The sequence below is a fragment of the Lonchura striata genome, chromosome 4 (genome assembly GCF_050655825.1).
Source record: "Lonchura striata isolate lonStrDom1 chromosome 4, ASM5065582v1, whole genome shotgun sequence".
NCBI lineage: Eukaryota > Metazoa > Chordata > Aves > Passeriformes > Estrildidae > Lonchura > Lonchura striata.
The window spans coordinates 17,748,087-17,811,157 of record NC_140706.1 but is presented as its reverse complement, the minus strand read 5'-3'; the positions used below and the strand labels follow the sequence as shown (position 1 = coordinate 17,811,157).

General features: G+C 37.5%; 1 long non-coding RNA gene across 2 annotated transcripts; it reads left to right on the top strand.

The window, feature by feature from the left end:
• Window positions 1–31,169: 31,169 nt before the first annotated feature.
• LOC146767552 (uncharacterized) lies at window positions 31,170–50,773 on the top strand. 2 transcript variants are annotated; one of them, XR_014954751.1, is made up of 4 exons: window positions 31,170–33,168; window positions 41,744–41,887; window positions 42,230–42,363; window positions 43,270–50,773. It is a non-coding gene; the product is annotated as an uncharacterized LOC146767552 (long non-coding RNA). The 2 variants fall into 2 exon arrangements; XR_014954750.1 differs by lacking the exon at window positions 42,230–42,363 and having other exon boundaries at window positions 31,180–33,168.
• Window positions 50,774–63,071: the final 12,298 nt, after the last annotated feature.

Sequence of the window (63,071 nt, the reverse complement as noted above, 5' to 3'; positions counted from 1 at the left end):
CTGGATGGCTGGGAGGCAAAAAAAGAGAATTTTTCTTGTACCATGAGTAAGCCAGTATGGATATTTTAAAGTCAGTTTTGAGATTGACCTCAGGTTGCCTCACAGGAGTGTGATTGACCTCAATTTGAAGATTGACCTCAGGCTGCTGTCCTGTTCTTTTTAACAGTGCATGCCTGCACCAAAACAATTAATTTGCAATGCAGAGGTCTAACAGGAACTGGTCTGCAGATAACTCATCTCTTCTGGGTTTATTCCTCCTTATTGCACTAAGAAGGAGGGGACAGAAAGAGCAAAATGGCCTGGTGTTGGAAGCAGAGAATTTTGGCATGGCAATAGACAGATATCTGCCAGATACTTTGAAATATTTGAGGTATAACAAGTTGATAAAGAGATGACTTTGCACCTTAGTCCCTTGCTGGTCACTGGGAACTGGAGAAGTTGTAGATAACTGGCTTTTCCAGGTCCAGGTTTTGAACAAGTCCAAAGACTGAGAGTCATTAGACATAGACTGATGATATCTTGTAGAGGAGATCATGTTTTGTCAGATATATTGACTATGAAGACTGCTTTTTCTCACTCCCATCATTATGATCATCATATTGATTTATTTTGCTTTGATCAAAGGAGATTAAGGTTTTTAAATTACTAAAATTAGATATTTATGCTAATTTCACACATAGGCATGAGAGTTACATTTTTTTGAAATTTTGATAGCAGTAAATTTCAAATTTCCTACAGGTAGTATCACTAGGTCAAATTAATACTCTTTTTCCACTCAGTAAGGATTGTGTACACTCAGGATGGTGGTTAGCGTTGCTTTACAGTGTAGATAAACAAAAACAGAAGAGTAAGCAGAGCATCAATTTTCATTGCAGTGGCTTTTGATTCAGGGCTGTGTGCAAGTTCTGCAAGCACTTCTGTTTTTAATATTTTTAGCAAATATCCACCTGCAGCAACCTTCAGATAGTTTTTGTTATTTTTCTTGCCACTGTTATTCTATAGAACATCAAAATTAGGATAAGAAGTCCCTTTGCTGAATGTTGCAAAATCAAGTATAAAACTTATATTTATGCAAAATGGAAGCTAATTTGCTCTCACACACTGCAAAGCATTATCCTCAATACTTTTATTTCTCCACTTATTTTTGTAAGAAAGGTTTCAGATTTCAGTGGTTTTTTTAGATACCTATTTTTAGATGCCTGTTTTTCTCATTTGGTAGAATTTAATTTTTTTTTTTTCCTGACCTAAAATAATATATCTCTGGGAAGAAAAGTTTTTACATAATAATGAGGATTATACTGTTTTAGAGCTTGCATGGAAGCCTTCAAACACCATTAAGGTGTTGCAGGATGAATGTGACTTTTTTTAATCAATGAGTGGTTCTTATTCACTTTCTACATGATGCTTTTGCAAAATATGAGTTCTTTTAGAGGACAGACCTTAAAAATGAAGTTTTAATAGCCTGATCAAAACTTACAGTTTCCACTGCATAGAAACATCAACGACTTGAAGAGTATTTAAGTTTCACTTTAGAATGAAAATTTGAGTTTTACAAAATTTCTTTTTCTAATATGATGCTCTCTTGAAAAACTTCTCATGTTATTGACCTATACCTTGTTAGATTATCTGGACATTCTTCATTTCTGTTTATAAGTGTCCTAATTATTCTTTCATTCAGCTGCAGTGTGCTGAGAGGGAGAAAGAAAGAGGTTGCCTCTTTGCACTAGCAGTGGAATTGTGAAATGGTTTCTCTGAGAGGAATTAGATATTTAATCCAAAGAAAGTGCCTGTATCTGAGGATTAGAGATCATCAGCTTCCATCATCCTAGAATCATACACCAAAGTACTCAGGCAGCTAGACCTTAGATTTTACTTTTTCCTTGACATAAACTATGGCTTAGACAACCTGATGGAGCTGAGCAGGCTGGTGTAACATTTATTCTTTTATGTTTTACAGGGAACTTCGAAATAACACCTGAAAACTAAAGGTTACAAAACCTGTTATAGAAAAAGCCCTGCATAATTTGGATGTTTGTTGCGCCTTCTGAAGTGACTTGGGCAGATATTTAAAGGGATTTAAATGTTGACAATGTTAAGGGATTTTCATACCAAGGCATTTTAAAAATTCTTCCAAGTACTCCTCTGTATCTTTAGTGATGGAAACAGTATCACAGAAACTCTTAAAGACATAATTAGCCTGCACAGCAGGTAGGTGAGATTCATTCACTTCTGAAGGTAGACCCAAGTTTTAGAATTCGCACACTTTTGAAATGTGATTTATTTTTTTCCTTCAACTGTCCCTTATACTTATCATGGTCTATGTATAAACTTAAAAATGAAAGAATTTATGGCACAGTTATAACACAAATCCAACTTGTTTGATTTCTAGCCCCTGTGTAAAAGCTGAATAACGTTTCTAACGTTTGGAGGTTGGGATATAGGGATCACATTTTATTTATCTACCTGTGCCTTTTGAAAACCAGCTATTCCATTTTATTGAAATACATAATCTTAGTATACCAGACATCAGCGCTATGGAATGGCATCTGTCCCCATTTCTTTGTATTATAAATCCTTGTACATTCCAAAACCAGTTAGAATAAAGAGCACAAGCAGTAAAAGACAATGAAGAAATCGTAAATTTGTATCTCTATTTGTGGGCCTAATTCTTATTTGCACCCTATTTTGTTTATAGTGTCAGAAAAACATAGCTCTCAACTATATGCAAGAGCATTTGGCAATAAGTTCTGCGTCACTGAAAACTTGTACAAGCCTGGCTCCATGGTGCTGCCAGCTGTGGGATTATAGTTTTAGGCTCTTTGTATCATTGCAGTTATTTGTATCAGTATAACAATTAACACCAGTTGTTGACATAAATATAAAAGAGATTTAGATCTGTAAGCCCCTATGAAATGTACAAAGGGATCATGTACTTCCTTATATCAAAAGTTTGTCTACATGGTACTTTGTAGGCAGGTAAGAATTCTTTCATACATTGTTCACTTTATTCTTCCTCAATTTTATGTGGATGAAGAACAAACTTGAGTTGCATAGTATGAAGAATCAGCTTCCCACCTCTCGTCAAAAGCAGATTGTATAAAGTTGGCTTTGGTGTTTTCCTAACAATAGCTACTGGACAGACTGGCTGAAACCACTGGCAATATACTGCAATCACACACTAGGAATAAATAAACATTGTGTCTTATCTGCACAGAAGGCTCTGCTATTCACTTTTATAGCTCGGTCTTTGATATGAGTTGTTTAGGTGAATTTCATGACATGGGTATGATCTTTGCAAGGATAGGTAAACTGGGCCCTATGTATTTGAAGTAGCATACTTAGCTAAACCATTCATTAACTGAACACAAAAGAAATATAATTATGATGGGAGGAGGAGTTTTTCATGTTATAACTTCATCTGGCCTTGTACCTGTTTAAATGTGAGTCCCCTACAAGCTCTATTAAGGCAAATTCATCTCATATTGACATTCCCCTTTCCATATGTTTTTTAGACACTGCAATATGAATTATACTTATTATGGAAATGACAGCCAAATCTATTTTGCTCTGACAAGTAATATGCCAAGACAGCCTCTGTTCTGTCAGCAAGCATTGCCAAAGTACAAATGCATATGGCAGCAAACCTTTTTCAAGTTAAAACAGAAATGCTAAAAACTGACTTTGCTAATTTATCAAAACTGCTTCCTGGTTCTCACAGGATTTCTTCTGGCAGCTGTAAGACATCCTTCCCCAGCGCAACTTGAAACATTTTGGAGCTAAGTCAATATTTTCACTCACAATTCATGTTAACACTGGACTTGAACATTGCAAGGTGCTGAATCTGTTAATGGGGAGGCAACCAACACTTTTCAACAAGGAAATCATGATCCTACTCTAGTGGTTTGTTGCCACTGCATAGGACTGTGTAAAATTACTTTTAGTTATACAAAATGGTTCAACATACTGCTAAATGAATTTAGGCACTTTGTCCTCATTCTTCACTCTCATTGCATACAAATGAGAAGTCAGGACAGAGAAAGATAAGTTCCAACTCCTTTTTTTCCTACAGAACTAAAAAAATACGAGCTCTCCTCTCTGTCCTTCCTGCAGAAGCTCAGGTGCTCAGTATTCCTCTGGTAGAGTCAATAGCCTTAGGACATGCTTCACCACACAGGAGAGCAGCTTTGTTCCTTTTCTACTCACACATGTATTATTATTTTGCTTCTTAGGATAGCAGAGCTCCATGCCATTGTCCTTTAACCAATGGAGAAATATCCCTCAGCAGTTCCATGTTTTATAAGCCTGACTGGGAGAAGGAACTGCATGTTTTACATCTTCAGGAGTTATGTACTATGTCATTTGTTAACTGATTTCATTGATAAAGCTTTTCAGTGACTTTAGACATTTATGAATGCTGCTGCCATGTGTCTTACCTTTGCTAGCTCTGCTCAGTACACAAAGACCCCTTTTTATAGTAATTTTATTGGTTTCTCTTGTATAATGACTCTGTTAGTAGAAGACACTAACATTTTGTGCAGTGTAAGCATCCTGCTGGATAAGGCTTGTTTTTGAAGGCGAATGAATCCTGAATTTCTTTGGTGGAGTAGCAGTGACACCTCTGATAGATGATGACACTGTAATCTCATGTAAGGGATATGGCAATGAAGGTTTCAGTTACTCTCTCCCTCTTCTAAAGTTTCTTGCATAAGAATGGAAAAGCCTCTTCAGTCACTCAAAATAGTAAATATTTTTTTTTGGCATTTTTACAATGAATGCCTTTTAGGTACTAATGATCATAACCCTAATCTTTCACTAGTATAAATCATTATAGACTTCATTGGCTTCAAAAGTTATACTGACCTACACTATTTAGTGTGTAGACTCTCTATGGCATAGCCACTAGGAAACAGCAAATTTCAATGGGTTTTATTAATTTGGGTCATGAACTAACAGTTTTTCTAAGTCATCCTGAAGTATACATCTCTGAGAACTTGACACTAGGAAAATTGAGTCATATTGGATTCTGGTACAGGAATTTCTTCAGAGAGAACCTGATCCCTCTTAGTTTTCATCCCCTTAGAAATTTGTGGTTCATACCTAATGACTTTGTGTCTTGAGAATGGAAATGTCTTTGCTGTTTCTCAGAAAATTCAACCTTGAATTTTTTCCCCACTCATATTTTAAGCTTCAAGCATGTCCCCTTTGAAATTAGTGACTCTCCTTGGCATCAAGGAAGAGCAGGGCTGAGTCAGCTGACAGCTCTGTTTTGAGCTGCTCCTGCAGGAATGTAGAGGATGAACACACACAGAGTTGTATCTCTAGAATGGAAAGTCCCTAAATTGGAAAGGTCTGCCCCTGCATCTGGCCATCACTTGGCAGACATCACAGTGCTAAGTTTAGCTTTGTATCGATTGTAATTTGCCGTGGCATGCTGGTCAGGGATGAAGATCTAGAAACGGAAGATTATAATGTATCATTCCATTTACAGTATTGATATTATTGCAAATCATTCCCTAATTTCTACAGAAATATTTTGGGCACAGTGATATGAATATACTAAATATAACAGTCTTGTTTCATCATTTGGAGAACCAGAAAGGTGTTAGATTTCATACTGTGTAATAGAGTTAATCCATTTCATAAATTGGAAATTGTTTAAGATCTGTCTGAAGATTTTTCTAACTGCATTTTGCATTAACTAGTGCCTGCAAATTTGTAATAACAGATTTGGAAAGTGACTGTTGATAAGAAAAGAAGAGTTACAAAACACTGAAGAAAAATCTGAAAATGCCAAAGCAATTAACTTTCACTAAGTAAAGAATACATTTCCAAAGGCTGGTGGGAAACAGCCATTGTTTCCAGGCTTTCCAGCAGCTCTCTGGCTGTACATCTTCCCAGAGCATTTAATCATAAGACCTGGACTGTAGGGAAACAGGTATCCAAAACTGGGTGTGAAGGAGGAACTGAGAGTACCTGCTAAGGGGTGTGAACCAGCTGGAGACACCCAGGCTGAAGAGACCTACAAATGAAGTCTTTGCAGGGGAAGGAACAGCCAGCCTAGCCTTTCCCTTCCGTTTTGCTTAAAAGTGTAAAATTTTGTCTTTTGTTGGGTACCACCACCAGATGGCAAGGCTGGTGTTAGCCTCTTCAGCTTCATTGCAGAACAATTAATGCAGGTGTGGCTATGAACCCTATTGCACACATTTGAAAATGTACAGGGATCAAAACTGGAAACCATATTGAGTACAGAGAGACATGTGAAGTACTTAGATGTTGCTGTTTTGCCTGGACATACCACATCAAAAAACTGGAATAAATTTACCAAATATGCATAACAGATTTACAACTCCTATTGAAACAAAACATAAGAAGCTAAACTAAGCACAACCAAGTACCAGCCCCAGTTTGAAAAACTTTCTAAACCATGTTTTATAAGGTTTGCCAGACAAGTAGCCATAGGCATGGAACAGAATCACTGTCCTTCACAGTTCCAGCTGACTACAAATCAGGGAAATCCAAGGCACTCACAGTTTTATAGACACTGTACCCTGGAGCATTGCCCATTTACCTGAAATGGTGTCAACTGCTTCAACCCTCAGTACGCAGCGGTATAACCACATCTGCACAACACTGCATACAGGACAATTAGTCCTTCTGTTGGTCAGGCATGAGCTGCCCCTCGTAAATCCATGTTGGCTCTTCCCACTCTCTTTGTGCTCCTCTATGTGTTTGGATATAGCTCCCAGAAGACTTTGCTCCCACTACTTTCCTAAAACCTGTTGTGTTACACAAGGTTAGGATGCCTATTCTCTTGTTCTTCAGTCTCCTCCTTGCCCCTGTGAAATAACATGCAGCATTTGCCTTATTCCAGACATCAGGAACTTCCTCTGAGTGCCATAACCTTCTGAAGACCATAGAGTGACCTTCCAATGACATTGGCTAATTCTAATGGCACCGCTGGCACCTGCTGTATCCCATCCCACCCAATTTGTTAAAGTGGTCGCTACCTTTCTCTATTTCATGTCATGCCTCACTGCTGAGGTCTTACACAAGGCTTAAGAAGCTGTGTATGTGCGCATTTTATTAGTAAAAGCTGATGTGGGGAAAGCACTGAGTAACTCTTTTTTTTCTTTTTCTTTTTCTTTTTTTCTGAGGCTTGTCACTAGGGCCTCAGCCCCACAGCAAGCTCCTGTTTTCCTTTGCCTTACTTTTCCTGATATTGTGCTGTAGAAGCTTTCCTTCTCTTCTTTCAGATCACTTACTAGTTCCAACCTCAGCTGAGCTTTGGCCTTCCTAATTGCTTCCCTGCTGGCCTGGGCAATGCCTTGATACTCCACCTGGCTTGCCCACTCCTTCTTCCATGTGACATAGATCCTAGGACTTGTAAAGCTAATAAAACTTAATGCTGTGCACTGCACTTCTTTTCCTCCTAGTAGGAGCTAGGATCAACTCCAGTAATCTCTGGCCACTCCACACATCAGTTTAATGGCTGTCATCTTGTGATCACCGCCACCCTGTGACCAGCCTCTACAGGACACCCAATTTTAACCTCTTATGGTAGCCTAAAGCTAAGAGATAGATAGTCGTTTTCCTTATGATAAACAGAAAATGCCTATTTGGAAAACAGTTGATTAGTCATACAACTACTGAATGACTGTTGTGTATATTTTATGTGTTCAGCTCTTCACATATGTTTGGGTCAAATGATGCCTAGTTCTTCAGCTGTAACAAGGATAAGCTGGTGTCTCCATGAAAGGAAATATAAAGGTGTACATCTAGCACATTTACAACTAGGATTATACCAAATGAGACTGGCAAAACATGCAGCATTCACATTCCAGATGTTAGTCAGAGTAATGCATCAGAGAGAGAGTAAGCCTTTCTTTCCTCCTAATGGTGTTCAAGCATAAACAAAGAGTCTAAAGTGTTTACAAGCTACCATAATGGAAACCCACTGTGTTATTTCAGAAGGGTTAAATAGACCATGATGCCCATATATGAAGGTGAGAAAGAAGAATTCTTCAGAGACAAAAATTAACTGAGCTTTGTGGAACATGGTTTTGAAATAAAATGTTTCCATCCTCCCCCACTTTTACAGGGTTTTTCCACTCAGATAATGTAGATGCTTAAGGTACAATTATAACATCTTCAGAGGATTGTTAGATTATCTGAAAGAGGAAACAGTAATATACGTACAGAGAGATACTGAGAAAGAGGGTATTTGGTTTGAGTCAGAAATCCTCTGATCTCAAAAGAAGCAGATGATGCAGATAAAATACAGGCTTCACTGGCACAGCTAGCAGGGAACTTTTATGTGTTCATAAAGCAATTATAAAAGGTGTTTGATTTTGCATTAAAGCAGCCAATTAGTTCCTTTTTTGACTAAAAATATATATTTCTACTTTTTGTGTTTCAGCAGACAACAAACCAAACTGAATCTTGGTAGAAGTCATTGATTAGAAAAATGTTTTAATTTATTTTAATGCAGGAATTCTGATGGGAGAAATACCCCCCACATCAAGGCCCCTTTGCCAGTGTCTGACTACACTCAAAGGTTTTCCAACAAAATTGGCAAAATGGTGGCTTCATAAAGGTAGCTTTGCTTGTGGGATCAAATGGGATGTTCAAAGGCAGAGGCAAAGCACAATTGGCTGGATAGCCCACGACTGACGTTGGCTACAGCTGTGGTGAACCCTGCCCGCAGGGCTGTGCCATGTAGGGCTGTTTGTTAGTTCAGCAACTGTATTTCTCTAGAAAAAAGGAAGGGGTCAAGACATGCCAGTAACAAGTAGGTGCCCACGTCACAGAACAGAGCACTCAGGGGATCCAAGATGCAGGAGAGTGCCAGAGTCTCTGTTTGCTTTGTGTGTAATTGCACTGTTGTGTTACACAATGTATTTAGCTTTTCCACTTGTGTGGGAGCAGCTTTCAGGAAGGTTTCTGCAGCATAATAGCTTCCCATGAGGAATGATTTCAAAGGGCAACTCTGAGATATAGGTGAAAGAAGAGCTGTTGATTTTAACATGTTTTCATAGTATGTTTGAGAGTAGCCATGTTTTAGAGCATTAATACTCATTTATAAAAGGATATTTACTTAGTGGTAAGCACTACAACCTGCTTAATATTTTCCCCCCATTTCTTGTAGTTCCTAAATATGTTATGGAAATATTTTTAAATAAATATATTAATATTAATAATGATATAACTACAATGGTTGTGATTACATTGACTCATAGAAGTGCATATAGAAGACTTGGAGGTTATTTTTTAAGTCCTGAGGATCAAGGTTGCTATCCTAGCACAGAATGAAAGGGATATACCCTGTCACAGATATGTTTGGCAGCATTTTAAGGATTTGAGAATGCTTCATTCATATTCACAGAAGCACTGAAGTAGGTCAATCACCACTATGTGTGGTGCTTTGGAATACACCAATAACACTGATTTTTCAGCCTCTCAGCTATTGTAAATCTGTTCACATTCACTGGCTAAGGGAGATACCCCAAATCTTACTTCAATTTCCACTATGAAGCAATGACAACTCCATCACAAGATTTTGAATAGATAGGACTAGCACTAAGATTTTAAGCCTCATGAGAACATCTTCAATTGGTTTTGATAAGACTTTCCTGAATCTTGTGTAATGCATCTGGAGACAATATATGTGGTTATTTTCTTGTGTAAGTTCCAGAAATCAAAGGATGATAGGAGATATTCTTCTGACCAGCCTTGATTTTTTAACAAGGAAAAAAAATAATTTATTCTGAGCATAACATATGCCTTCCTTACACTTTCATGGGGTATTCTCAAGGTAGCAGATGAGGAGAGAGGACACAAGCAACACTCTGGTTTGTAGCACAGACCTTACCTTTTCCATGCTGAACATAAGCTACTAAATTGAACACGTCTCTTGCAAGTATCCAGTCAAGAATTTTTATGTATGTTGTTAACATGAACAACCTTGATAGGTTGTTACTCAGATCATGAACAACCTTGATAGCTTGTTACTCAGATGTTTTTAAGAATTTTCGTTAGACACAACTCTGTAAAAAAACAAAAAAAAAAAATAGTGATAAATTCAGAAGGCTTTCACTGCAGGTTGTGCTATAAAAAGATATTTTAAAAATAAACTTTCTCCTAGAACTCTTAAGGAAAATATACCTTTATTATTGGCAGATAGTGCTGCAGTTAGGTGTTTACAAGCATTTGGCATCTCTTTTTTCTGACTCTTTCTCTTCTTTTTTTGCCAAGGTTAATGTTTTAATTAACAAAAAAAATCTAGTAGAAGCAGAAAAGATCAGCTTTTTTAGATAGACAAGAAGGAAAACTTCTACAAAGAAACAGTCTGTTGAAAAAACACATTGAGAAACTGAACGCTTTAAAAAGCAGGAAACTCTCCAAATGCACGACAAAGGTTTAAGGTGTGTGCTTTTGTATGGGAACAAAAAGGTCTGTTTGGAGATATCCAGCTCCTCTGTTACCTCGAACTTACAGACTCTTCCTACTAAAATGGAAGGACGATGTATACTGTAGAGGCTATCGAGGTAGATACTTTAGCTAAGGAGGGTTTTTTCTTGCAAATCATGTGAATTTTTGTGATAGAGAACAATTAACACTGCTATGGAGCATCTTTTTACCCCCCAGTCTACTAGCTATAAACAAGGGGAGGCTTGTCTGCTGCTGGGAAATGATGGATTCCTGTTGCTGCGATTCCGAAGCATGGGATGCACTGAGGGGGGTGTAGAGCAGGATGCTGGTGTTGGCTGGCAGCGCTGCTGAAGTGCCTTGCACAGCGCCTAATCACCGGCTTCTGAGAAGGAGGAGGTACAGGAGAGTTTGTTTTTCCTATAAATTGATCTCTGATCCTTTCATCCCCCAGTATAGCTGTACTTGTTTAGTCTACTGAGGCCTCTTAGGGCGAACACATAATGAAGTAGACTCACATAAGGGTGTTCATCGCCACAGCAGTGCTGTTAGCTGTGCTCTTTAATGGATTTGGATAAAACCTTGCTCAGCAAATAGCATGCTGAAAACAAATATTCTCTTTGTTATCTTAGGATATACTGTCCCATTACTGTTCTGCATTTGTTCTCAAAACCGACCCACACACAGTCTCATTTTGATCTTTGAACTTTGAGCTGACCGGTTGTCAGATAGCAATGCCTCACTGTGAACCTTAGCACAGAAACAGATCGCTGGATTTGAAATAGCAGCACAATGTGTGCTGTCCTGGTGAGAAAGCCATGTGGTAGCTTTCTAATTTATTCATAATTTTACTTAAATCAGAGGTTGTATGAAAAAGTAAATTAAGTAAATACCCAGCTGAATGCAGTCTGTTTGAGCTGCTCCACACTGTGCAGCCAGCTGTGAGGGGGAAAATACAGCCTTAGGATAGACAAGGCTGTGAGTCCAAAAGCTCAAGGGGTGACCAAAACACCCAGCATGTTCTCAGGCAGTTTATAAACATGGCAAAAATCATTAAATCCATTCTAGACGTCACTGCAGAAATGAATTAATTGCACACAGTAAACCAAATAGAGTTCTACTTTCTGACTCTGGACTACACCTTGATTTGGACTGTGAAAGGAAACAGGACAGGTCTTCACCTCCTGTGATGCCATCTTTGAGCACTAGGAATTTGACACCAGGTGCTATAACCAAAAAGACGCCAAAATTCTCACTGAAATCAGTTAAAATTATGGAATTTCAGGTTGCTCTTCCATGCATTTGGGGACAGCTTAAAGTCCCTTTTTCCCATCTAGAAGCAAGGAAAAGACAGGACTTTGGTTTTATCCCTGTTTTCTGGCTGAAGGCACATGGTCACTGCTGAGCTTTAGAAATTTCTCTCTTCTAAAACCTGTCCCAGGCCACTGGTGGCACAGCCCAGTGTGTTAGCTCAGGGCTGAGCCCAAAGCTGCAGCCTCACCACTAGCCAGCTCCTGGAAATTCTTCCCTGGTGTGTTTGCTCCCCTGGCTGGCAAACAGATTCAGGGAGGGGTAGCAGGAGGGCATGTTAATTCAACATGCCTTTGGTGTACCAGGTTGCAGATTGAAAAGGCATGATGGTGTAAATAAGAGGTTTAATATTTCACCAAAATGTCAAAGCTTAAAATGTCTGCTGGAGCAATGGAAATGGCTATGTAAAGCTGAAATGAAAGCACAGACCACTGTAAAATTCTTATAGCATTAATACCAATGTGATCATTAGAGTAGTTATTCACTGTATATATGGTTAGTGGTATGCAGGCAGCAGGGTTTTAGTTCGGTGGCATTTTGCTGACTTTACAGGAAAGTGGTCTTCCTTTCTCAGAATTTAATGTGCTATGCCAGGACTAAATTGTATAATGGATGCCTGGTTCTTTCTATCTTATGGTCTGATTCTATAACAAATTTCACCCTTCCTTTCATCAGAGAGGGTAATTAATGGGCTTTACTATGATTTCCATGTGATAAAATCTGCAGAGAACTTTTTTAGTTGTGTATATATAGCCTTGTGAATCACTTGGTTTCAAAACAGACTGCATTGTGCAAAGCTTAAGCAGTACTAATCCACTTTTCTGCAGAAGAACTCTTTAATGCGTTCAGATTTCTGTTTCTTCCTGAGGTAAAGATTTCTAATTTTAGCATTTAGCTAACCATATAGAGCTGTGCACAGACGTTTGTAGCCAAAAATTGTTCAATATTCATGTAGGTTCAATGAACTAAGAACCTCTCTCATAGGCAGGAGTTACAGGATAAGATTAGTGAGCCCTTTAGTTAGTTTATAGTGAGTGTCTGCACTTCAACTTCAGAGTGCAGATCAGTGCAGGAAAGGTAGGTATCTGTAAAGCAACCACCTTGTTATACCAAATAATCTCTGATCATGCTGATTTTACAAGACTGAATTGACTCACACTAGTCCTGAAGTACTTTTTTTTTCCTGACCTGAAAGACAGCATGTAGAATAGATTTAAGAAAGAGGAAAACACACACACACACACACAAAAAAAAAAAAAAAAAAAAAAAAAAAAAAAGGAAAGAGAATGGTCTTCAGTTTTTATCTTCATTCATCTGCAGTAGTAAAAGATTTCTATATGAGTATGTGGTAAAATAATCATTTGTCAAAGAGGTAAACTTACTGTACACCAATGGTCTGCACTTAAAATATCCCTAGTGTACTATGAACTATATAGTGTTCATAAAGTCATACTCAAGAGTCAAATATTCTTCCTTCTTCAATTACTGCAGTTTTCCACTGTCTCTAAGGAGGGGTTATTAAACACTCAGTGTCAAAGCACACTACACTGTATTTGTATGATGTATGATTCATTCACTTTTTTTTTTCAAATTTTATTTCTGATTATATGTATGTACAGTTAACATGCACGCAAAACCCCTCCAAAATACCCAGAAAACACAACAAAACTAAAAACCCAAACAAACAAAAACAAACAAAAACACCAACCAACCAACCAAAAAAAAAAAAAAAAAAAAAAAAAAGGACTCCCCTAAAAGCCAGGCAGTCAGTAGCAGTAGGCACAGTGATTCTGAGAACATTGTGCTGTAGTCCATAAAAGCCTGAGGTCATTTTTGCTTGGACATGGTATAAAGTGTGCCTGCCAGCTTCAATATATAAAACCCAGTGCCAACTGACTGAAATTAGGGTTTTACTGTTTGATCTTTCAGGCAAGTAAGCAAATTGTCACTTTTGTTTCTCAATAATTGCTGGGATAACAGATCTGGCCGTTATTTTTTCCAATCTACACTATTAAACAAGGTATGGAGGAAGGAGTCTGGTCAAAAGTAATTAACAGTTCTGAACAAGTTTTCATTGGGGTATTTCTTTTACACATGTCAAGGGGAGTATATCTGAAAAAAAGGACAAGGCTGCTTAAATGGAAATGAAGGTTCCAGAGGAAGTTATGTTCTTTTAGAGGTAATACGCTAAAAGGCTGAGATTACAGAACTATTGCTGAAGGAGCGGCATGCTCTCACACATTACTAAGTGCCCCCAAGCTGACATCATCATTAGTTATTTATAGCATACTAATATCTGAAGGTCCTAGTCAGAAGTAGGGCCTTCAGCTATCACCCTCTGTCCAAACTGGAAGAATGTCCTCCATGCTGAAAAGTTTACAGTGTCATTTAATCTCCTTGAGATTGAAGGCAATCAGAACATCCTGGAGGGGCTTCAAACAAAGAAAAGATTTTTGCAGGAGTAGCATCTCAGAGAAGCCTTTCTTCATTGGTAGATTAATAATTCCTTAACGGAACATTTTGATTTATTTGACTGACACAGGCAAGTGCTAAGAATGCAATGAAATGTTAGTCAAAATGATCATATGCTACCCTTGTTCAAACAAGCATAAGTTTATACATGGTAAACACAACATTTCTTAAAGATGACCTTAAAATAGTATCTTTCATGATCTTACAGTATACACAGGCACACAGTCAAGAAAAGGAACACATATATTTGAGTGTTGCAGTTTCTGTCAAGTGACTGATGGGAGAGTGTGCAATTTGAGAATTCAGAGTAGTGGCAAAATTGGAGGTTGTGATAAAACATTTTTGAAGGTTGACTATTTTACACAACATTTCAGTCAATAGATTTGCTCTACTTGCCTTACAAGAAAACCATCATTTCTTACCAGAGAGTGAAGTCCAATTTTTCTATTTTTCAGAAAGCACTTTTTAAAATCTTACTATCTGTATTCTGCAAACCCACCACTAATGGCAGGTTTGCTGGAGTGTAAACCACTCTCTACTTTGCCTTGGGCTATCTGGTTTGCTTAAGTTACCCTGGAACAGAAATAGCTGTAGTTTTGGCAGTACCAGTCCTGCTTTACTATAGGGAATACATCACTATTTATCAGTGAGCATTTCCAAATGCAAATGACCCTCCAAATTAGGGATGTCCTGCCTCTTAGAACCACTACTAAATGACCACCTGCATGTGTTCATATTCAAAGCTGGTCTACTCACCCCATATGCATCTCCTCCAGTGTTTTATTCGACAATCTGTTTCAGCTTCGCAAGGGAGCTAGCAAATTATGTATTGCTCATTTTGTCAAAGTCATCATTGATGACAATTCCGGCATCAAGAGGCTCATTTTATTCTGCAGATGTTTTTTTCAAATAGAAGATAAATCATGGTTTTCAATATCTTTCTTATTTTTCTTTTTCTTTTTCTTTTTCTCTTTTTCTTTTTCTTTTCCTTTTCTTTTTCTCTTTTTCTTTTTCTTTTTCTTTTTCTTTTTCTTTTTCTTTTTCTTTTTCTTTTTCTTTTTCTTTTTCTTTTTCTTTTTCTTTTTCTTTTTCTTTTTCTTTTTCTTTTTCTTTTTCTTTTTCTCTTTCTCTTTCTTTTTCTTTTTCCTTCATTTCCTTTTTCTTTTTCCTCTCTTATAGTGAGGATACATGCTGTGCTGCTAGGAATAGGAGTGGAAACACATAAAAAATAAATTAATAGCAAAAATATTGAGTCACAAGAGGAAATCCACTGCAACCCATTAGTATGTTATATTTAGCTCCAGCATAATGGACAGGAAAAAATAGAAAGTTGTTTATATAAAAGGAATGGTTGCATTCATATTGGATAACACACCAAATTCCAACACATGATTTATAATCTCTGGCCAGCCCACAGCTATTTTGTGACACAGGATTTCCCAAGCTTATAGGGTGCCATCTTCATATGAAAAGAAAAAGTGACCTCAGAAGCAAGGTGCTGTCAGAGGCTCATTTTACATTCTGTAGAAATGCAGCTTGTCCAAGGGCTATACTTTACATTGTGAAAGGAACACATTTGGTGCCAGTCCCTCGAAGCTGGCAGTTAGTGTTCTTAATTTCAGGGCATTGCATTCACAATAAATGCAATTTTTCAAAACCTCTCATTTTTCATTGACGAATGAGGTGATTATATTTTCCAAGAAAACAAACCTCTCCATGCACTCATCTTTTTTAGCAGAAAATGTGAAATTTCCTGAACCCTATTGGAAGGCGCGTTGTGCTCCAAAGAATATCTTAACTTCTCTGGTGGCCAGTTCCCTCAAATATGTTAGAGAAACTGTTTCATCCTTTGAAAAGAAATCATGGTATTCCTCCTTTATAATTGGAAGCGATATCATGGGATTCTCAAGGGGTGAATGTATCAAGAAAACCAGGCTTAAAAAGGCTGCTTAAGTCTCATAAAGAAGGACAGATATGCAGCCCATGTACTGCAGCTGCCCAGAGAGAGTTGCCTGGAGAGGCTTTGTGTACAGGGATGGGGCTAGAAAAACAAAAGCACACTCAAAGCTGAATCTGGCAAGGGGTACAAAGAGTAACAAGAAGGATTTCCACAGATCTACCAGCTGTAAAAGGAGCACAGTGGAACATGGAGGCTCATGGCTGAGTAGGGCATCCCCAGGGTACCTGGGGACAGGGAGGAGGATGAGGCACTCCTTCCCCCAGTCACTACTGTAAGACTGATCTTCAGCAATCCCAGGTCCATGACACCAGGGAGAACATCTGGAGCAAAGAACACTTATCCTCACTGTAGGGGGCTCAGTTTAGGGAACATTCAAACAAACTGTACATATACACATCCATGGGCCCTGATGGGTCCACAGACATTCTAATAAGAATAATAACTCTAATTCAAATAATATTCTAACAAGAATTGTCAAACACCAAATGAAATTTCACAGGGAGGCTTTGGATTCTACTTTTTTTGGAGATATTAGAAATTCAACTGGGTGCAGCCCTGATAAAGCCTGCTCTACGTGACCTTAGTTTGAGTAGGGAGTTGGACTAGATGATCTCCAGAGGTGCCTTCCCATCTCAACCATTCTGTAATTATGTGTAATTCTGTATGTGTTCAAGACAGAAATACCTGTGATTTTAAAAGTACTTCAATTCCTTCATTAATACAGGTATTTTATTAATACTTATTATTATTGCCATTATTATTATTATTATTATTATTATTATTGCTGCCTATTTAGGCATATAACACTTCAAATACAAGTCATGCTACTATAGAAAAATATGCTTATCCAAAAGGACAGCTTACCAATAAAACCTATATATCAGTCACCTGCAATTTTTAAAAATCATGTTCAATATTGAGTACTTCTGGGAAATGTAGCAATGTTACTTAAAAACTTCATGTCCGCTTTTTTTTTTTTTGATAATCTTTCTTAAAGAAACCTGAAGAAGCAATATCATCTGGCAATTTAAGTGCACGCAGGATATTTTGAAAATCAAAGCATTCTGGTAAAAATTGTCATCATCTAAATTTGTGACAATCACACTAAATAGCAGACCCATGCAAATGTATTTTATAGGAAAAGGAATTACTTCCAATTGCCTTTAAATGGGGAAAATTTTTATCTGTTTTTCAAAGCTAGAAAACCGAATATGGAAAATGCTCACTGCATAGCATTCTACACAATTCTGTTAACAGCTTTTTGACATATCTGGTGCTTTCTGTTGAAGCTTCAGTGTTACATTTTAGATGAATGCTACAAGAAAATGATCAATACGTACTTAGTAAATTTTCTATCCAGAACAGCCTGACAGGACAGAGAACATGAGAATCTTGACCTCATAGCAATTTAGAAATGACAGCCAGAATCAACTAAGTTACCTCGATGCCAGTCTAAGAGCATAGGCTAAAAAGAACCTATGATGAAATATTAGACAACTTGTAAGAAATTCACAAAAACAGATGCTCATGTATGTCCTTTTGGAAGGACGGTTCATTTTCCTTTGAAGCACACTGTAACTAATTTGTATAAGACACCAGATAATGTCACACATAAAGGCAGCCATGTCATGTTTCAGACTGTCCAGAGCTGAAATGCTATGAAGCTAATATGGAACAAGAAAAGGCTGTTTCAAATAGTGGTCAAACACCACAAATAATAATTGGTAAACCTGTTTGAATGGCAGCCCAAATGTCAAAGAAAAATTTAATATAGATTTGCAGAGTTCCTGAAGGACTGTGAAGAAATGAAGAGATAGGCCTTTTGACCAAAGTATGAATCATATTAGCCCTGAACACTTTTTAGGCTCTTGGAAATCAGGAAATCCACTGGATATCACTGCAGTGGCCATCCTAAATAATTGGCATTTCTCCCATTTTACCATCTCAACTAATTGGCTTTAAAATAATGGAATTTACATGACTTTTCATGAATTGCTAGAATATGCTAAAGAAAGTGAATTTTTCCTTACTGCAATGTCATTCCAGTGCTGCTAGACAAATGACAAAGTCTGAGTGAGTCACTGTTGACATTGGTAAGATTTTAGTAAAGGAAGTTAAGAAACAAAGAAATCGTTCTTTGATGGAGAAATAGTTCCATGGAATCTTAATCTCAGTAACACCCAAGTATTTTAGCACAATCAGCAGGTGATGTACTAAATCATGAGATGGTTGAAAAAAAATGGACAAACAAATGAGACACCTTTGCCTAAGCCAACCTTGTGACTGCAAAAAAGGCAAATTTCCTCAAACACTTTCTGCTTATAAAATCTGCACATGAAAGCAAGCTACCTGTGCTGAACTGATGTGCCTCATTCAAATGATACAGAATGAACAGACTAATATTTCACAAAGCCTATGAATACATTTACTCACTGTGAGTGCAACACAACAAATATGGACATATAGGATGATGAAGTATCTGTTCCATTGAGATTTGATGAAGAAGACTGGAAAAGAACAACATTTGACAAGCAGCTGAGTTATGCAGGAACAGTTAATTAGAACAACTTATCTCCAAAAGAACCCAAGTGCAAAGCAGACTTCTCAGGCTGGAGTGTTAGCAGTCCTCTTTTCTCCACACAAGCCACAAAATATACTCACTTTGTCTAAATATTCAAGGCGAAATAGCACTTTATTTCCCAATCATTTGCTTAGCAAGGCCTGATAAAATCAAAATATATTCCTAAAACTTGGGCTACTATTCTGGCTTTTATATATGGATTTTTAAAATATTGCTTTTTTATGTGAGTCACTGTAAAGGTTTAGGCAGAAAGAGATACAAAAATTCAAATAAGGGTTTAATAAGCTTTCACCAGATTGATATAAAGAGATGGAAACCTGAAAATATAAAAATAACAAGCTACAGACTTGTCAGCAAAAACAACCTTGCAGATCTGAGATATGAAAATTTTTTAAAAACTCATTTCCATTAAGTTTTATTTTAACAATTCTATTTCTCTCTATTTGTAAGCCAGTTAAGTTTTATTAATCTCCTACAGCCTTTTGCCACTTCATTTTTTTTTTTTTTTGGTGTGGCCCTGTTTTATTCTCTTCCCTTACAACGTATTTTACATACTGATTTTCAGGCACAGTTTACTGTTTCCCTGCTCATGAAACTAGCAGCTGAAGTTATTGTTAGCACACAAATAGACTAAGATAGATCATAAAGTCCCTGATGATCCAGTATATAACGCTGACTAACTCCAGCAGCACCAAGAGAAATTTCATAAGCCCGTGCATAGATTTCAGCAAGTCCATTCAGTCCACTTCTTTCCACCTGAGAACTTCTTCTCAAGCTGGAGGGAACGTTTGGGTGGTTACATCCACCAGTTTCCTGGCTGAGGTGATGGTGGGCTGAGCAGCTCTGAACGCTTCAGCTGGTGTCCCAAACCTCTGCCCTGCAGCACTCGGCACTTGGGCATCACAGCGGGGAGTGGTGGGCATGGCAGCACCTCCAAAGAGCTTTGGTGGTTGTCTAATCTGCAGTGCCAGAGTGCTACTGAGAAAGAGGGGTTACAGAAGAGTTGTTTCAGATGCTTCACATTCCTCTTCAACTTCACCCTGGCATAACTGAAAAGCAGAGACAAGCCCTAGTACATGAGGCCCAAAAATTAACAGAGGGACTACTGCTATGAAGTGCTGAGGAGTTACAAGAGTTAAACATGCTCAACCCAATTCATATGGGAAACAAAGTCACCTTCTTACTTTTCTGAATAGCTTCTAATTGGAATAACATGCAAAAGTGCTTTGGCTCTATCTTGGTACTAATCTGCTTAGCTAAGATCAGGGCTCAATGTATGCTTTTTCCAGCTAGACCCATGCTGTGCTGCAGTATTTTTGGTTTCTCTTGCATATCTGTAGAGTGAGCTTAGAAATTCTGTAACAGCTTCCTTAACATTTAAGAAAGGTATTTCTTGAATTAAACATGAGCATGAATAATAATTTCAGGACAGAGACTCCTGTTTTATTTATTTTCATATGAAATTTTATTTATTGTGGTTTCTTCACATTTTGGTAAAAATCACCTTTTCAGTCTTGGTCTTCAGTATGCTACAGATTCCTGTTCTGGTGCCAAACTACTGTGTTACAGATGCTGTAGGTAAGAGGATATGGTGGGTCTGGAGTTCTCAGTCATTTGGGAGAAGCTACTTTTGTGGCTCAATTTTATTAGCGAGCCTTTCATACAAAGTGATCAGCAGTGAAATAGTTAATGAGATTGAAATGTAAGCTATCTGTAAGGCTTCAGAGTTAACATCGATTGGGATGAACAGAAAAGTTCACACCTCTCAGAATTAATCTCTCAGCCTGAAAGTTTTGTTCACTGTTCTGGAAGGTCACTTAATTACCATGAGAAGTACAGACATAATCATATAATGAAAGTTAAACTCCAGTATGTTATTCTGAGGTAAGGAATGGAAAATCAAAGCAGATTCAGAAACTCTGCAGACTTGAAATAGATGGTCTATGTTTGTCACTGTTTTGACTGAGTCTCTTTCTTCAAAATAGGCAGTGTGAATCTCATCACCAAATATTCTTTGAGGTGTAAGGATGTTTTTTGGAGTTTTTCTGTATTAAATATGTTCCATTCACAGCCCAGTTTTATGTGAGATGAATTACTGAGAATTATGATCCATTGTAAATACTATTAGGAAAGCAGCCTTTTCTAGTGTATGGCATCATGTTAAGAGATCAGTGAAGTTACACTGACATTAAGCATGGTTTAACAGCCTGAATAGACAAAAAGTCTTTGGCATAAACAAAGGCTGTTTGATTTTGTGTCAGTTAGTCACGGTCACTGGAATAGGAGCATAAGACCACTGAAAAAGATATCCTGTATCACTGCATCTGCTCTCTGTTAGGCAACCAGACAAAATTAATCCTTTTTCACATGGTCTAAGATGGACAGAAGACTGAGGACATAACACAGAAGTCCTTCAGCTGTATCTGCAATTAGGATTTTTCATACTCTAATGGTTGCACTTGTCCTTTCTACATAATTTGTAGCTGAGTACTGTCATTCATATGTGAACTTGTCCAAGCAGTCCACAAGTCCCTCATGTAGACAAACCTGAAAAGAGTGCTGAAATGAAGAGGATAATATTTACCAATACTACTGTGAGACCTGGAACTCAAGAAACCTTTTCCCACAAGTTTTTATCTTGCCTTAATTATATATATATATATATATATTTTAAAATGCTTATAATTTATAAACTGTACTTGTTTGCAGATTTGTTCGTCTAAAGCATGTGAAAGATGTTCATGCTCACATGGGAATTCTTCTTTCCCATGTGAGGAATGCTGGAATGCTTTTTTTCCCTTTGTGGTTACACAATTTCATAAAATGTATAGATTTATTATTTCATTAATTATCACCTAATTATATTAATTAATTATTTTAAAATGCAGATTTAATTATTTTCAAAAATGAAGGGTAAAGGTACCCTTCAGTCAAATTTGCCTGAAATTAACTAATGAGGTCACTAGTTATTAGCAGAGAGATGCAAAGTGATAGACACAAATATCCACATTCTCTGACCTCCTTGGAAGTCTGAGTAAAAGAAGTCTCTTTTCATCTCAGTTTATAAGAGATTGAGCTGCTAAAGAAATTTCAACTCTCTCCACTCCAGTACTTGTGTTTTGAGTTGCTGGATACTTTTTGACCAAATGGTTCTGTATTACTCATCTCTTTAGTAAGATAATTATATTTGGAGTAGCATTACAGAAAAATCTACTTGTCAGCATCTGCTTGTGGTAAATGTCATAGTCCTGGGAAGAAATAATCTAAGCAGCTGGTGTGAGGAATTTTAGGAGTGTCTCAGAGAAGCCCAGTCTGAAGTTCTGGCTGTGTTTGTAGCATCTCTGTGGACACGACTTGTCACAATGAGGTAGGAAACTTGGAAGCCTCCATGATTTGACTCAGCAGGCAGTGTGTGACACATGCTGGCAACAGTAAGGCCACAGAGTCTCACAGCAACAAACTGCCTGGTGTGCAGGCAAACATGGGATAAAAACAAAACCAAAGAGGCAGCATGAAATTGCTGCTTTCCACAATATCTTTACACAAGAATGAAAATACTGGAAATGGGAATTGAGTCTCTACCAGATGTCAGCATGTTGTAATCACACTGTCACAATGGAAAAATATATTAAACACGAATCAGTGGCAAGTTATGGTAGGTAATGTATTTCCTGTATGAAGTGACAGAATAAGTTCTTTACCTGAATTCGAGAAATCTCAAGTAAGACAAACATTTAAATAGCAGAGCTGGGAACTCTTGTTCTGCCGCTGAGTTACTTTTGTCTCTGGAAGAAAAACAGGTTCTCCTGTGGCAGGTGAGACCCTGGGAGACAGTGGTGGAATAAGTTCTGAATCCTAGAGGACTTTCACCAAAAAACATGGACTGCTGAAATGCCCAGTGTCAAAACAGCGATAACTGGTTGCACAGAACAAGCATATAGGTTCAAATAACCTTAAAAGAAAAAAGAGAAAGGATTTTGAGTGCAATGGTCTAGAAGCAGCATAAATTTTTTGTAAAGCGGGTGCAAATACACAAATAAAAATGCTCAGCCTTATAAGAATTCACTCAAAAGAAGTGGGGGGGGAAAAAAAAGCATGCCCTAATCTCACTGTTACCAGAGAAAATGAAAATGACAGGACATGCAGTGACTGCGAACAGTGATTTCCAATACAGAGAAGACCATCTGCAAAGTGACTTTGGCAAATTCAAAGTTATGTGCTGATTCAAATATATAAACACACAGCAGAAGAAGGCTGCCAGTTGAAAGCTGCCACATTGATTGGGTTACTAAATAATCAGCAACCTATTACTGTTCAATAGTCCAAATGAATTGTGGAGCCAACTGCAGCACAGCTCCAGCATTACATCTGAGCGCTAACATCAGACTTAAGAAATGTGACAAAGGACTGATTATATTTAGTAAAAGCTTCCCAAGGCACTAAATGCATGCAGACTTTCAATAAGAAAAATCCTGACACAGGCCATGCTATTACTTGGAGTGTATAGCTGTTGACAAAAAAGGATATCAGTGGCTGCCTCAGCAACAAGGCAGAGCAACTCATAGAGTCATAATATCATAGACTCACAGAATAGTTTGGATTGGAAGGGACCTTTAAAGATTACCTAGTTCAACCCCCCTCAATGAGCAGAGACATCTTCAAACTATATCAGGTTTCTCAGAGCCCCATCAAGCCTGACCTGGAATGTTTCCAGGGGTGGCACATCTATCATCCTTCTGGGCAATAGATAGTAGCCTCATAACAGTACAGACTTATGATATATAGAGAAAAATAGATCTTTCATCGTGGTGTCTATGAAGAATTGAAACCAAAGGACATATTTCAGAACATTCTGAGAGCAAAGTCATGGTAGAACTACTGAAATGCAAAGTACCATTAGCTGTGATAAGGCTGGTGAAGAAAAAGCTGACAAGGCTGCAAACAAGAGGTGTTATTATTCTAATTGAAACTAAGACAGAGTAAATCAGCACCTGAAAAGTAGTCAGAGAGTCTTCAGGTAAACCTAGGATCTGCTCTGAGCCAAAATCATTCAGCAGAGCACTTTAAAGAAGTCGGGATCTATTGCCACTTACTTCCCAGGCTGGCAGACATGAAGGAAAAATTGCAAAACTTTCAGTATTTTTTTGCCTTCTGCACATACCCTTGGGGTACTTCTGAAACCTTAAAACAGTGATGCAGCATGGGACTTGCAAGAGAATCTGAAGTGAGTTGAAAGAATAAATAAATCTATAAGCAAGCACTGGCTTTAAGGTGGTAAGGTATTTATACAACAGCTGGAGGTACATGATACTTCAGCAGAAGCCAAAGGGGTCTTTTGCAAAGTCCACTGTAACAGAGCCCTGACAGACACTTGGAAATGATACATCAGATTTAGGAGGAAGTGCTGGCTTTACTTCCTGCATTGAAACAGTTTTTTTGAATGCAAGGGAGAATTCTTCCTAAATGCCACAGAACACCATAGAAAGGCAATGCTGAAAGCTGCCAAATGACAGGAGCACACCCCTAAAACTCCAAAGGCAATGTGAAGATGTGATGTCCAGAAAAGTGACTCCAGGAGACAAGCAAGTTGACCTAAGCACAGATTTGAAACAACTTAACAGAAGAATTTTCCAGACAATCTAGTGCCAAGGTTTTTGTCTTCCTAATCATGGTCATCATAATTTCCCTAAATGCAGTCCTGGAAAGCTCTGTATTATATAGAGTATTGGATAGAAGTCTTGCACATTTTCTAATTTCTTATAATCCCATGAACAATCTTAACAGCTACTTACTCTTTTTGGTAAGTATTTTCTTCTTACATTTCTTCAGTCATTATAGACAAGACAATATTTATAACAGCTGGAAAAAATTATACTGTGCAAGATCCAAAATCAATTTGTTGATTTATAACTACTATAATTCCATAAATATTTCTAGGTGTTTTCTGGTCTGAAAGGATCTTAGAAAGGCTAGAGCTCCAGCCAGAGATTCAGGAGAGCTGCCTTTAATTCGCTGTTCCACCACAGACTTTCTGTGTGAACTCCAGTTCCTTACACAGTGCGTCACACCCAATTCTTAAAGCATGTCTATGTGTGTGTGTAATGGCACTTACCTATCCCAGTGCTGTCAGATGCACACTAATTACAAGAGTGCTCTGAAATGTGGTCAGGTTGGACATCTATACACCAATCCTATACATGCCTGCAGACATTTACTTTTTTGTGTGAATATGTCTTGATGTTAATGCTTAAATAACACCCAATTAATTACATAATATTATTTACAGGAGCAAAGTTTAATCATATTCTCATTAGCAGCTTATTATAATCATTACTCATTATTTATACACAAACCACATGAATTAGCATTTTATGTGCATTAGGGATATGACCATATATGTATGTATTTACTACAGACCTGCTCTTTTAAATTACAAACTGCTTAGAATTTTATTAATTTATCAGTTATATTCTGTAAATTTTTGTATAATGTCCAATAATAACTCATACATTCATGTTAAATATATTTGGGATCAATTTGGTACTCTTTCATTGCCAGAAACCAAAGTTACATCCTTCTTGCAAGACTTTCATAAAATATTCCAATTAATTATAATTCTGAAACATATACTTCTCACATATCATTCATTAGAAGCAATAGTAACATTGATTTTTCTATTTCTTTGCATCTTTGAATTAAAAATTAAATAAATTACTAATATTGCTGCACAAGGATATTGCTGCCTCCTTTTACACTTGTTTCATTTCTACTGGTGAACCTATATGTAAGACCAGAATGCAAGAGATTTAGACTACAATCTGAAGAAATATGTTTAATTATTTGAGAAGAGTTAGATAAAAAGAAGGTAAATAAAAACCTTTGATTCTCTTTTCAAATCTAACAGCATCTTAGAAACATAGAATCATCTAACCATTAGGTTGTCCTCTGAGATCATGGAGTCCAGCCTTCCCTGGCACTGAGGTCAGGTGGAAAGGCCTGTAGGTCTGTGGATCCTCCTTCCAGCCCTTCTTGTAGATGGGCGTTACATTTGCTAACTTCCAGTCAACTGGGACTTCCCCAGATAACCAGGACTGCTGGGAAATGATAGAAGGTGGCTCAGTGAGCTCCTTCAGTAGCTCTGTGTGATTCCCACACGTCCCCATAGACCTGTGTGTGTCTAAGTGGTGTAGCAGGTCACTTATCATTTCCCCTTGGATTATGGAGGCTTCATTCTTCTCCTCATCCCTATCTTCCAGCTCAGGACATTGGGTACCTGGAGAAAACTGGTCTTTCTATTAGACGCAAAAAAGGCATTAAGTACCTCAGTCTTCTCCTCATCCTTTATCACCATGTTTCCCCCCACATCCATTAAAGGTCCTTAACACTCCTTTTGTTGCTGATGTATTTATAGAAGGAATTTATATTTTCTTTCATTACAGTAGCCAGATGTTTTTCTCCTTCTGTTTTTCTCTACACAATCTCATGACATCCTTTTCATCTTCCTGAGTTGCCTGCCCTTCTTCTGAAGGTCATAAACTCTACTTTTTATCCTAGGTTCCAGTCAAATCTCTCTGTTCATCCAGACAAAACTCCTTTCCATGTGGCTCATCTTAGAGCACACTGGGATAGCCTACTTCTGTGCCTTCAGGATTTCCTTCTTGAAGAATGTCCAGTCTTCCTGGACTCCTTTGCCCCTCAGGATTGCCTCCTGAAGGGACTGTCTCAACCAGCCTCCTAAACAGGCCAAAGTATTCTGCAGAACCCCTTCCTTCTCAGAGAATCAAAAACTTGTATCATTTCATGACTGTTGGGCTCCAGATGGCCTCCAGCCATCACATTACCCACCAGTCGTTCTTTGTTCAAAGCAGCAGTGGCAGCAGGACCTCTCCCTTTGTTGGGTTTCTCACCAGCTCTGTCAGAAAGTTCTCTTCCACACAAGAGCCTCCTAGACTCTCCTCTGCCATACTGTGTTTCCAGGAGGTATTTGGCAAGGTAAAATCCGCTATGAGAACATGGACTAGCACTGAAGATACAAATCTTCAGGTGCTTTGACTGAAGCAATAAAGCTAAGTCAAGGGAAAGTGTCAGGATCAAGCAGGATACCTGTTCTGGATTCATTTTATGAATTTAATGCACCAATTACAAATGACTGCAGCCCTCATTCATTACTTGATACTTTTCTTCTCCTGTCAGAGAGAACAAAGAAGTATTGCTGCCAGACAGACTTTCTTTTCAAGACGTGGCAGAAAAAAATCTAGGATAAAAAAAGAAAAGAGAAGGACCACCATTTTAGTTTGGTGTTCTCACAGAGTCCAGCAGAGCCACGTGTCAGACTTTCTGTCTGAGAATGTGGGGTTGTTTTCCAGATGTACTCACTGCTTCCCCTTTCTCCTCCAAGGTGACAGTGGGGGCACACAGACAAATCGCCACTTGTACCCATTTTTGATGGGAAAATCCGAGGATCCATACAACTCATACATTTTCTCTTAATACATTACCCTTCAATAGTGGATTAGACTGGAATTGAAAACTTTTCACTTGAAAAATGTAAACACATAATACAGAAAGAGGAATTTGCTGGGACCTAAGGAGCTGGAGTGGCTAAAATTTCAGCTTTTTCTCAATTAAAAAAAACCAAGAAGTGCTATTTTTTTCTTGAGGGAAGGTAGCTTTACTCTGATACATAATATGAAATCAGGTCTTCTCCTTTCAGCATGGGGTGGAGAAGCATAATGTTCCCTTCTAGTTTCATGATATTTTATATTAAACCCATTGCAAATTAAGCTGATTGCCTAGAGACTATAGCTGCTGCTTATGGCTCGCAAGAGAGACAAGGCAGTGTAATGATCTGTGACTGCGTACCGCACATGTCAACTGCAGCCATCAGTCAACTACATAATCCTCAGCATCAAGATTCATTAAAGTCAGTGGGAGTCGTGTTGTTAGAATGCTGTGTGCAATTTGGGAAACATACGGGTTAATACCATAAATTCAAGAAACTAGGTTTAAAAATAGGTGAAAAAGAAGCTGATAGAGCAGGAGTAGATGCATCCAGAGAGTAGTGCTTGTGGCTATAGATTACTCTTAGATTTTCACCCCATAAACTTTTTGAAAAGAAAACAAATGACTATGTGTCATGTCTTGGGAGGTGGCATCCCTTTCCTTTTTTGTTATACTCATCAAAATTGCTGTTTCCATTTGTTAAAAAATGGTATTTAAAAAAAAAATCATTGCATTCTTATTAGTGTCTCTACACCCTCTTTCTTCTCAAATAACTAACTTTAATATCCAAAAATCTCACTTTATTATATAGCACCTTGGGATCTGAAAGTGTTAAATAGAAAGTTAAACCTTAATTATGGGCTGCAAGATGCTAAAGGAAAAATAGTAGAGTGTAGCAATGACATCTGGACTAGTACTAGTGCACGTAATTCATATCTGTCACTGACAACTCACTGGCTTACATTTAATTCACAATCATCAGTCATGTATTCTCTTCTAAGCAAAAAAAAAAACCAAACAAAAAACCAAAAACAAAACAAAACAAAACCCCAAAAAAACCACACCAGCATCAGGAGCAAAAAGCATGCCTTCAGAGGACAGATTTTCCATGTGCCACAATTCAAGTGGATAGCCTTACAGGCATAAACAGAATGGACAAATAACTGTCAATTTATAAAGTGACTGAGAATTTCATATGCTGTATTACCATTTAATATACCATACTTAGTGACATATTGTAGTTGTCCTCTTACCCATACACTCTCTGAGCTTGACTTTGGTTTTGGGGGGATTTCCTCTACTCTCTCTCTGTAAATTAGGGCATAATTTAGCAAAGCAGCATCCAACAGCTAATACAAAATAAATATTCTTCTTCTTCAAAATCTGAGAATCTGAAAAAGTTACAAGATCTGTCCAGAGGCTGGCTAAGCATTTGCTCTGCACAGTTGCATCATTTGTTGGTTGAATATGAAGCGCTAGAAATCAGTTTGAGTAAGAACAGAAAATAGCAACTTCATAAACTTTGGGCACAAAACTACTTTCTTAAAGCCTTATATTATATCTGCTTTTCTCTTTGAAATATATGTAAGCAACAACCCACAGGTGTCTAGAAACTTTCAAAACATTAAACTGTTGCTTCCATGGCTTCACAACAAGAAGACATATGGATACAGCTTATTTTCACTTAACAAGGCAGTTGAGGCAACAGAATAGCAGAAGCTATGGTAAATGCAGACCTCTTTGATCCCAAACTATATGACAATTTTAGCACTAGCTCTTGTCCAGATGCTTTTGTTACAGATCAGAAAACCTGTTTGGCAAGCTCTCACTCATTTGGCTATAAGCATTTCAGTTGCCCTCCCACTAGATGTAGTCTCACCACATAAGTCATGTTTTGAGACAGAGTGAACAGATGAGCTTGTCTTACTCAATCACTAATATTGATTCACACATTCACACAGAAGAAAATGCAACTTTGAATTGTCTTGGCAGAGCATACACCTTACACATGCACAATTAAAGATTAAAGAATTAGCAAATGCCCTAATCGAAACCCTGCAGGGTGGATTCTACTATTTGACCACACTTCATTATCTTTGTCCTCCTCATGCTACAAAGTGACCTCTGACTAGGTGCACTTTTTACTGTGGTTTATGGCAATTATGATTCTAGTTCATGGTAGATTGACTAGAATCTCTTTGGACTACGTAGTGTATAATCTTTCTTTATGTATTTCTACTATAGTACCATATGCATTAGCACTGGCCCTCTGGGTATAATTTTATTTCAGCTTTCATGTATACATTCTAATTATTTTACTACTGTACTGCCATTGGAGCTGAGTGTTGAAAATAGAATCTACTTTTCACCAAGTCCACCACAAAACTACAACTTGTGACAATTTAGGTTAGCTTTCACCAATAAATATGAAATAGGAGGTCAATTCATATAATGCTGAATACAAAATTAACAAGTTAAAATGGCATAAATGAGGAGATTAAGCTATCCTCTTCTGAAATAACTGTTTTAGAAGAAACCTCAGTCATGATAGCATCATGAGTTTAAACCTAACATTTTGTACTATAATGAGTTCTATGGAAAGCTATTATTACTACATATTGTTTGCATTAGGGTAGCACCTTAAAGTTTGGGCCCAGCTGTGCTAGACATTGAATAACAATTTTATCTATTTATAGTCCTCCTGCCCTGCCTAAGCACCAGTCTTGATCAGTTTCCAAAATCCTTCTAATCATCCTTAAACTCTACCACTTCCAGGTGTTCTATTACCCACCAGTCACAGAAAATACTCCTAAAATATTATTTTTAGTCTGTTCTTCATCTTATCTTCCCATAATGTTAAAAGAAGTGTCCTTGTTCTGGACCTGCTAGTTCAAACTTCTCAGCATTCCCCTGTCATTCCTCCATTAAATTAATCCCAACAGCCAATGTCCTTGGTTTTGGTGGAACTTTGTCAATTGCTGCTCTCACCAGGCTTGTAGAAAAATTTTGAGGTTGTTAAGATACTCTCTTCCCTTTGTCCCCATTGCAATTTTGGCTGATCAACACAGTGCCACTTATCTGGGCTCCTCAATCAACAGTTCCAGAGTTGGTTCCCCTGCACAACATGTTATCTTTTGTTGCTGCTGTAAAATGACAACTCTTTCTCTCATTCTTAGCACATCATTCACAGAAAATGACAGGGGATTAGATAGCATTTTAAGGAGGACTTTTTGAAAATATACATCTAGCATTACATTTTGAGGCAACAGTTGTCCCTGCTCTTGCTAGAGTAGGTTTAATAATGTCACCAATTCATAGGGACTCCCCTATTTGCAAATTTGGAAAGAGACTGTTATTCAAAGAAAGAGATAAAAAACTAATTGCTAAAGAACATCACCCACAGCATGTTGTTGCTTTTTAGAGTGGTACAATGTTCTTGTATTCAGTATACTCCCAGATGAGTTAGAGGGGTGCATTTTTTACTGAGATTTGTGGCAGATCTCTTTTAGTATTCATAGGTGTGTCAGCATAATACAATTCATTTAGGAATATGACACATCTGTGTAATTTGTAGGTGTTGACTGTCTAACCTTCAGACAACTTGATGGAAAAAAATAATTCATCCATAACAGAGACCTTTATTTTTCAATCCATAACATTCTATTTAATGTATTAGAAGTACATGAAAAGAATGGGAAAACAGGAAAAATGAAAACAGGAAAAGTTAAAAGAGGAAGAGCATTTTAAAAAATAATGTGGAGATGGATTATGCCATATTTTTCAAATCCCTCATAGTTGAAGTTCTATCTGCCTTTCAGTTGGGCTATCTTACTTATCTTTGTGATCAAGTCAGAGAAAAGCCATTGTAGTCCTATATAGATATGACATTTATTTTGCAGCAATTCAGGCAACTTGAACATGACAATACTAAAGAATGTGTTATAAATACAACATTTCATGGTTAGAGTAATCTTCAAACACGATCCTGTACATTCACATGCCTTAGGTCTGGTGTGATATACACAATTTTATAATGATGTTATTTCACAATAATTTTTATCAAAATAAAGCAGAAATTACAGACATTTAAGGAAGGACAATAAAAAAAGCTAGATAACCTGGTCCTTGCTTGTATGTCTCTTCTTTTTAAAATGAACTATTTAATTGCAAAAGACAAAGTTTTTATTGCTCTGAATAATAAGACCTCTCACTTAAAAAGGCCTGGTGCACTCAAAGAGTTTTGCCACCCATGACTACCAGATGCTATTACCTAGAGTTTTGCCACCCATGACCACCAGATGCTATTACCTGCAGAATAGCTCACAACTATTTGAGGCTAAGTAACTTTGCATTTTGACAAATGTAATTTATGGTTAGATTACAATTTTCACCTTTGCATTAAGAGTGTCTCCCAGACATCCTTTGCAGACCTGGATCAGAAATAGTTGGTCATGAGCTTGGGTTTTCCAAGTAAATCCAAATGTTTCTGGGGTGTTGGTGTGGTTTGGTTTTTTTTGGATTGCTTGTTCATTTGTTTGTTTTTTGGTTTTGCTGTTTTTTTTTTTTTTAGTTTCTTGAAATGTACACAGTATACAACTTACCTTCTCTTTACTCCATAAAAGAGAATTTGTTGAAAGAAGCTTTAGGTTAAAAATAGTTAAAAATAGTGTTCTGTGTGAGCAGTTCCTGGGCTGCAGCTCTTATAAGGATTCTGCTCGTGTCTGTCTCCCAAAGAAAACTCACTGCTTTATTCCATTCTCCAGCCCTACTGCTCTCCACTTCTTTGGCTGATGTGGACCTTTCTTGTAGCCTCAAACTTCCTTGCATTCTGCTGTGTGCTGGCATTTTTCTCTACAGGAGGGCTCAGATGATCCTGTTTGGTACAAAAGTGGTTTTAGTGATCAGTAATTTGAAGTCAATAAACCTCTTTAGTAGCAGGGGTTATTACTGAAGGAAACTGTGCCTAGCTCTGTTCCTAGGCTACTTCCCAACCCCAAGCTTCTCTTTTTGGGAGGGGACAGCAGAGCCCAAGCATTTGCCAGTAATGCAGTTAACAATAGCAATTGCTCCAGATAAAAAGAGCTACATCATCATTACCAGGAGGGAGGACTGCATCTAACAAATCACATTGCACCAACAATCGGATAATTGAATCCCTACTGGAAATGGAGCCTGAGTAATAATTTCAGATGGCACTGATGGTGTTGTACAGAAATGAAACCTCTATTATCGTATTCCAATGGATCCAGTTCTAACAACAGGCAAATGGTTTAAAGGTACTGCTGAATCCATGCACATCTGAACTTCTCAGGATAGGTTAATCCACTTTGAAACTGATGCCAAAGTGGCAAAAGAATCCTTTCCTTCTGAACTCAAACTCTTTGGCTTAGGCATATGGGGAATGTGAGAAACCAACTTTTTTTCTAAAATGCACACTAGAAGGAAAAACCTCCTTTACCATCTAGTATATTGTACATCTCTTGGCTGGATGAATGTGAAACATATTCTGGAGCATGGTAACGTGCACGGATGTGATGTGCCGCTTTCCTAACAGTAATGAATTTTATGCCTGCCTGTTTCTGTTCCTTTGTCTATTTTTAATTCAAATATGTAAAAGCTTTTCTTAATACAGAGTCCCAGGTGTCAGTTGCTGCCTGGAGTCCCTTTTCTTTCCTCTATTGTTCTCTTAATTGTTACTTCAAAACAATTAGCTGGGCATTCATATGCAAATTAATGCAAATGTACAGGGGATTGGGTGTGAGAGAATACCACCACTCGTTAATTTCCACTTCAAGGTCTGCTGGTAGGAACAACAAAATTGCTTAACAATGTATTTTTCCTGGGCCATAAAGGGTGAACTTGCAAAGATTCCAGCGTCCTGCTGGCTCTGCAATTGTTAAGATTCTGCTGTTTCTTGGTAAGATTTTTATTTATTTATTTATTTATTTATTTATTTGGGTCTAGAGACTGTATTAGCTTTGTAACCGTAAACTACCCCTGCCCTAGTTCATTTATGCTCAAGGCTGTGCCTAATAATTTGGATATAATCCTGATTAGGATATAAAATTAATTATTAATATGACTGCTATTAATGTGATTTATTAAGGGATTAAAAACTCTCACAAGAAGGAATTCCTCATGTCTCTGAAAAAATAAAACTTTTATTATTTATGAAAGAGTATGGTTTATTGCACTGAAACCTTAGATGAAAGATACACTGACTGATAGACTGGGGCTGGGGATGAATCCTAGAGAGACTTAACCAGTTGCTAAGATAAATCTCATCTCTTTTGGAGCAGTTGTATTTATCGTATAAATCTGCATTCCCTTTCAGGCTGTATAGGAAAACTCATTGTGAAAAATAGTTGGTTATTCAGCATTCAGAACTGCTTTACAAAGATAAATACCTTAGCTTTTCATATGCAATTAATACACAGAAACCAATTAAAAGACCAGATCCTGTAGTCATTAGGTAGGAAAAATTCAGAACCACAGACTGTCCTGAGCAAGAAAACCCACAGCACAGCAGGAATACTCCATCACTCATATGTAACTCTCCTACCAGGATCCCTACCAGGGGAAAAGTTGCCTCTAGGAGGTGTAACTTTAGAAAGGTATTTCTTAGACTGTGGGAAGAAGTGATTAACTTTTCACTCCACAATGACTTCTCTTTTACATTACCTTAGTGTTCTTCCACTTTCATCTCTGAAAATCATCTACACAGCAATAAGGGACCACAGTATTTACCCCTCAAGGCAGGCAGTGTCCTTGTTATGCAGTGTTATTCCCATGTTTCACCAGACACTTTCCTCCTGGAAAAAGACATCTGCTAGGTGGTAGGAGCTGACTTGAATTCCCTGCTCCATAACTTGTCAAGGGATGGTGTGCTGACTGTATAGGCACGGATATGAAATTCTGGTTAGATCCATAAATGCTACTGGAATCAGTGAAGTCAGATGCTTGCATGCTTTTGTTCAGACCTTAATTGTCCTGTGTCCTGGCTTCCTACTCCTGGATGGGCTAACAGCATTGCCCTCACAGTGCTGTTGTGAGAATAAACACATTTAAGACTGGGAGGGACTTGGGCTCAGCAATGATAGGGACTATATAAATACTTGGAACAGAGAGACACTATTATTTATACTGCAGTATAAACAAACAGTAACAAAGCAGCTATAACTGGTTTGGGGAATATTATCTGGGCCTGGGAGTAACATATGACCATATTCAAATTGCAACTAGCAAGCACACCAGAGGAGAAAATCTTATACACCTGCAGAGGTAGCAGTGAGAAAGGGGGAAACTCCTACTCTGTCACCCCCAGGTCCTCTCTATGGAAGAGTGGATACTATCAGTAGTAATTTGAATTGCTGTCCTTAAGGCTTCACATGTGCTTCAAGGGAAAGAGGGGTGATGAGCCTCCTTACCTTCCCATCTTTCCTCTATGTGTCCTCTATGACCAGTGTTCTATTTAAATCAGCTTTCTTTTATTTTTTTTTTCACTCCCTGAGTATATCCATTTATGATTATTTAACCTTAGGCTCTGACTTAAATGTTTTGCCCAAAACTAATGTACAAAGTTCAGAAAGGGTCTTTAACCATAATACTTCTATTTTCCCCTTGTTAAATCTTGGAGAAATTGAAATATCTATCTTCATTACAACATAAGCACCTGTGGAAACTTGGAATGTACTAGATATATCCCCTTAAGGGAAGAATGAATGTCTCATCCCAGCAGACTATGCCCTTACTGATACCTGCTCATACCTCACAAACCAATATATTTTATCTTCATATGTGGTTGAAATAGAGCAGATTTCTGGAACTTAAACAGGCAAATAAAACACATTCATCTTCCAATAAACACACAGGAAGTTATTATTAGCCAGTGGGCTAATAGTAAAACACCCTGAAATACAAGAAAAAGGTGATTTGAACAGATGAGGTTTTAGAGCATGTTTTAACCTGAAGTTTCCACTAAAGTTTTTTCCTTAACAAGTTGTCAGAGACCTTTGCCTTTTGCTTTATAAGGCTGACAGTTGCAAGTTGAAAGTTCAAGGAATATTTTTAGTGGAAACAAGAGATAGATGCTGGCATGGTGTTTTAACAATGGTCTGTTTGTTTTGTTAACAAGATTCAAAGAATGCATTATTTATAATGCTCTGATATGCACATATGGCTCTGGTTGTATGTAGCAACAGAAATTATTTCTTATAATCTGTCTGCACAGCACTCCCAGGGCTGGAATTTCAAAGAAAATCTGGTAGAAGGAGTTCCTCCCTAGGCTGCTTATTCCTGCCCCATGCCTGCTCTTCCTTCTCTTTCAGCACAGGTACTTATGCTAGATTTTCAAACAGATCAAGGAATCAGTCCAGGCTGAAACTCACTTGGACTGTAAAATCCTCCTACAAATGTAAGTGTTTAAATTCTTATACTCATGATGCTTGGCCTGAGTGTCCCACATAGAGTACACTCCTTTAGGAGACTCCATTGTTGTCTTTTCTTCACATACTCCTTTAGTCTAAGTCTTAGAAAAAATTCCCTAGCACTACTTACTCTAATATGACTACTATTACTACTGCTACTGTTCTTGGTCATTACACACATTATCTTGTATTTCTGTTTTAGTATATACATGCATATCAGCAGTAGAATTATGTGGTATACTTTACAAGTTTACTGAAAATGTTATATAAAATGTATATAATATATTGCATACATACATAGAGAAGTATATAAACACAGACATATGTACTAGGATCAGAATCATGCCTTGTGGTTGTTACATGTAGGACCAAATATGAGTCTGCACAATATAATGAAGGGTTCCTTAGGTGCTGTAGTCCCTCTTGCTCTCTGGTCACAGCAATGGCTGATGCAATTTGGACAAAAAGAGGTCCATTATTCTAACTCTTACTTCTGTGTGCTTTCAGAACTTTGAGGATTTATCAGATAGGACCATATTCAGATGCTGAAAATTCCAGTAAATTCCAAATTCCTCATGTTTTCCACTAACCAGAGAATGCCTTAGGTATTAAGAAATAGGAAATCCTAACTTTAGACTTCCTTCAAAGAGTCCAGGAATTGCCTGAGCTAGTGATCTGCTTCAGAGATGGCTGATACATCAAAATTTGCTGCAGCAGCCCAAAGCTTTCATTACTAGCCAACAATGCAGCTCTGACTGCCTACCCTGTGTTTTTCCGCTGAGAAAGGAAGCCTGAACCAATCTCCTTCCACTTCTGTACTTGGCTCTTCTGTGGGGGTCTAGAACAATGTTTCTTTGTTCTTTGCTCCTGTCAGCAAACTACTGCCAGGTGCTCACAGACAGATGTCCCACTTCTGAATTGCCTGGAACACCAATATAAAGTATAAGGACATTTTGAATAAATCTGGTGTCTTCAAGGCAGGTATCTGTGATGAAGCTCCTGATGAGTAAAAAGGAATGGTAATAATTTAAAAGAGGAAATATTCCTGTATATCAAAGCCTTGGCTATAGCATAATATATATCTTACACAGTTTTATGCAGTATGGATAAATAGAACACAAATAGTATTATTCTATTGCCAACATCAAAGCACGCGTCTTTCAGAAACTGAAAGTATGATTAGAACATGATTCAAGGCATAAAGCTTTCCATGTTTCTTCAAAATGCATATATGTCTATATATTTATATTTAAATACATATTAATCTTAGTCTTAATTAATATATTGGTCTTTTGCATAATACATTTTATAAAGCTCAGATCCCTTGTCTGTAGTGTGTTGTCCTTTCTTTTATGTCTTATTCCCTCCATTAAGAACATAATTCTTTTTGTAGCAGACAAAATCCCCTACTAGCCTTTCTCCTTGCTAATCTTTCCACATTTTTCCTTATCTCTTCCTTTGTGCCCATTGTCTGATTGTGCCTCTTACACAGGCCTTCACTCAAGGTTAGTGAAATTAAACATTAGCTGGCTCAATAGGTAGCTAGTAACAGTAGTTTATCTACCAAGATAAGCTTGCAGGTTTTGGATGCCTCAAGTTTTTTCTTTTCCACTTTCATTATTTTAAGACGTTGTTATTTGAGGAGTTAGTGACCCATCTCCCTTAATGTTGCTTACAAGCAGTTTCCCTATATAAGACCCTGTGATAATTTCTACACTGTCAAGTTGCAGCCAAGATAGTTTTAATACATCACTTTCTGGAGCAAGAGGCCATACTTGATTCAGAGTGTTTCATATTGTTTCACTTCTAATAGCTTATACATACGGGACATCCTGTGTTCATCTCATGTGCTGCAAGATATTTGTATTCTAAAATGTAGTCTAAGGAATCAAAGCAGCAAAGGAGTTTGGGGACAATACTGTAGGCTTTACTCCGTTACAAAGGAAAGCGAGAGAAAAGTAGATTTGCCATGTATCTTTATGAAGACAGGAAGTGCAGAATGTTGCCAGGATATTTGTAGCTGAAGCATTATAAATGGAGGAATAGTTGTGAAGCCTGGTCAGAGACTTAATGGATTCATATAAAATTGAGAAGTCTGTGTCATTCCACTAGTCTGTGTGTTTAATTGAAGGGATGATTGGACAGTGGTTGCTTCCCTTTTGTGTGACACTCTGAGAGGTCAAACACGGGAGTTTTATAGCACATCCCCTTCTGAACTAGTTATTACAAAGCAGTTCTATATCCCAGGCAAATAGCGAAATTTTTAATTTTTCCAAAAAAAACAGGGTCTCAAAGAGCTGGTAGCTGGACTTGTGCCTCACACTTTGTCTGAAATCCTCCTTTTAACAGGGTTAGTTCTAAAAGAGATTCACCACACTGGAAAACCTGATTAGGAGCTGCTGCTATGATCCCAAGCTTCCAGATTCTGGCAGGCAAAGAAAAGACACAGATGTGACACTCAAGTGCCCAGGATAAACGCAGCCCTTTTCAAAACAGCCATCTTCTGCTACAATTTGCAAGCATTTGTTTAAACCCTGTTTAAGTAGACTCAATCCAGAGCTAGTACTTGGGACAAAGTCTCCTTGTCTAAGACAGTTTTTCTCTTGTGCACAGTCAATAAGAAGTGCAGACATCATTAGGACATTAGACATCTCTGATGAGATGTGACTGGTTACATTGTGTGAGGCAGACAGTCGTGACTGCCTTTTTCAGAAAGACTTTTCACGGCTCTGAGTGACCACCCTCTGGTGCCAGCAGCTCACTGTCTGCCTTCTGCAGCTCAGGAATCAAATAAACCAATCTGCCTCCTATCCTCCAGCTCCTACAGCTCATAGCACAGAAAAAGGGTGGCTGGGGACTACTTGAACATGTCATGTTGTGGGACATTGGCCTCTGCTACTGACTAATGGTCTTTTCCACACAGAAACTGGTACTCTACTTTGACACACACTGCATTTTTCACTGTAAACCTGTCCTATTTGTTGCTGCTTAGTCATTGCAGATGAATCCATCAAAAGCTTAGCAGTGTCTTTGGATATTTTTTCACTCTGGGGTATTTCCTAGATTCTGGTCTTTTGTCCAGGCACTGCTAAAAGCTTGTGGTGCATTCAGCAAGAGGCTTTATCTACAATAGCCTGTGGATTTTAACAGCTGAAGCTGTCACCCTTTTTTCCCCACTAGCATAGCTGGAACAGATCTCAGGTCATGATAACTGCTCATCCAAAAAATTTTCCCATGGTTCAGTTAATCAAAACCAGAATTCAGGATCTGAGCTATTCCCTTATTTTGGGTAACATTTTCCAATATTATTTAACAGGCTGTTGTAAATCAGTTATCATTTACTAATTTTTTTTCAGACCTTTGCTTCTCATTGAGGTCTAATTTTCACAATCTATCTCCTTTCTATTCAGTTGCTATAGTGTACATCACCAGCTATGGTCTCCTACAGTAGCTTACCAGTTTGGGGGTTTTCTCCAATCATTATTCCTTATTGTACTATTTTCCTGTTAGAATCCATTTAATGAACCTTCACATCCAACCATTTGACACCCCAGCCCTGAATCACTAGCCTTTTTACAGTGACACTGTCATGAATTATTGTTTTAAAGTTGGTTTTCTTAAAATCAAACTAATTCTGCAGCCTGTAAACCATCTCAGGAAGTATCTACCCTTTATGCTGCCCTATGACACAATACACTCTAGTAAAGCTTCAAAGAGCAGGGGGAAGAAGCCTGGGCAAAGATAAAGTGGGACCTTTGTTAAACAGAGTGTTTCTGCATCCATCTTATTCCAGGCAAAAAGTCTGATAATCCACAATACTAAAGCTTTCACATGCTGGGGCACAGTGCCAGTGTTGCAACTGCTGCAGAAGGTAGGAACAAAGAGGGAAGATAAGGAGTTGTGCTGTAGGGGGAAAAAGGAGGAGTGAAGAAAAAAAAAATCTTTTGCATTCATGGAATGATTGTGACACAATCATAATAATTCAGAAATAATTATATTTGTTATCAGTCAACATAATTTTCTGCAGTTCTACACACAACGTCATTTTCCTTTTCCAGCAGTCAGGCTGAACAAACGGTTCTGTTCCTGTTATTATTTCAGTGTGAAGCAGGGTAATGTTGGTTGAACTAATAGTATAAACACAAGGATATCACTTAGAAATGCCTGAAGATTGGTATTTATCTTATTGTGTCCTAATATGATGCAATCATATTTTTTCATTCTCACTTTTTTTCCCTTGTGTTTTCCTGAAAAATGCCATAGTGCTGTGGTATTTTTAAGGACAAACACTGCAATATGGTTAAAGTCTAACTCTGAGTTTAAGTTATTATCCAGAGCCCATTACTGTAGTATTGGACTGCCTAAGAGAGACTATTTAGTGGATGAAAGAAAAATAACACAAACCCAGTATCATGCTGTTTATTTTAATGCTGTAGGGTAGAATTCTGTGTATGACATATTTAAAATGACTGATGGATTTTAACTTACAGTTTAGGAAAGAGGATGTAGACCCCTTGCTGAGGTGTGACTTTCTTCCACCAAACAAATCTGTGACTCCCCAGAGAGCCTAGTATGTCCTTGGAGGGGAAGGTCATGTTACCTTCAACTTTTCTTAAGAGACTTGGTTGGACAAAGAGGCCAGCTTTAGCCTGGGCCATTAATTTCTCAGGACTTTTGCCATAGGATATGGAGCCTATTCCCTCCTTCAGCAGACAGTCTTCAAATGAGACTTTTGAGGTGCTCTGGCATATTTATTTCTTGTTAGCTGTTATGAACTTGCATTAAGAGAGGCTCACATAAACAGAGAAGAAATTCACGCCATTTATTCTGCTGCTAAAGTCTATAAGGCAGTACAATAAGCTAAAATAGAGTCCTGCTGGACAGGATCATGCAGCTCATTAATATAAATGGATTAGAATTTGGTCCTTTATGCTTGCTATAGCTACTTTCCAGTTGCCTTTAATTGTTGATGAAATATTTTGCATTGTTGTATGGAATGATTCATATATAAACATGAGAGAAACAAAGATGGATGCTAGAGGATATCTAGTGGGTTTACTGAAAACTGAGTACAGGAAAATGAGTGATGGAAAACATATAAATAAGAACAGGCTTATTTACAATATCTAGAAGAAGAGGAAAACCAGTTCCAGCTCTTTTGTTACTTCCCTCCCTAATATAGGTCAGATAAGGAATTTACACATATGCATCTCCAATTTGGTTTACCATATGCAGAAGAAAGAAGTACACAACCTTTTTTTGCTGAGACATTATGCAAGATAACAGTATAGGAGGTTACAAGAAGTGTGATACAAGGATCTTTGCTGGATATAGACTCATACAACATTTTTTATTAGAGATGTAGGAGCAGAAGAGTAGCCTGCTGATTGCATTCACAGGTTTTATTAAATTAGGAGAATTGGAATCTCAAGAGGCTAAAGAGTGGCAAAATAAGATTCAACTTGGCAATAGTCATATGGGATAAGTATTGCAAAAAAAATAGTAAAATTCTTAATTTAAGGTAAAATTCATCAGTTTTAAGGAGGTTAGAGGCTTATATGTTTTTAAGGTATGACCTTTAAATTTATGGTACTTTGGACACTTGGCATCTATAGGAAACCATTCAACTACACTGGTGATTTTTAAGACTGCAGCCTTCTTTAAAAATTCTTCTATGAAGGCTTGGAGTAGTGTGTAAGAATTTTCTGTTCCAGCCAGCTTCTTTCCCTTTAGTCTCATTTCAAAGTCACATTGATGAGAACAAAGGAAGTTTCTCAAGCAAGAAGCACTGAAAACAAGCTAATGAGAGAGCTTTCTATTAGCTAAATTGACAGCTTCTTTACAGGGATGTAGCTGTTTCTATGAAACAGATTCAATAGTATCCACTATTGAGATAGATATTATTTCTTTAGTAATTGTCATTACACAAATATAGATACATAAAGTGTAAAAAACATCTAAGGATGTCTAAATATATATCCATAGTTATGGATAAATTAAAAAAAAAATTATGTTGTTTGACTGGAGGAACTGTGGGACTACCTAAAATTTATGCACTAATTACAGGCTTTTAATATTTTATCAATCAATGGACATTCCACTTAGAGGTTGATTTACAGACAGTCTCAGCACCCCATAGCTCCAGTTGAACAGAGTAGGACCTGGAGATCTCCACAAATCAGACACCCTCCTCCTCTGATTTGGAAATTGGTGAGTACAAAGTGACTGCTAATGCTGCTGAACACAGGCAGAAGAGGATGCATGCATGTAGTGTGAAACCAGTGGTGGAAACACCATGATGGACATGGCTGAAATAAACCCTTTGGGAGGACTGAAAAGGCATTAGGTATCCATATAAACAGGAACAACATATAAGGTTTTGCAGCCTTACTACCAAAGAGTTACAAGGGTAAAGAAGCCTCATGTTTTAGAGCTGAAGTTGTTAATCTGTGTGTATAAGTATAGATTGTTATCTCTAGTATAATACAGTCAACAGTTGAACTAGGTCATCAGTGATTTTGTGTTAATATCCTTGTGTTTTATATGAAATAGATCCATGCATGAAGCAGTGTTCTACCCCATTGTGATGAGGAATGTTTCTGAATGCTGGATTGCTCTCTTTTCTGCATTGCTCTTGGAATATTTTTTACCTAGAAGATGGAGAATGGGATGACCATAAACAGAGGGTGATGAGTTGTGATGAATATTAGTTATTATTATTATAATATTAGTTTCCTAATCTGTTTGCTCAGTACTACTCTAAATAAAACTGTTAATAAGTAGCTAAGATTTACATAGCTTAATAAGCATCAAACAATATATCTCTATGTATCTTTCTTCACAAAATTTTTAAGGGTTTATATTCCTCCCATGACTGCCCTTGTTTCCATCTTACACCATATTATGGATTGCTCTGCAATCAGCTGGTCCCCAAAGCTGTCACTGTCACCCACTGAGAATTTTCACTGCCACATGGAGACAGGAACTTATGCACTGACTTACTGGCCCCTGCACTCAGACTGGATCAACAAGGCTCTTCTTGACTCAGCTTAACACCCAATGCATTTGCCTTTCTGTTGCATTTCAAGGATCATGCTGAGGTGGCAGGTGGAGGGCACCAGTTTTTACCAAGCTGAATGGTTATTCCTTGAGGCACTGAAGGGACACTCAGGCTTCAGGAGGAGCCCTTCCACTGTCTCAATGAAAAGGGGCTTTTATTGCCTTTTTCAGCACTGGGAAAAGACTAGCTGCAGATTAAGAAATCCCTAGTGAAAGGGCCTTAGATGGCTTAGAAAAAAGACGGGTCAGGTTCTTTTCAATAATGGTGAAACTCTTCTTGGTGGATGCTGTGCTTGCTGTTATGTTCTGCTCATGTTAGCCATGCACAGCAGCAGCAGCAGGATCACAGGGAGGCAGGACCACAGACACAGGATAGACTCCCTGTAGTGACATGGCCATAACACTCAGAAAGGTTACATCAGCTATCTTTCTAATAGGCCATTTTTGTTTTATTTATAACCAGTATAACTAATGCACTATGTGTTTACCTCTGAACTCTTTGTCTTTTGTCTGAAGCCACTTTTGGGTTTCAGATGGACCAACGAACAACTAGGAGCCAAGATAAAAACCTGACCAGTGGAAGAATCGCTTGAATGGAGATAGAAGACCCTGCAGATAGATGAGTGGATCTACAGAACTTTAAATAAGTAATTTAGATTGAAATTATCCTTTTGGCTCTGAATCCTTTGGAGAGATATGATATATTACACCCGTAGTTTTGAGATAGATGCAGGAAAATTTAAAACTTGCTAAGTAAGAGGTTACAGACAGTTTCCAGGAGCAGCAGTAATGGCTAGGAGTCTAGAAACCTGAAGGCAAGCAACTGGACTGGATTTTAGAAAAAAAACTCAAGAATTCTAAGGCAATGAAATATGTATTCTTAAATAAGAATTGAGAAACTCACTAGAGACTTGTCTTTGATATATAGGCACTGTATCCTAACAATTGTTCCCTCTCATTCTTGATAATTTAAGATTATTTTTTAATGTACCTTCCAGTAGCATGCAAATGATGTAGTTTTGAATGCAATTGTATTATAAAACAAAGCAAGGACCATCTGAAATAATATAAATGCACAGTATTAAATCAGGTACTTAATCACTCATTTTAGTTTGATTTAGTGGAGCTATTTGTTCTTTTTATATATTACTGAAAAAATTTAACAATACACAACATGTCTCTGAATACCATGATATTTAGATGTGCTTTAGGAGGCAATTAGATAATTCTGATTCTTGAAAACCCAATAGCACTATTAGACTTGCATACTAAAACACCCCCTTCTCCTCTCAGACTTAAATGCAACCATACTCTGCCTTATCAAGTAGCAAGCTGTGCATTAGTTTCCCATATAAAAGGCTTTTAAAAGCCCAAGTGAAATTAATTTCAGCTGGATAAAACTGTTTTAAAAAAATGCTAAAATACTTTTTACTGGGACACTTCTAAAATCTGTGAAGGGGGTTGATACATTTTGTGTATGCTACTGCTCTATCTTCATTTGGAGATAAATTATCACATTATTCTCTTTGCTCTCTCACTTGGAAATTAAGTTGTCATTCAACAACTCATAAAGAGCCAAGTTGCACAATCCATAAGAACAAATAAAGCAGCTATTATTTTTTTTTCTTAATTCTATCTTTTATATCTATGGCTTTGTGATTTTTTTCCCCCCTTTAGTCTTTGTATCTGACTTTATATTGGAAAGATGCTTATAATTGTTTTTCCTAATAGCTGGACACCATTTAAATGCTATTGATATTAAATACGTTTCTCCAGGAAAAAAATACAAAATATTTTCTAAGAGCATACTTTAAAAACCTGCACATTTTTTTGTTAAGAAAATTTTGACTTCTATTAGTTTTTTCAGAAGAATGTTAGTCCAGAAGAAAAAAGAAATACAAAAATTACTTTTCCAAATTAGTATACGAAGAGAGTATCCAAAACCCTTTGATGTATTTTCTTTTTACGTCACTCAATCCTGATATTTCAAGTCCATACAAAATTAATATTTTCAAAACAATGATACTATACAATATGAAAAATTATTTTTAGTGATTTCTTTTTTTTCTATAAGACTTTGAACTGAGAATTTGCATGAAAACTCACTAGCAGTCTCTAAAAAACTGTTCTGAATGTTTCTGCATTAACTAATCACATTTGGCACTTACCTCTTGAATTATATCAATTAAATTGTTTTCCATTTAAGAAATTCTTAGGCTCATTCATATTTTCAGTGGAGTTTATATTTCATCAAGTAGACCTGAAGAAAGTTCTGGGAAAGATCTCCTTTCTCCAAAGCTTCTGCTCTCTGCTCAAGCTTAATTTCACAAGACCAAATGGCAATCAGTGAATGCAAGCAGAGCAGCGTTACAGTTCTGTATTTTGCCCCAGTTAAATAAGGTTTTGAAACCAAGGTAAATATAAAGGAGTGCATCTCAGGATGTTGGTGCTAGATTGAGGTTGTGGTCTTGCTTCCTCACTGCTCAATGAGTACAGGGTCTGTAGGCTTGCAGTGCTAACTTTGCATGAAATGAGAACAAAACATAGGCAAAAGTCACCCTCTGTTTCTATTCTCAGCAAGGGAATGTATTTTAGGGACACTTTAAACAATTTTAATTTCATTGAGTATGAATGGTAGTATCTACAAATTTTGTCTAGATCACTTCCAATCTTACATCTACAGTGACGGGGGGAAAAGCACCTGGGACTTTGGTAGCCTGCCATTATGCTGCCCATCAATGACAGGTGCTAGGCTGTATTCCTTAGCTCTGCAAAGAGTCAAATGTGCCTGATCAACTGTTTCTGGAAAAGATGCTGTTTTCTTCCATGGAGACACTAGACAGGACCTGAATTTTGACTTTATGATTAATGTTTTATTTTTGTGCCCGCTGATCTGGTTTTCCTACAGCCTTCTGATTTGCCATAGTGCCCGTCTCACAAGCACACGTCTCTTCCTCCTCGCTTGACTAATGTTTTTCACAGTAAAGGAATTGTGTAGATGCTTTCCTAGTTTGGGCTGGCCACAAATGCCTGATGCTAGAAATGCTGACTTTAGCAAAATTGCGCTTAAAAAAAAAAAAGTCAGTTGGAAGAAAGACACCAGCCTGTTATCCTGTCTTACACAAGCCTACACAGAGGCTCATGCTGCATACCTAATCAAGTGCTTTAAAATCCCTTTTTCATCAACTGCAATAGCTGGTGGGAAATGATGTCTGATTAAAGCAAAAACTTTCTCTGTGCAGGCCAATACAGTGAGGAAGTGAGGAGAGAAAAGCTGCAGAGACTTGTTTTTGCCTTGCTGGGACATGGCCCTAGTAGCAGTGGTGACATCCCTTAGGTGCCCAGAAGGCTGGGTCTCTCCTGGGCTGCAGACCCTCCTGGACTGCTCCCTGAGGCAGCATATTGAACACCTCACTTCAGACACAGGACATGTCAAAAGATGTAGAGGGGTCTACAGCTTGTTCTGTTTTCCTTGGTGCTGCTTAGAGGTTTAAGGTCCTCATCTGTGGTCACAAAATAGCCCCATGTGGCTGCATCATTTGTAGTTTGTGTTCCCAAAGGAATGGAGAGTCAAATAGATTAAGTCAGTGAACAAATCCTGGTATATAAGAACAGAGGATGCTGAATAGATGGACACATCTCATTATAGAGATCTAGGCCTACTCTTTAAGACTATTTAGATTTGTGTTATTGAAAAAGTACACTATGTGGGTATTCTACACATCAAGACTAATATCCTCTTGCCATCAGGCAAATGGATCTTTTGCAGGGTGAAGTCTGACCATAATTTATTTGGGCAGGGTAGCCTGACTACCTATAAACCTCAGTGTCTTCATACAACTGATCAGGAACTTCGACTATACCTAACAGATTAGAAAACTGAGAGGAGGGGAAGCAGGATATCTGTAATAGAGCTGATAAAGGAACTGACACCTCAGGCACCCATTTGAGCATCGTGTTCCCCATATGTGTTCTCAGACTCCTGAGGAGGACTGTGTAACTAAATTCTCTGACTTAAAGAAAATAAATCAGCTTAGAGTATTATTCGTAAGGTTAATCAAGTTATGTAGCATTTTCTTCTGTGAAAAATCAGCAGCAGTGCATTTTTTATTTATTTCACTATACAAAACTAAACTGACAGAGTGTCTGCTAGTGGACTACTCCGCAACAGCACTAAGTGCTAAAAACGTTCAAGTTTGTAGTGTAATAAAATAGAGAATTGTTCTGCAAGGTCTTGTATCTGACCTTATGTTTACTTGTATCAAAATTGTTCCAAAAAAGAGATGGAAGAAACCAGCCGAGTCCCCTCTAGAATTATCAATGGCACCAGAACCACTGAGTGTAGATTCTAGTAAATTTCTATAAATAGAACTTGGAGGAGTAGTGGAAGATTTTTAGATCCCGTAATTTTCCAGCTGCAGCTGATGACTGGCAGCTGACTCTGGTGCCTGCAGAGCAAGTGGGATGACTCCCAGCTGTTCCAGGGAGATTCTACAAGCAACTTGCAAGGTACTTCAATACTTGGAAATTGCCTATCTTTCAAAAGCTTTTTGTTGTATCAAAATAAATGTCAGGGAATACATGCCTGGCAACATTCTCCTGTTTATCAAGTGAAACCTCTAAAGAATCTCCTGAGCCTCTGTTTGCCAAGTGCACAAATCATCAGCCTGTTCTTGGACATGCTTACCAGCATTAGTGGATATTACTTGTACTAGAAAGTATCTGAAGGATCAGGACCTGTGAATTATTGTTTTTACTGCAACCCCTAGGGGCACTACATAGGAATTAGAATACAAGGCACTTAAACACGTAGCAAAGAAGTTATGAAAATCTGCAGTGTGAAGTAGACAGCAGTAAGTATGTACCAAGGAAATAGAAAGAAGATGCATTAAAGGAGTGTAAAAGTGGTCAGAGGTTTAACACCACCAATATTTCTTAAAGAAGTACTTATTAAAAACAATGTCATAGGGATGATATACATATTGGTTGAAAGCTTATGTACAGGGAAAAACATATATGTGATAATCTCTCTGTGGTTTAGGTGTGGAGGTTGGGTTTCCATGTGCTGGAACATCACAGATGCCTACAAATCGTGTCTTACATCTAAGTTGTTTATAATGTGATTGCAAATAGCAAATGTATTGTTTCAACATGGTTAATGTTTATGAGCTGCATTTCAGTTTATAGGTACACACAGATTGCCTGGAAAAGTACCAGGCCATTCCACTTTTAAGCAGCGATGAAGAAAGATGGAAGCTTACATACTCCCTTACAGTGTGAAATCACAGGGGGGAACAAAGTAAGTTCAAGAAGACTACAGTTGTTTGGGTCTTAAGTTTCTATGAATTATCTCATACCCTTCTGCTGTCTGTGAGGTTATCTGAAATTCTAAATAGGATAATTTCCAACCAAGAAAGAAAGAAATTAAAGGCTGGGAATCCATAAGAAATCAAGACTGCAATGCTATATCTTTTCAGCATAGACTTGCAAAAAAACCTTTATCAAAAGCTTTCCTTTGGCTACCACCAGAACCTTTAACAAAGTCCAGCTGGTTTCTGTGCTGCTTTTGGCTCCATGACCCATGTGTGCACTCTGGGGAGAGGGGTTCATGCAGGGTAAATGGATTTAATGCGGCTTCAAGCCACATTAACTGTACTCAACATTTACAACATATGGTTCCCAGGTTTCCCAGTGGAAAATGTCATTCAGACCTACTGCTTGTTAGTTCTTTGTACACCATCTACTATTCTTCTTCTTTTACTATGATCTACAAACCATCTGAGAGTTTTGGAGAAGAGGGCTGTGCAAAGGGGAGAGGCAACATTAAATATTGGTTTCTTGGCTTAATTTTTCCCCCACTTCATTAGAAAATATGTAAACCAGAGAAATGGATATACGAATTGTAAAAATATCAAACAATAAATACCCTTTGTGGTTTACATTAGAAAATAGGAAATAATACTATTAAAACTTATTTATGGACAGAGTGATTTTTTTAAAAAAATATTTTTACTTGTAGTTTTCCTTCTATTTCTGCAAACTTAATCACATGCAATTATTTACAGAAACACTCAGGTAAACATCAGTGCATTAGTAGAACAGGCATGCATAGTTTACTAGAGCTGTGTATTTATAGAAGAGTCACTGAATAGACCTTTCACTAAAGCCTCCAGATCCCCTCAAGTTCCCCAGCAGTGGGATGTGTGGTTGGGTATTCTGTGCACAGCTGTGCCTGAACAGTGAGAACTGCATTACTTAAGCTGCCAGCCACAGCATAGGTTTTTACCTGCTCAGCTGTAGGAGTTAAGAGCTTGGCTTGCCATGGATGGCACAGAAAGGTGTGCTGGGAAAAGAGCAGGACATCCCTGTTAAAAACTGTGTATCTAATTTCTCATGCAGGGTTTTTTTCACTCATTTTCCCGTTCTTCAGCACTTAGTGATTTTTCTGTCATCAATGGAGTTTTAATTGAGGGGGATTAGGGGTGGATTAAAGGATCTCATCAGAGCTCAAACTGCCTGCATCCACTTCCTGTTGAGTCCTCTCAACAGAAGAGCTATTGACATTAGAAAAGTGAAAAATACTTAAGTCAGTGAAACAGTGAGACAGAACTCAATTGAACTATAACCAAGGAGTTACAAGTGTAAAGGCAAACATGTAACAAAATCTTGGAGATCAGAGAAGGACATGGTTTACATCATTTTGCCCACTTCTGGATTTCACCTGGCTATATACAAGAGGGGCTTAAACTATAGCAGACACAAAGACATCACCTCAACTCCTTCCTCAAATGCTTATGGATTTTTAAATGAAAGGCACTTTCCACCATATAGTTGAATCAATATTAAAAATGTTGTAAAATTCACCACACAAAACCCCAATGGTTTTACATTTCATTCTATATTTACATTGGATTTAGAATAAAACTGCATTAGGAACATAAACCCTCTTTTTCTCCTTTTATACCAGGGAGAAGTAGGATATCGAGGTTATGCATTTATTTGGGTTAGTTCTCTTTTTAGTTTTTTCTTGAAAATACTTTATCTTATCTAACCAGGAGAAGAGGGAGAAGGAGTAGTCTCTGAAAATTAATCTATTGAGCACTTAGCCAGACATGGGAGAAAATCCTGACCCAGTAAAGAAAATAAAATACTCCTAGCGATTTCAGTGGGCAGAGTTTCATATATTGCTTCCCAAAGAGCAAAAGCTTAGTTCTGCTCTTCATGTTTCGCTTTAATCACCAGGAGTTACACATGCAAATCCACAGCAAGACTGTAACTAGAACATTTAAGCCTAATTATACAGCTCTGGGAACAATGACCAAATCTCATCACAATTTTTTATCTTTTAGACACTAAGAAATCTTTTCACTTACAAAAATTTCCTCTCAGATATGCTCAGCAGGTCTCAGCTGTGATATGCTACTGACATCAATGGGATATATGTATACAGTACTTAGATACACATATGCAAGTCAAAATTTACCATGAGGTTCTGTGAGGATAACACTAGTGATGTTTTCCATATCTGTACTTGAAAGAAGCAGTGACATTTTAGTCTCTTGGAGTATGTTTTAGATACAATTCTAGTTATGACTCAGTTAAGAACTTCAAAGTTGCACTCCAAAGGGGTCTAGAAGGCTCTAAGCTAAAAATATTTTTAGAATGGAAATTCTTGTAAAATGTGCTACCTGTAAATCTTATGCTAAGCATGACTTGGTGGGGCTGTCTCCACTCTGAGTTGTCACTGCTCCCAGTAGCTTGGCTAACTAAAGTTGTTTGAATGTATCAGTATTTTGGCGAGGCTTTTTTGGTGTGTTTTATTTTGTAATTGATTTATTATTTATTTAAACAGATAAAAACCTATTTGAGAAGTTACTGTTTGCTTTCATAGAATATTTTTATTCGTTATGCTATCACACCATTGTGAGTTTGTTTGCTACTGAACATATGTAGTAGCCTGAGTCTGGCTGTTGAATGCCTGTAACTCCAGGCATATCTGCAGTGAATGTCTGTGATTGCTGACATCTTCTAGCCTGGCTAGCTCCATATACATGGCAGCATTCAGCCCTATAGGTTTACCAGGTGGCTGCAAATTCTGGAGAGGTTTCTAAGAGACTCACTGTATTTTTCACTGTTCAGCTGCTTTATGCATATGCAATAAAATAAATACAACCAGTCCCCACATGGTCAAAATTATCCTATAATGACATCTGACTAACTTCACTGCACATATGAAGGTTGTTCTCTGCAGTAAATCCCAGACAAAAAATGGTAGACATATACTTAGGAGACTGAGTTTCAGACAGATACTTAGAGTCTGCAAAATACTTCTGTAACAATCCAAACTCATTGCTGCTAGTTCATATAAAAGAACTTGTCAGAAAAAACTCAGGGTTCCAGGTTCTCACCTGTTTGCAGTTGGAATGTTGAGGAGCTTAGCTGCAAGTAGACTGGAAATTGCTGTTAAAGGACAAGACCCCACAGAAATGAGATGAAGCACAGGTAGAACTTGGGTCAAAATATAGCTAGGAAAGGAAAACTCAAATTTATAGCAGCTTTTTCAAATTTCCACAACCATAAAAAGTACAAGTTCACTCTGGATAGTTGTTCTCAGCATTCAGAAAAAAATATTAATGAAGAATACAGCTGCTAAAAATATACTCTCACATGCTACTCTGTATTTGCTAAACATAGCATATCACAGATACTTGACTATAATACATTTCTTCGTAATTTATGTTTGAGGTTTTTTTTTTAAAATATCTGATTTTAAACATATGATTTTGAATTCAGGATGTTTAAAACCAAATAGAATTGTGTAAATTATGTTAAATTGTGAAAATGATGATTAGAATAATTCAAGAGTCAAATTCAGACACCTATTATATGCTGCTGAACTTCAAGTATAATTGTGTCTGTCTCACATTGATACTAAAAATAGGAATATTGTAAATGAAGTGGAAGAAAAATTATGGCACAGAATCTCATGAGTTATAGACTTCAGAGCATCAGTCTAGTGGTCAGACATAACCTAACATGGCCAATAGATTCTCCTGAAGTGCTCCTTGCCATTACAAGGCAATTACTGAAAACAAGAAGAAGAAGAGAGAAGAGATTCTTTCAGCATTGTTGGTGTTAAATCCCAGCCAGCAGCCAAGTCCCACACTCACTCCCTCAGTCCCCCTACAATGGGATGAGGGAAAGAATTGGACGAGCAAAATCTGGAGAAAGTGTGGTTGTGATAAAGACAGTTTAACAGGTGAAGCAAAAGCTGCTCACAAAAGGAAAACAAAACAAGGTAGTCATTCACCCTTCCCATGGGCAGGCAGGGCTGCTGCCATCTCCAGGGCACAGGGCCCTGTCACATATAACAGTGTTTTGGAAAGAGAAATGTCACCCCTTGAAATATTTCCCCTTTCTTCCTTCTTCATCCAGCTGTATATACTGAGCACGGTGCAGTAGGATATGGAATATCCCTTGGGTCAGTTGGGGTCAGCTGTCCAAGCTGTGTCCCCCCTCAAACTCCTTGTGCACTCACAGCTTCCTAGCTGGTGGTGGCAGTGGGGAGGGTCAGAAAAGGCCTTAACTCTGTGCCAGCATTGCTGAGCAGTAACAAAAACACCTCTACACTATCACTACACTACACTTTTCAGCCCAAATCCAACACAGACCTTTATATCAGCTACTATGAAAAAAAACCCAATGCCTATCCCAGTCAAAACCAGCACAAGCATCTTCCACAAAAGAAGAAAAATGAAAAAACTAAAACTCATTAAAGGCTTTGAAGTTCTTTAAAACAAAGGTGATCAACTCTAAGAGTGATTGAAAACAGTTAGTGTCTATTAATTGTTAGTGTCTACTAACAGTTAGTGTCTACTAACTACTAGTGCTACCAGTCTTTTCCTTTGGAAACTGAGCTGTAAGGCTGACCGGTTCTTTAAGATGTTGGCAAGCTGTAATTATCTGGTGGAACCAGCAACTGCTGGTGAGAAGTAAAACAAGGAGAAACACATTTACACAGATCTCATCTTCTCCTTCAAGAGGTTTTTCCTTTAACATTTTCAATTTACTAGTTGTATTGAATTTTCATAGTTACAAACTCAGTCTTGTGCTTTCATTTATATGGCTGACATATATTAAATTTACATTTATGTCTCAGGCAGTAAGAAGACATCACAGAAAAGAACTCCTTGATTAATTCCATCTGCTTTTGGTTTCATTTATTTTCTTATTTGTGACCATTGTTCATACTTTCTGGAAACTGATTTTCTCAGATTAGCCATACAATTGATTCCTGCTGTGGGGTAGCTATTTCAAAAATCCTGGGAATTTCCAGTTTGAATTTTTTTTTTACTAGCTCAGTTAAAATGCCTTTCGTTCATTGACAGTAAGAGTCCAAGCTAAGCCTGTAAAGCTACCACTGAGCAGAAGGAAATTGCCTTCACCTATTTACCTAAGAGACACAGAACTGCATGATTTAAAAGTGTGATAGAACATTTATAGGTGAATCTGACCACTGCAAGAGCAGAATAAGAAGTCAGATGAAGCAGCAGAGCAGTTTTCACATCCTCAGGTAAATGTCATATTTTCATAAAATTTCATAGTTTGCAAAACTTGTTCAAATGCTGCAAAAACCTGAAAACCACAGTCAGAACTTTGAATAAATTAGATTATATGATTTAGATGTGCTTCAAAAAACCACCAGAATCTGTGTATAAAGAGCCTTTGCGAATCAAGGCTTTGAAATAAACTGGATTTGTAATAACAAAGTTTTATAAAGCATACAGTCTAGAGGACTGTACAGCTAAAATATTTCAAGGTTGAAGTTTTCTATAATAACAGAGAAAAGAAACATTTCCTCATTTGAATAATATTTAATTCTGTGTCCAAAGATATCAGATTGACCAAAACTCTCCAGAGATACAGGGAATTTGACATCATGGTGCAAGTCTCAGACTTATGATAAAGCTTACTTTTCTTGGAGGAACTACAGGTCATATGCCACCTTGGTAGGCACATTATTGAATTTTTGGCACAGAGATGGAGACCATGCTGTCTGTGCTTTCCATGAATAAAAAGATCTCTGTATTCAGATCCAGAGACGACCAGAACTTGGAATGTATTCCTTGTTGCTCCCTCATAAAGAGGAATACCAGAAAATCAGGTCAACCTGCTTAGTCTAGTATCACCTTTTGTTTGGATAACTTCAGCTGGGGAAACACAATAGGGAAGGTGCAACGTATGAGACAAAGTCATGGCCTGAATGCACATTTTTACTAACTTTGAAAAGCTCCCAGGGAATTCATTGGAATCTATGTTAATCTAAAGTAGAAAGAGTTACTATAGTTACTAATACAATAGTTACTAAATATAATTCTCACTATATAAAGTGCACATTCTGGGATCATATAAGTTGAGAAGATAAAAGATCTTTAATTATGTTTGCCAAGGTAATAAATGATTGGCTCCCTTTTATATTGTTCCACTGTAGACAGAATATGTGCATAACACTTTAAATGTTTTCAACAATTCAGCATCAGCCGGGAGTATTAGAGTGCTTGTTCCTTCTTCTTTTATTTAAAGGTTGGCAGTAATTTTTCATGTCAAGGTCATGATTGATGTGGGTTAACTTTCACTAAGTCTTTTGGAACATTTTGAGTAATGTTAAAAATTATGGCATGCAATACATCAAAATATTTTTCTAGACTTCCTGCATAAGTAAACAAACACAAGGGAAATGTGGAAGGCATTTATGGTATTTTGTAAGCAAGTTTCAAACTGCATGTTGCAGATTTATATGCTTCATAGCTTATGCTGTGATGCATGTTGCATTTTGTTAAAATACACTATGGGTGGGGAATAGATGGTGATGTACTACATTTGTGTCTTTGCCTGTGTCAATTTGAAATGAAGATCAATTCACTAAGAAATGTATCCAAGCATGGATTATGTAACCTGTCCATCAAGTGTCAGTTTCCTGGGGAAATACTAATAGCAAGTCCTCAATCTTAGGCCAAATGTCAAGGCTGTAACGTCCAGCACTCCAAGTATGGAACATGAGATTACAAAAACTGCCATTGACAGGCAAATGTTAAAGCTGCTGATCTTCAGCAGTCAAGAACTCAATAGCACAGAAAATCCCTCCAAGGCATAACTCCCAAAGATAAGTAAAGTAAAACAAGATGAACAGGTGAAGCAGAAATGTATTTTAGGAAAAGAAAAAGAAAAGAATGAGGGATGTCTACTATTGCTCCATAATGTAGGTTAAAAAAAAAAAAGATAGGCCACTGGCAGGTGTGCATTTTTGAACTCTCCTTTTTACATAGTCAGTGCCTTCTCCTTCACCCTCAATAGAAGACCTTTATAAGAACTTGGGGAATGGAAGACACCAGACTTTTATCATCATGTTTAGATGTCTCAGTGGGGTACTAATGAGGGATGTCTAGAATCCCTGCAGTCAGTCCATCCAGAGTTGTCTGTCTTTCTGTTTTGGACATACTAAGTCCCTAAGCAAAATTCTGAGACTAGAGACTTGTGAATGCAGTCTGTACTGCATTTGCAAAGAAAACAGGCTCTTGTTTTGAGTGAAGTAAGATTCTGAGAAGCTTGTAAATGGCTGAGGAAAAGGTTCAGAAATGCTGTAAAACTATCAGTTTCAGGAAGTGTTGGAACTTTACACTAACACAATCTTTATTCCTCACATTTCTGTTTCCACTTCAAACCCATGTTAGATACTCTCTAAGCATGTGGGATAAGCTGTTCTCTAACATATGAAAGATGATGATTTTCTAAGATGTTTGCATTAGTCAACTAGTCTAGATTAGAAATCGTATGCTTTCATACCATTAAACTTCAGTGAGATGAGTCCTACATCGAATGCATATGGATAAACACTGGTAGCTAAAAAATACTTAAAGATATTTTCAAGTTCCAGGTAAGAGGTAGCCATCACAGGAGAATATGCTTCAGTATTTCTACATGTTCAGCTATCTGAATGGCTTATGTCTTGGAAAACTGAATACAATTAGAAAGTTGGCACAAAATGACTGAGTGTTTGAAACACTATATTCAATATTATATGTACCATACTCTGCTGAGGTGCTCAGTGAAAGAGCTGTACAATTAACTGTCAGCAAGTATTCCCTGCTTTGCAAAAAATTGTACGATAGCACCTACCATAAGTGCTAAATTTCATACTGTTATTTCAGTATAATTTTTACTTTTCTAAATATTCCTAATGTATTTTCATTGCTGTCTTGAAATTAATTAAACAGACAATGCCTAATAAGTCATTAAGATTCTTAACTATATAGTACCCAACAATGAGCAGAAATTTTTCTGTATTTCCATGTCTTAAAACACCAGTGGCGACAGAAAAAGATATAACCTTTCAATAAAGATTTTAATTGTTTCTAAACTGAAAGAAGACTAATACAGTGCTGGCAATTTATGAACCTTTTGTTCTATCAAGATATAGCTGTGCATAAATCTTGGGCAACTGTATTATTTAGCTTGTTGTAGCTCTGTAAAAAGTATGAATAATAAAATATGCACTTCTGTTGTGTTTCCAGCAATCACATTGTTTTCTCTATTCCTACTTTTCTTAGCAATAAAAGAAGGTTTCAAGAGTTTTGTTCTAAGAATCCAAGCTAGAAATTATTTTTATGATCTGCTCCATTTGCATGCTGTCTCACATCTGACAGTCCACTATGAACAATTGAGAGACTTCTTCTGCATAAATTGCAGTAAGCCTTATGGCAATTATTGCTATCTTTACTGATCCATGCAAAACCATTTCTTCTCTCATTCCAGAAAGTGCAAAGCCTCTTCCTTTTAGGGAGTTGTTGACCATATTACAGTTTTTAGCAATATAGCTGTGCAAGTAGAAGTTAACCAGACCCCTGAGAGGCCTGGTTAATTAGAACTTTTGCTGCATGGCAGAAGTGAATGAATTGTGGGCAAGATTGTACATACAGATTTTTACCCTGAAAGGGCAATTTTGCTTCTATTACAGCACTATGAAAATAAGGTAATCTGTTATATGTGTTAAGACACTGCAAGGTCAGGCTATTAAAATAATGAACCATTTTACTGATGCTAATACAAAAGTGAAGTAAACAAATAAGATGAGAGACAAATGGTAGGTATGATTTAGTTAAAAACAAAGATGTGATTTGACTGAACTATAAAGGCATATATATTTAAAAGACAGTCTTTTTGCTCTGTTTTCTCAAGATGGCATCTTTGGTTCCTGTTATTTATCTTGTCCTGCCATATTGAAGGTTTTGTGATACCAGTTTGTAAGAGGTTTTGCTGGTTTCTGTGTTTCAGTTGGTTTAGGAATGAAAAGCCAATTTAGGTCTTGTTTGACTTCTGCCGTGCACATCTACAAAAAGGGAGGAATAATGTTTTTCTAATAATGTCTTCAGAGGCATGAAATGAATAAAGGAGCAGGTAGCCCTATCTTTATGAGACAGCTAGCAGGTTGTATCTTGATTTGTTGAAGCAATGTTCACCGTCATGGCTGAAAGCCATGTACAGAGCTATAATTCAGTCAATTAAAACCACATAAATAATGTTTAAATTCTGCTTAAGAACATGCCCACTGACTGTTCTGTATGTATATGGAACGTATATATTTATATTAGCTGTTTATAAGCCAGTATTCAGCCTGTGATAAATCCATGGGACAAAATAATGTCTAGATAGTGAATAGTTTAATGTGCTGGACACTAGATGTAGTTCTGGAAATGTGTTTCAAAACTGTCTTCTTCCACTTCTATAGCAGCTGATAGCATATATATATGATTTCTGCAAACATGTGTTTTAGTGTCTTCTGGTTTTAAATGTATGGCATAACTGCTGCTACATGAACTCATTTGTAAAGCCCTGCCTCTCTCACAAATGCCTTGGTTTCTCAGAATAGATCACTGTCACGCTGTAGTTAAGGGTCTTCCAAGATGGCCCATGGTCCAAAACCATGAGACATGTAAGGCTGTGACCTAATGAATGAACAGGTAGGAGGTGACTGTGACTTTCTAGCCTGCTCCCCTGCAAACAGACCTCTGCTTAAATGTGGAAGCAATTGCTGGAGTTGTGAGCTCAGTGCAGGACTTTGTATTTTGGTTGTTTAATTCTTCAGGACAGCTAGGAAAGGGAATTGTCATTTTTAGGTTTTTGATTTATATTGTCAAAAATCCATAGCTTATTTGAATGAATGAATTATTGCAGTGAAAGTAAGCAACATCTGCAAAATTTAATTAATTAAGGGGTATTTCTTAAAATACATAAGATAATAAGCACAGGACATCAATTACGATGGTGAGGAATGCTTGCTTAAAGTAAGAGATAGATCACCCTAATTTCTCTTGTTTGTCAGCTAGAAGTGATGAAAATTTATTCTTGTCATTCACCGAGGATTAATGTAGTTAGCCTGGAAACCTTGACCACTTTGTTTTCAATGCTTGCTTTCAGACTTCTGGCTCACTTAAATTATGAATGAAAAAAACATTTGTAATGAGTCTTCTGGCCATTGTTTTTGTTCCCTTTTAATTCCTCTCTAAAACTAGAAAAGAAGGGACACTCACGTTTCTGTGAACAAGCAATGTTACAATTTTATTCACGTGGCAAAAATGTGTGAATTGGTACAGTAAGTACCCAGTGAGTATACCAGCTATCTGTGCAGTCAGGAATTGTTTAAGTCACCATTTCTGGTGGTATTTAAAAGGCATGTAAATGTGGCACCTATGGGCATGGTTTAGTCATGAGCTAAGCAGTGCTGGGTTAGTGGTTGGACTCCATTATCTTAGAGGTCTTTTCCAAACCAATCAATCTGTGGTTCTAGCATACTTTTACTTCATACATGTGTTTACATATTTGTGTCCTGTTGAAATCAATGGATTATGAACACTTTTTTATGTGTAAGCATGTGCCTGCTTGATTTTAAATCTGAAGTACAAGAGATGAAGGCAGCCCAGCTGTAAATTTGTTTTCTTTGGCCAGCATTGCTGCGACTCACAACGCTCCGAGCAGTTGAGCGGCGAGGGAAGAGAGGTGCGACCGTGCCCCTGCGAGCTCTGCAATCCCAGTAACCGGATGGTTCGGTGCAGGAAACAGATAGAGGCGACACGGGGCTTGGGGCACTCCAGAGTGGGTTTATTAAGTAGAGAAAATGGAGCCCCAAGACCAGCTTGGGAGGGCGAACAAAGGTTTTATACAGGAACTCAGGAGGAGGAGTGTAGGAACAATAACCGATGAGGGTAGAACTGGGGAGGGGTCTAAGGTGGGACTAACAACATAAACCTATCAGGGGAAATAGGGGAGTGGAATAACACAAAGTGACAAACAGGGTGTCGAGTGTAACTAAATGGACAGGGAACACTCTGGAAGAAGGGGAGGGGAGTGACAGGGAATGTTCTAGGGAAAGGGGCAGGGAAAGGGAGAATTGACAACTTGGAGGGGAGGAGGTTAGGGAAGGGCTCAGGAAGATTGACAACTGGGGAGAGGAGGAGATTAGGGAGGAGGGAAATGAACGAACATTGAACAAACATCAGTTTAAGGCAAGAATGCACCACAGCACTGCATTTTTTATATCCTGCTTGAAAATGTGGCCTGATTTTCAAGGATTTTCAAACTATGCAAATTCAAGTCAGAATAGTACTTTACAGTCCTAAGGAATGTTTTGTTTTCCAGCTTTACCAGTGGGGCCTTACACACCTTTGCCAGTGAGGCATAGGAGGAATTGATTGTATAATATCTATCATAAACTCTGGGATACAGAAACTTCATAAGAATAATGACTTTTTATTGAGGACTGCTCTGAGCTGAAATTAATGCATCTTCTTTCTGCAAAGATGAAGCAATTTAAAAAGCAGAATAGAACATATTTGGTGAGTAGCAGATGTGATTAATACAGAAAATTTTATGAAAACACATGGCTAAGAGATGTGAAAGATGACTTTTGAGATCCATCTGTTTTATTTAAAATATGTTCAAACTATTTTGAAAAAGATTTCTAAGTGATTTTTAGAAATATTTATAAAGGGTAGAAAAAAAAAAATGTTCAGTAAAATGTAGGAAGATACAACTAAGTGTACCAGAGTGAAATTGTTCAGAGAAAAAGATAATCTATACAAGCAGAACAAGTTTGTTAGTGATAAAATACACTAAATTGTTATAAATTTTCCCAAGGAACATAATAAAAGCCCCATTATTGACTGTGCAGAAGAATCTGTTAGTAATGTGTCTCTGGCAAAGTCTAATTTAGCTGATAAAATACTTTTTAAATCCCATTTTGAATTTTTTTTTTTTTTAATGAAGAAAATAGTAGTGAAAGCTCTGATTTACCTCTGAGTTATCTCTGCACAAGAATGAAGAGAATATTAAGATGTGAACAAGTAAGTACTGCATGCATTTTTTGGAAACTAATCTATACTGTTCAGTTTGGAGCACTATGTCTAGGTAAAGAAATATTTACAGCAATCCAAATCTTCCAGTGCATTGCTCCAGCAAATTGATGTGATTTGGCTACTAACAAGCCAAAGCCATTGGATCACAATGGAGGGTTTGGTCTTAAAATATTTGCATTCATGAGGAATGTACGAATTCTTTAATCAGTAAATAACTGGAAAACCGGAGAAATAAATAGGATAAATAACTAAAGTGTAGTTAACAGCCTGATATGTGGGCAATCTTCTGATCCTCCTGGCATTGGACAGCTTTGAGAATCAAAGATCAGTACTAAACTCGGGCATTTTTCTACACAAAGCACTGAATATTCTTCAAATCACACTTATTTTGTTGTATGTGTTTGCTTTGCTAGGGAATGTAGCCAAGGCCTTCAACCTCTCTGGCACCAATTAAAAGTTTTAAATAAAGAATTGAAAACTTAGTCTGCACACACTAAACAAGATTCTACCTCTGCCTCCAAGAGTACAATGAGCATGGCTTTTATGTAATTCCCAGCACATGCAGCTGTTCATGGGTTGTTTTTCCTCTTCTTATTTGAAAAGCCTAAACAGTGCAGAGGCAGCACACAGTCAGAAAATACTCATGCTAAAAGTCCTTGCAGTGCCCAAAAGACCTGGTAAAGTACTTTTTAACATCAATTGTGTTATACATCATCACAGGAAACACTAAGCTAATCTTGAGAAGTGTGTTTCAAAAAGCCACAAGGTTCAAAGTACTTATATATTTCAAATGTGTCTATATCACAGTATATAATTATTATTCTTATGTCAGCATCAGGGTTTACTGACAGCTAAATGGACCCAAAGCACGGGGTTTTTCCCAGTTGTTAGGGAAATGCTTAGCAACTGTTAATGTATTTGCTGGCCAGAAACTAATTAATATTCCAAAGTGATTTTTTAAAAAAATGCACTTTAAAATATAATGTAAGGTAAAACTTGTACTCAAATGTGAAAAGAAACACCTTATTTTCAATAGTCTCTTAAGTTCCAACAAGGTCTAACCAAACTCTTAGTACAAGACCAAAAACAAATGGTTTATTTTATCAATAAATAGAGTGTCAAAATCTAGAGCTCATCTGGAATAACTATGTGTACAGTTATATACAGTGTGTACCTAACAAATTCATAATAAAACCCTGTAATTTATCTAGAATCTTCTTCAAAATTTCATCCTAACTCTGTATGCAGCTGTAACAATTTTATTAAATCAAAATAATTTTGGTTCCAAGGGTTGCATCATTAATTAATCGTGTGAACTTCCACCTTCAGCTAGCAGTAGAAATGCCAGCTCAGTCAGGTAGCAGTTGCCTGTATGTGATGCTATCACTGAAGGTAGCATGCAATCCTTAGGAGAACATTCAGTCAAGTCTTCATATCCTGTTAACTGACCTTCCCTGCTCAGTGTGGAGGGTGAGACCTGGCAGAGATTGACAACAGCCACGGCTGCCAGTGGGGAGATGCCCCAAGTGAGCACATCCATCACAGAGATGACCTCAGCACATTCATGTGAGACTCCAGGACAGAGAGATTCCTCCTGCTCCCAAGGAGAGAAGAAAGTTGCTCTGACTTCTCCTCAAAGGGCTTTAATTCAGATTTTACTGAATTAGGGCAGGTTCTCTACCCCTCCTCTTTAACTTTTCAAGGCAACTTGTACCCTGTTATATGACCATTTGGATTCTCTTTTTAGCTGTTGGAGAAGACTAGCATGTCCAAAATGGAGTCTGATCAAGTCCATTTAACTCTGTAAATGCATGAAAATATACCTCTTTTTGGACACCAAAAGCTGACAGAAATTACACACTTGTTATTCACAGTATCAACTAGAGCAACCTGGACATCTTCCACTGTCACCAAGATTGAACTTCACAGTCCACTTACTAGCACATTGCTTGGTACAATCTCAGTGAAAATCTCTAATTATGATGTACTAATTTACTGAAATTGAAGACATTTAAACAGATGATTTTGCATTTTAATGCAGAACCTGGCTGTTTATATTTACTGATCTCCTACAGGTGGTATTTGTTATTGATTATTTAATGCCAAATCTTATGGAAATGTCTTATTTTTGCTCTCATATGTGCAAACAAGTTGTTCTCCACTGGTCTGGGAGGTCTATGGAAAGCCTACTTGGATCTTTGTGGAGAAGAATGCAATTTTCTGACACAGTGTATAAGACACAATGCTATTTCCCCACTTTATTTTTCCCATTATCTTTGTCCCTGTGCACAGTGCAGATGATAACCCACAGCAATATATAAAAGCTGAAGTAATGTAAGAAGTAGAAGTTTCTTTCTCTCACACATCACATTCAGTTTAGTGCAGGAAGATCAGGATGGAACACCCAAGCTACTTAAAATATATGAAACAACTGCCATATGTCATGAAATAGACGGAATAAAAGGTACCTATGTGTGTAATCAGAAGTACATACAGCCATATTTTAAATTGTACAAAAACATAAACTTGCATATGCATTTAATTTTTAATACACAATTTAATTATAGTTACTATTTTTCTGTTTATTCTTGTAAATATGTATGTACGTGTGTATAGAAGATCCTTGATAATTTTCTATCAGCTTTTCAGTCTTTAGGCCACAGCTATCTACCACTACACTATGTAAGACTTGTAGAACTAAATATATTGAAGTGAATGATCAATAAATGGCTCTATTGTTTAATAGCTAAGAATAATGAAGGAAAGAGTCTGCTATGGGGAGGCAACTAGCTGTTTAAGTTTTCAAGCTTTGTAGATTTTGAGGTGTTTTTGCCCCCATGTACCAAAAAAAAAAAAAAAAAAAAAATCAAATAGAAAAAGTTATACAGCGAAATGTAAAACTCAAAAAATACCCACTTTGTGACTGT